Source organism: Amphiura filiformis, chromosome 13 (assembly GCF_039555335.1).
Source record: "Amphiura filiformis chromosome 13, Afil_fr2py, whole genome shotgun sequence".
NCBI lineage: Eukaryota > Metazoa > Echinodermata > Ophiuroidea > Amphilepidida > Amphiuridae > Amphiura > Amphiura filiformis.
Window position 1 is genome coordinate 19,346,217 of NC_092640.1, and position 72,089 is coordinate 19,418,305.

The 72,089-nt window shown below is 37.0% G+C and overlaps 2 protein-coding genes across 2 annotated transcripts in view; both read left to right on the plus strand.

Moving 5' to 3' along the window:
- Positions 1-17,757: 17,757 nt before the first annotated feature.
- Positions 17,758-37,235, plus strand: LOC140167468 (putative amidohydrolase YtcJ). Its single transcript, XM_072190774.1, has 8 exons — positions 17,758-17,996; positions 25,977-26,255; positions 27,725-27,956; positions 28,514-28,793; positions 30,489-30,637; positions 31,777-32,127; positions 33,209-33,445; positions 34,252-37,235. The coding sequence occupies exons 2-8, from the start codon at positions 25,984-25,986 to the stop codon at positions 34,603-34,605; spliced, it is 1,875 nt and encodes a 624-aa protein (XP_072046875.1). The 5' UTR covers positions 17,758-17,996; positions 25,977-25,983; the 3' UTR covers positions 34,606-37,235.
- Positions 37,236-69,030: 31,795 nt separating this feature from the next.
- Positions 69,031-72,089, plus strand: part of LOC140167469 (uncharacterized) — a 26,246-nt gene continuing 23,187 nt past the window's right edge. Inside the window, exons 1-2 of the mRNA XM_072190776.1 lie at positions 69,031-69,226; positions 70,870-71,037. Coding sequence (XP_072046877.1) covers positions 69,151-69,226; positions 70,870-71,037 — 244 coding nt within the window. The 5' untranslated portion in view covers positions 69,031-69,150. The remainder of the gene's footprint in view (positions 69,227-70,869; positions 71,038-72,089) is intronic.

Genomic DNA, 72,089 nt, shown 5'->3' on the forward strand with positions numbered 1-72,089 from the left:
ATTTGTTGCTTGGAATATGTGTTGTGAACTTCTAAAATGACACTTTCAATTACCGAAACTATGTTGCGCATTATAAGAATTCATGTAACTTATTCTGATTAGTTTGAGTTGGGGGGGGGGTAAATAGCACTCTTCACTTGATTTCTAGATCTGTGCAAGCTCTGAGACATAAAATGATATTTTTCCTGATATTAAAGGAAACACAGTCTCTTCAAAATGGTGTCAAGCGAAGTGATGTGTAATCTGATTATCACTATGCCAACTGGATCACGCTTTTGAGTTCTGCACCACGATCGAAATTATCAAAACACAAAGTCTATGGCATGTACCACCAATTCCAAAAGATGCGTGATCCAGTTACCAAAAATGTAACCACTTTGCTGGCGAATTGGATTTTGTTTTGGTATCCATGCTAGTCCCGCGATGACTCCTAAGGGTTATCAGAATCAAACTGTCTTATAATCTTGAATAGGTTTCTGGAAAGGGCATGTGTACCAAGCATTATCTGAGAACGCCTGCGCATGGGATATGTACATTACAAACATGTAACCATTAGGGATGAAAAAAACCACATGTTTTACTGGTGGATGGACTTCTCAAGTATGATAGGGTTGGTCAGGATTTTATTTTTGTTAATTAATTAATTAATTATATTTTTAAAGCTTTCTTTATACAATACACATTCAGTGTCTAGCACTGCTTTTCCAAGAGACTAAAATGACCCAAATATCACCAAAAGCTTGGAACATTTGGCAAGAATTAATTTGTTCTATTTTTTTGGCAAAGATATTTTGAAAATGTTCTGAATACTTTTCAAAAATTGTCAGTGAAAATCAATAAATTTTGGCCCCCAAATAAAAAAATAACCTCCCAAAATGCAAAATCTGGGTCGTTCGGGCCCATAATTTTTTTTTGCCTTACAGGAATCTGTTTCCAATTGTAATTCACCTGTTAAAGGGGGACAATTTATATTATGATGAACTGTCATTTGGCACTCTGCCATGTTCATAAGGATATGATATGTACAGAAATAATGTCAGTAATTTTAATAATATCAGTAATCATGTTCAACAAATGTATATTTATTACAAATGGTGATGAATTATATTAAAAGATTATGATAAGTACAAGGTTGTGATCAAGTGTCTTCATTGTATTATTCCCATTTATGCTATGCACCCAAATGACCAAGAGGTTAGCGGCATTATACACAGGCCTGGAAAAAATTATTTCCTCCAAAATATCAGGATTTACCACCATTATTTATGTGGTTTTTTTATCAAAAAACAGCACAATTTCCTCTAGATTACCAAATTCCTTAGGAATGCGATTCCTGAATTCCCCATTGTTTCTAGGCCTGATTATAGTACAAATACAATTTATTAGTTGCTCATGATAGAAATTGTACAAACTATTGCCCCAAGGTGGTCTGGAGAGTTTGGGCCTAGGTAGATTTCTCACAACTGAGGTCCAAGGGAAAAGTGTATGCCTGCATTCTACAGTGAAACTTGGGGGTAATGGAATTCACTGTTTCCTAATATAGATCAATCAATATTTATTGTATAACCAGTAACTATTCTGTTCCATACGGTCCATTGTAACAATTCCAGTGCTCCTCCCCTAATCATGGACCATCAGTACGTACATCACAGATCGTCGGTACACGAGTGTCCAGAGTCAAAATTATTTTAAGTCAAAAAAAAAATCACAACTTTGTGTGTACCTATTGTGGTGAAGGACTATTGCTATATAAATGTTACATCAAATCAAGGGCTTACATGTATGCACTATGCAGCCAGCCATGTAGGAAGACTGTTTACACACCTAAATTTGAAAATACACACCCAGTTTTTGCCTGTGTTAAATGCATGTTGCTGCATGTTTGTAACTCATATCCTGGTTAGAAAGGCAAATTTCTTGGGGGGAAAATTGGTATCCCCTCCCACACTTTTCAATGCCGGTTGCATTGCAAAGGCTGTGCCCCCACTGTTCCTATAACCTACAGCTACACGTCTGATAACAATGATGTTAATTCATTGACGTGATAAAATGAACTCAAACAATACATTTAAGGAGGTCAGAGTGGTGTTTGCACTCACAATTTGCACTCAAATATTGAGACAAATAGAGTAGTATGGGTTAAAAGGCAATCCCAATAATATAAAGGAGTAGTGTTGTATTAGGTTCATCTGGATTGTCAATTATAACTGTTTGATAGTATGAATTCCCATCAAACAATATAAAGGAGTGTCATTTCTGCAGCATGTGCATGTGTTTTCTTAGGAGTGGATATATATGAAAAGAAGATAGCACATACAGCAATACAATAATTTCAGACATTTGTGTTTAGATAATTTTTTACTTTTAATCCCACTCTTACTAGGCAAACAAAACTCATGCTCAAACATTTCAAATTACCAAATTATATTTGCAGATACACGTAGCAGCTGCAGACCTTTAAAAATCTGCATGTGAACATTCATGAGATTATTATTGGGCACTTGGAATTAACTCTCTTACTTGAAAATAAAACTATGGAGGTGAGAGTATCTGAATACATGTACCGTATTCGTTCCAATAAGCGCCTGTGCCCCAATAAGCGCCCACCCAGGAAATTTCCAATTTGCTAAAGGGTACCATCAGTGTTGAAGTGACAGATAGACGTCGATACGGTGAAATAGCTGGAGGACTACAAGTCCTGTGTAAACTTGCAATACATTTTCTACATCAGAAAAGCTACTAGAACGTCTCAGGACCCTTTTATAACATACATAAATTTGTCTCTAATGAACACCCCTTACGAAAAATTAGGTAAACCAGGTAAAAAATAAGCGCCCACCCAAAATGACTTTGTTAAGCGCCCTGGGCGCTTATTGGAATGAATACGGTATATGATTTAAATACTAGTATGCCCAATTCAGTGTGCCCAATATTTGAGTGTCTAAAAGCAATAAGCAGTGCCTATAAATAAGAATTTTCTACAGGGACCATTCACCCTTTGTAATTTTACATCTAGTAAAAAGGCATTCGTATAAAGTTGTGAATGATTGATGAAGCCTTCGTCAAAGTGTTAAAAGTTTAGTGAAATACACACCACCAATTTTGTACAGGTGCACCAGGAATGGTATCCCATGTCTACTTGTACATAGCACATTTGTGAAGAGGTTTCCTTGTTGGAGCGAAAGTACTATGATAGGATTTGTTTCATTCTGGCTTGGCTAGTGGTACTGGTATCCCATGGGCTATTCAAGCATTGGCTTCAGTGTCTTGTAATAATCAGCTTTGAGAGACGACAAAACTTGCAATTTATGAGACATGTCAGAGTCAAAGATGACACCCTCATCCCAGCACCCAGATTGCGCATCACAAGAAGGTGGAATTTGTGAATCACCGATGACATTATTATTAATGATGGAAATTTAGATTTCTGATGCTTTGACTTTGAGCTGATAATGAGAAATTTGATTTTGGTGTCATTAAGTTTAAGAAAGTTTTCACACATCCACAGTCTGATTTCCTCAATGCCAGCTTAAAATTGAGAAATACTTTTAGAAGAATCACATGGTTTATAGGCAAAATAAATCTTGAGTGTCGTCTGTGTAAAGATAAAATTGCAGATAGTGCCTTCTGACTATGTCAGCAATTGGATGAGCAAAGATCATAAACCACTGCGGCCCCAACACCGATCCCTGTGGTAGGCCGAATTGAAGTGCGCATGGCTCAGACATGGAGTTGCCAATGACAACATGCTGAGATCCCCGTCCCACATCCATGGGTCCTATATTGAGCTATATATTGCGGACATGAATGGTGGATGACCAATGCAGATGGTGTATCTAATTGTTTAAGGGCATTTCGTGATCCACAGCCTCATCCCCCACTTGTTTCCAAAAAAGTTGAAATTTTTATACCACTGGAAACCTCTGGCTACATAATGTTTATGTACCAAAAATTTCTTGCAGATTAATTCGTTTAGCAAAAATATCGTCAAATTTGAATTTCCATCTGGTATACCAGAACGAAATTACAACAGTGGCCTATGGAGCAGTGTAATTCACATAATCATGCATAACTCGCAAATAAATCGGAATCAACTGAAATTTTGGGAATAAGCTTTTTTCGTGGATATATACTGAAAAATGTCATAAAAAGAGGATGCTAGGATCACGAAATTTTTTAAAATTCATTTTTTACACGATTATATTGTACTTTATTAAGGGGTACTACACCCTGGCCAATTTTGTGCCTATTTTTGCATTTTCTCAAAAATTATAGCACATTGGTGACAAGTAAGATATGTATATTATAGGGCAAGGACTACAACTACTGTACTGAAAATTCAGCAACTCAAAGTAAGTAGTTATTGATTTATTGATCAAATATTGGTTTTCCCTCATTTTTGACTGTAACTCCACAACTATTGTCTGTGCTGAAATAAAATTTCCAGTGCAGTAGTTGTAGTCCTTGCCCCTATAATATACGTATCTTACTTGTCACCAATGCGCTATAATTTTTGAGAAAATACAAAAATAGGCACAAAATTTGGCAGGGGTGTACCCCCTTAAACCAATATACCCTGCAAAAATCAAGACTCTAGGTGCTGTGTAGTTTTGTCAAAAATCCAAGATTTTGAATAAAACGATGGAACCGGCGTTTTTTATTATTACGATGGAATTATTAGTCGTACGCATACACGATGTTCATGACACACAGTACGTACACGGCATGCAGGACGGTGATCTACCCAAAGGGTTGTACCATAACATGACCGAACGAGTGGTACGTATTGGCGACAGATGCGCTGGTAGTAAATTTCAATTTTCTTTGCTTTGTCGTGAGTTGTTCGGATCAAAAATAAAAGGGGATATATCTGACAGTAAAAAGTAACATTTTATGGCAAAGAAATGCTAATCTATTTTGTATGAAAATGTTATAATATGGCTTTAACTGTGAAGCCTTGTTTGTTGCAAAATGTTGACACTCATGTAATATCCAACTACAGGGCATGTGAAATGAGTCATGCCATGTCTGAACAAAACCAGGAACTTGCAGTTTACTAATTTTAGAAAGCTTACAATATAACAACATGCATGCCGCGCCGTGGCGTGGTTTATACTAAAACGTAAAATATCATGTCACTTCACATCAGTCATCATGATGACATACTGCATAGTTATAATTTTCACTGAACGAACATCTCATCTGATATCTGATCGGAGCAGAAGTAAACAAACCAACAGCTGATCCCACCTCGTTACAGTATATAAATTTCACAGAGACATTCGATTATACAATGCGCTTTTTCTTCAGTTGATTTGTACGGGTAAAAACAGTGTATATGAGACTACGAGACTAAATTGCAAATTGGATCAGCTGATATGCACCTGACCGGTCAGGTACATGTCAGCTGATCTAATTTGCCGTGCAGGGTTGCTGTAGGATTAGATTAGTAGCCCAAAGCAGCCCAAACTCTCTCCGCGCCAATATTTATAGAAAGGATTGGGCAACTGTTCGATGTATTTTTTGGCAACAATGGATTTAAAATGGATGGTTTGCCAAAATCGTGGGAATTCAAAAGAAATGTTTGGTAATTTTCAATGAAGATTAGTTCCAAAATGGGACGTTGTGGCAGTATGCTAAAGAAGCAGAAATGTGCGTCAAGTTTCATAGGTGCAGCACGGTGAGTAAGAAAATGTGAATTACCAAATGGACCCCAGAAACCGACATTTGTCACCCAATAATTTACGAAGAAGATTTACGGAGAACTAAATAAGTCCAAGTTGTCTCTTGTACCAGTTGTTTTTATCACTTGCAAACTTCGGTAGCAACCAAAATATACACGGAGAGTGACTTGAATAAAATTCGGTTGTAATGTGCATAATGTTTGCACGAAATGCCGACGGTCAAAACAAAATTTTGAGCATGCCATTGTGAAAAATGATTCTTAATGCGAGTACATACATAAAACCGACAGAAAACGCTAAAATGGGAAGACAAATTCAACTGTAATATTTAAATGGAAAACTCGCAGGTGCTAAAACCATACTGAAATTTTGTGTGTATGTATGTATAACAACTGTCCAACAGCGATTGTTTCTGACATTTCTCTTTAATGAAAAATGTGCAAAAACCGCTTTTTCACTAATTTGCCCCAAAAATCTGACCAGATATAAAAGTTAGTAAAAAAAGAGTATACATGGCATGTACTGACCCATGGTAGTTATCACACATGATAATGAGTGTAGGGCATCTTTACTTTTCGACAGGGGCTACCCTGACCAACGTCGCTACCCCAGCCCTTAAACACATACATTTTACTCCATTTTCACCGTACCGTAACGTTTTTAAAATCGTACATTAATAATGTGATATATTCAACTGTTTGAGAATTATCATTGTTATGGAAACAACAGGCATAGCCCATTCAGGCCCTGTATCCTATGAATACGGGTTGGAATTTTCGATATTTGACACTAACGTTAGAGGGGAGGGGGGGAGGTGGGGTTTAGCCTTCTAACGAAAGGACTTTCGTTTATAGGACTTCATCGAACTTTCGGGTTGTTCCCTAATGTCAAAGGTAAGGTTCGCTACAGAGGATGATTTAAGGAAGCCCCATCATGCACTGCGAAAGTGTTATCACTAGAGTTTCAACTGCCACTTTACTTTTCAAATCCCATTGAACTCTGTACAAAAGATGTTGTTTTAGAATTGTACGTGTGTCATTAATACTTGGTCGATTTCAGAACAAAAGTGATGTGTGTTTAAAGGATAATTCACACCTTCTGTAGATAACATAAAATGTGAAATCGACCAGCATCTTCACAGCGTTTTTTATGTAAATATAACTGTTCAAATTCAAATTTAACCATGCACTTGTATATGAAGCATAGCAAAGCAGTGGTATCATGTTACTCACACTGCTCGCCTGCTGCACAGTAAACCCAGTGGGGTGGTCATGGTGGTGGGTAATACTTAAATCATCCTCTGGGTTCGCTATGTCGAATATAAAAAAGTTCACTATGTCTTAGTCACCATCGCGATGTCGGATTTACTTTCTTTATAACCCTATATAGTAACCCTTTCTTAAAATTTCTTAAACCCTAATTTTATTTTCGAAATAATGACCCTTCGCGGACTATTGGGATGTTCCCTGAAAGTCGACCCCACATAACGGCCCGAGCTCCGGTGGCTGTTCGATGGCAACATGCTGCCAAGAATCTACCGGATGATTTGTTGCTACTTATGTGGGCGTGATGCACCGTTTATGAAATCGCCCATGTACGATACCAAAAGAAGAATCAGTTGGACTACTCTCTCATCAAGCAATAGAATAATGACTGGTTCATTTTAGTTATGCATACTTGTATTCAATCTTCCAGATAACACAACAGCATCGACCACTAGACTACTCCGTAGTCCACTTGCCCATTGTCATGATTGTGCATACTCTGGATATTGCATTTAAGGTTTTACCGTCGTCACCCGATTTGACTTGACTATTGCGCCTGTTTTCAACGCGTGCGTACTCCGCGTCGTGCTCGGCGTTGCGTTGCAGACATCGCAGAGAACGATGCGTGTTGTGCGTGTCAATGCTATTTTTACGCACCGGCGATAACTAGGGCCACAAAATAAAGAAAACAATGTTTGCTGAGCGCAAAAAAAGTGGCCGCTTCTAATATATTAAAGGAGTATTTCGTGATCCTAGCATCCTCTTTTTTATGACATTTTTCAGTACATATCCACGAAAAAAGCTTATTTCCAAAATTTCAGTTGATTCCGATATTGCGTTTCCGAGTTATGCATGATTACCGGTATGTGTATTACACTGCTCCATAGACAATGCGTTGTAATTTCGTGCACCAGAACGAAATTCAAATTTCACGATATCTTTGCGAAACGAATTAATCTGCAAGAAACATTTTGTACATAAACATTATGTAGCCAGAGGTTTCCAGTGGTATAAAAATCTCAACTTTTTTGAGAAAAGTGGGGGATGAGGCTGTGGATCACGAAATGCCCTTTTAAATACAACATGTACAAACCAAATGCCAGCGTGCTTCCACTGATAACGGACCTAGACCCCCTCCCCAAAGTAGGCCTACGACAGTAGTGTCCAATAGATGGTATGAAGTTATAGGCCTACCCACATAGAATTAGGGTGGTTTTGTTTTAACATTAGGCCTAAACGAGTGTTGGTTAAATTGGTTAATACGTTTTAATAATATTTTGGCCTAAATGTTGGGTAAGCACTCTATATTATAGGCCTATCATACGTTTGTAGAACGTTTCATAATGAAACACACTACAACAAAATTTAAAACATGTTGTAAAAAATGTTATTGTAGACATATATTATTTTGGCAACATTGTACCAACTTAGAATATGTTTTGCAGCAAGTGTTGAATGTTTTTATTGTTATTTTAAAAATGTTTTAATAAAAGTTTATAATCCAACATTTAAATGTTTAAAGCATTTTGTGTTATTGGGTAAAAACCTACTACGTGCATTGAATTCATAATGCATGCAATACAGACAACATCATCAGTAGGCCTATAGTTTTGTGACCAAAAAAGTTTTCCTCTCGGTACTAAGCATGCTAAGTAGGCCTATGCCTACGGTAGGCCTATTATAGTCACCCACTTCCGCCCATGTGTCAAACGCTTCGCTTAACATGTTTAATAAATCCTCTTTTTGGTCATTCGAGTCAGGTGAACATAAAGCTGAAAATTCGTCACTTTGGCCCAATATCTTTGCAGAATGGGAGTCTTTCTTACACCCGTTTGTGACCAAAATACACCAAATTAGAATTAGGCTAAGAAAAGGCTTCATTAAGTCTTTTATAGTCGACATCATTATAATTGTTCCTATTTAATATGGACACTTCTTAGCCTAAGAAGTATCTTAGGTAACTTTTGAAAACTTTCCTGCGTAAACAGACAATTTCTTTTTTGTGGCCATATGCGTAAACGAACGCTGATCGCGCATCAGATCGCGCTTGTATACCAGCGCGTTGGTACGCACCAAAATATCCATCTACGCAATTAACTACGCATGGTGTCGCAGAAAAAATGCTTTTTTGACCTATTTTGGTCAATTTACGCGAAAACAAGGTCCGGTACCCCCAATTTTTTTGCGCGATTTTACAGAGCTTTTTCTTTTTCATAACATATATAAAATTTAAAAAATTTGTCTCGACAATTTTTTTATATAACGCAAAAGGTGGTATATTTTGGACAAATTGCTGATTTTGCCATTGAAGTGTACAGAGATTTTTGGAAATGTACACCTCTTTTAAAACGGTTGTAGCTCAAAAGTGAGGTCCGGCACCCCCTGTTTTTTTTCCTGATTTATTATCTATACATATTAATGTACAAAATATGTAAATTTAAAAACAATTCGTCGATAGGTTTAGTAACGACGGTAAAACCTTAAGCTTAAAACTCTGATTTAATTAATTTGTGCACAATTGATAGATTTTCACAACTGATCATCTTTTCAGTCACCGTACTCCCTCTGTATATTAGCTTCCCAAGTGGACTACTGACTTTGGATTGCGGTTAACATTTTTAACATGGGACTCTATGGAGAGTTAGGCCAATTTATGGCCTAACTAAAATTGGTCATGATGTAATGCATCTTTAAATGAATCTGGCTTGTGATTGGTCGCCCAGATCTCGTTATTGTTTAAATCCTCCCGACACGTACCATTACCATTAACTATACATGGTACACATCTATCTTTGGAATGCGGCGCTTTTGTGCTGGCGCGAAAGTTGGTGGATGAACGTACGCATCTAGTGCGTATTGTACCACCATGCTTAGTCTTGTGGTTAAATTTGATTGATAAACAAGTATGATTGACAGTGTGTTTTAGAGAACGAAGTACCTGGGTAAAGTTCTGCTTAAAAGTGAAAGTCCATAGTTGATTTTTAACTCGTAATAAACTGGCAGATTCTAAAATTAGAATTGTTCAGTATTGAAGTGCAATTATAGTTATGCCATTATGATATGTTGCATTCAATAATATAAGCCTACGTATACTTAACTTTTACTGTCACAAATATAATTATATAAACTTTTTCATAACCATTTTATACTAGTATTTTGATGTAATACATATCAGTATAATTTCGAATTCTACTGAATGCGTTCTTCATGATTAATAACGTATTTTTATTTATCAAAAATCGACTATGGCATAGTCTACGACCACTCCAATCCGAAAAAGTACAACAAGCCTTACGTTACACAAAAACGTAATAATAATTTTTGTATACGCATTTAGTTGCGATCGGTATTGTTAGAATTTCTCATTTTTTCTTAAAGAATGGGGGGGAGCACAGCCCGAAGGTACATTTTTTTCGTTTAAACATGTAATTATTCGTTTATTTTGTCAAACAACATTTAAAATGATTCAATTATTTAGAAATATACATCAATAGAAACACATGTTTTTTAAAATGACATCAATTACATAATTATCAAGATTAATCAATATAATGTTTACATATTAAAACGGCGGCCATCTTGGATTTGAAAGTTATCGCCACAGTTTTCTTCAAATAGTGTAAAGCTGATTAATTAATGTGGAAAATAAAACCGCATACAATATGATCGGGGTCACCAATCAACCGCTACATTAAAAATATTGTTTATAACGAGTATCGGGCAGCCACTTTGTGTATTTTGTGCTCCAACTTTGATACAGTAAAACACTCCTTTGGTGAATAGTATTATAATTGTAATTTCACAGACTTTGCAAATTGACGTAAGGCAATTGTTTTTATCAAAACGGACATTAAAATTCTTATACATTTTTCGAAAAATGTAATAAAATGGTAATGTGTACAACTATATTTTTGATCAAAAAAACACAACAAGACACCTCCACTGGGTCAAAATCTCGCTGTACAGTTTCCCAAACCCCGTTAATCTTGGTATCAACATAAAGGACTATTTGATTGCTTTCCAATGACACTTTCCAATGACAACAATTATTGTGTCATATGCAATAAGCAATCGAATAAATGAGGTGTACTTAGTTTGTACGCAGGGTGCAATGGGACTCAAAACTAAGCACGTTTTTGAGGTTTAGACCTTCGATTACATTCGTGACTTAAACCTTTTGCTATGGTAGTTAATCTTGTTACATCATAACTTCTACGGGGAATATTTAGTTATCGTCTGGATTGTCTAAGTATAATGCGCATGACTATAATTTGGCATGGTGCAAAGCGTTGTTCCTCTGTGAAAATAATATGTCAGGACTTATAGCGTCAGATTCCACAATGGGTTTGTATAGGTCATGCTTCATTGTCCTCAACATATTGCTGTCGATCCCTTGTTTCCCTGAAAAATGAATAAATACATGAAGAAAGAAAGAAAGAAAGAAAGAAAGAAAGAAGGAAAAGAAAGAAAGAAAGAAAGAAAGAAAGAAAGAAAGAAAGAAAGAAAGAAAGAAAGAAAGAAAGAAAGAAAGAAAGAAAGAAAGAAAGAAAGAAAGAAAGAAAGAAAGAAAGAAAGAAAGAAAGAAAGAGGTAACAACTGTTGATCCATGTATTTATCAACATTTATATCATGGTTAGACTATCTTTTAAAAAAGAGTGCTCAATCACAAGAAGGGATAGCGTGTAAAAGTTCAAAGCTTAGACCTTCCGGAATAGAAGTTCCACGCCTAATAAAGGCTATTATTAGACGACACGATCGGCTTTAGACGTGAAACTCAGAGTAGCGACTTCTATTCCGGAAGGTCTAAACTGAATATTGATCCACGTATTTATGTTAGTTCTTGGTACAATTACCGAATAGGGTACAACTTACTAGACTTGAGTCCAGTCCTCGTTTACGGAGTTTAGGTTTAGGGTTTATAGTTGGGGTAGGGCAGTCTTGTAAGGGCCTGTGCAATAATTATGTGTACCCATAATGCCAAAAACATTGCCCCCCCCCATTACACATGCGAGATTTTGGGGAACCCGAATTTAAAACCTTAAATTGTCTTATCATATAATGCGAGCGCAGCGAGCAGGAAATTTTGACTGTGTTCCTACCATTTTCCTACACCTTTTTAGGGCGTAATATAGAAATGGTGCCCAAAATATCTGTGCCAAAAATCGCTGCCCCCCCCTTTTGACCTGCCAAAAATCGCTTGACCCCCCCCTTTCGACCTGCCAAAAAATGCTCCCCCCCCATATTGGCCTGACAAAAAATCTCCCCCCTATAATTCACCAGACCGGGGGTACATAATTATTGCACCACCCCTAATAAGACTATAGTAGAGTTGCACCCTATTCGGCTTATGTATTTTTTGTTTTGGTACATAAGGAAAAATATCTATCGTCTTGGGGTGAGTATATGTGTGATTTAAAAAGGAGATCACCATACTTTATGTTTCTGAGATTTAATTTGGATATTCACCATTGCAAATAAGCTCCGGTACCAATCTTTCAGAAACACCTGTATTCCTGCAACCAGTCTCCCTACTAAAATGATAATATTAATCATTCTACAATTCTACAAATTGATCATATGAATCATTTTATTGCAGTGATAGCGCCATCTGTTGTTGTTATTACAACCTTATAACATGCATGTCTTGAAGGGTACGCACACTCTCACTCACCAAGAGTGTCCGTGGCCATTTGTCTTGCTTTCTTCAATAACAAACTTTCATCTACAATTTCATCGACTAGACCGGCGTTTAATGCGTCGACTGCGTTGAATCTGTTCCCAAATAAAACCAAGTCTCGTAGAACTTTTGGGGATTGCACTTTAATTCTGTAAGTGGGAAAATTGGCAGTTTAAACTGAACATGACTTTCAAAATATATAATTATGCCTCTTTTTAATTATCATAAAGCAGTAATGTTTAGTATGAAGTGAAACTTTCCTTAAATGCATTTAACCAGTTTCACTTGTGCGAATAAAGCCATTATCGTCTGATGGCAACATAATCATTTAAATTTAGGGTTACACTGTATCCATGGTAACTGTAATCCCAGTGGCGTGTGATTCCAATAATTGGTCTATTAACTAGATAATACATAAGTGGTAATTATGTAGTCTATGAGGAAATATGGAAACTATTGTTCTTAATTATGACGTATTTTCAACATAATTTACGGCACACTATAGACTCTCGCGTTAACTTTTACTTCAAGCGGCTTTAATGGCAGAGTGGTTTTGAATACATAATCCTCTATAATCCTCTAGACGTTAAAGTTTGTGGTTTCAAACTTCATTTCGCAAAGTCTCTATTATCTTTAAAACTACGTACGATTCTTCTTATTGACACACTTCTGTCGTAGATGAATAGCCTTGGCATCGATAATCACCTGATTATAAAAAACAAACCCGAGGTAAAAAAAAAGGATATCACGTGATTATGAAAACACGTAATCACGAAATTATCGATGTCAATCCATTATCCATGATGTTTACCCCATCATTGGCTGAAGAGTACAATTAATAGAATCGTCGAATGGGTCCCAAAATATAAAGTAGGCCTATGTGTTTTACGTTTAGCTATATCTTAGATATCTTTAGATATATCTACGACATGATTTTACACCCCTTTCACCATATGCTCGAATGTACAGAGCCGGGTCCCCTAATGAGTTGGACGTACATAGGTTGCTCCTCCTTCTCAATGGTACGCGACACCAACATTATTTGGGTGGGGCCACCATGGTGGTATATCCGAATAGAAAAGTTTAAGTGGGTGATCCTTGTCATTTCTACCCCATCCCCCTCTCTATCTTCCCTCTACTCCTACTACTAATACTACAACCATCAAAGCCGGCCATGCGACTAATATTACACTTTTTCCATTGCAGGTTGACGAAAACATCGAGGACTCTGACGGTGGGGTCTTCGTCAGGGATGAAAATGGCAAATTAACAGGTGAATTGTTCGAGGAACCCGCTGTCATGGGAGTGATGGATCATGCTCCTTTGCCAACCGATGAAGAGATCATTGGAGCTATCACGGACCAGATGAGATACTATGCGTCAGCTGGAATTACTACGGTGACAGATTTGGCGTCAGATTTACTGACTTCGATAATGCCGTGAGATCTTTAACAAGGAAGATACCCCAGTTCGTCTCGGTAGGTTTTCGTTTGTCTATAACGTAAAAGAATATCAGTGAGTTTTAGCTTAAATACTTTAACTCTCTCTCGGTAGGTTGTCGTTTGTCTGTCGTAAAGGAATATTAGTGAGTTTTAGCTTAAGTACTTTAACTCACTCTCGGTAGGTTGTCGTTTGTCTGTCGTAAAGGAATATCAGTGAGTTTTAGCTTAAATACTTTAACTCTCTCCACGCGACGACAAGTTTCAAAAATGCTTTAAAAAATCAAAAATATCAGAATTGTATAATTTCTTGACCATATTTGGAATTTGCATAAAACGTTAACATGAGTACAAACAAATGGTATTGGTTCAGTAAATCGTGAGATAGCCAGGCCCGTACGCAGAATTTTTTTTTGGGGGGGGTGCTGATTTGAAAAAAGTGGACCTTTTTTTCCAAGGGGGGGGGGGGCAATTTTGTAAAAAGTGGACTTTTCCTGAAAAATTTGGACCTTTTTTTGGCCTTTGATATTTGTTGCGTAAGCGTTGAGGTACAGGACATCTAAATTTTTGAGGTTGATTTAATAAACCATAGGTATAGACTAAAACCAATACCCTAGTTTATGAACCGGGTTTATGAACTTCGGGTAATGCAGTATTCACCTTTTTCGCAATATTATTGACCACTTCGTTGCCATTGGCAACAATTGAATCTGCTAACTCCAATTGGGTCGGAGAAAACTGAAAGCGAAGCTAAAGATATAAATTACATACGTACAATTATGCAAAGATAATTAGCCAAGTAACTATAAGAACTATCTAGCTGAGACTGGAAACATAATTCGTTATGAATTCTGTGAAGTGACGAATCGAGCATTTTGAGCAAATTGAGTTATTGTATGCTTGGATTGGTTTCAGGCGATTTTCATTTCCACCAAAAATTAACGACAACTCTTACTTTCCGACGTAGATATTGAGAAAGTGCGATTAATGAACTTGACCAAAAGACGAATCGTATAATTTGCTGTACATGTCATATACTGTTATATTTGATACCAATTGGTATATACAGGTATCTTCTATCTAATGATATCAAAGTACTGTCAGAGCGCCGTCGCAAAATTGTGAAATCACAAAAAAGTATACACAAAATATAGGCCAATATTATTACTCTAAAATCTTTGATTTCAACCGCAATTTTCACTATTACCATGTGTTCTGGTTTTCAGTCCAAATTGAGCATTTGACCCACAGATGACCTCTGTTGACCTCACCGTGACTTTACTAAGTTTAGCCATTATCATTAAGGGCTCTAAAGGTATCATGTTACTCTTATTTGAAAAAGTAAAAAAATGTCTTTTTTTGAAACTGGTATTTAAACTTCTAGACTAAACAAAGAAGCGATGAGCAATTTTAATTATGTAAAATGAAATAAAAATAAATGAAACAAACAGATAACACTACACTTTGGGTCTTTTTATCTTTTCAGTTTCCGTAAGTCTTTTGTTCAGATACGAAAACGCAAGGGATTCAGTAAGTTACTGCAATCTGACTTCATTGTTAACTCTGAAGTACCAATCAGCTTATTTCAATAGAGGTGATTGCTTATGTCAATAAAACCGGGAGAGAAAAGATTACGTTAACACCAGTGTTTTTAATGGTCTAGCGCCCTCTCGCCTTTACATTGGTAAATTGATCTACATTAATTTGACAAAATGCATGCCAATCCGAAAGACAAAGTTCACTTTTTTCTGTAAAAACGTTGCAAACGTTGCTTATGAGCCTGTCGAACCCCAAAACACTTGTGCATGGCCAGTGTCGCCCTAATTCCATCAATGTCTATCTCCCTATTTTGCTTCCTCCTGCCTCCCCCATTTAAAATAAACCCGAGCCTTGCATATCTACCCAACCAATTATCAGATTAGCTTGCCATTGGTACGAATGAATAGAATACATTATCTTTGCTCCAATGCAATTCTTTTGTATTGCACTTCAATATAAAACATGATTACCAAAGCACCACTTGTACGCGCCTCATTGGGAGATATTAGACTATTTTAGACGCTCGTTTCATCGCCAATATGAAAGACTTTTGCTTATAACTTGGCAACATGGTCAGTATATATTTCAATGCAAGACTATTTTACGAGCCAATTACGTCTAGGCGTAAGTGCATATACACCAAACACTTATTGAAGCCGTACAATTTCCCGCGAATTTAGGACCGTAAAATTTAGACTCTTCTTTTGTCTAGATTAGCACCCAACCGCACATCTCTAGGTTTTATGTAAAAATCAATATAACTTACCAAAACGAAAACTGAAATTCACGAGCTTCAAATGTTCAGTAACTAACAAAAGGCTAGAATAAAAGATTGGTCACACCTGGCAGACTACCACTTCAGAATAACAATGACTTACAAAAACTGATACGGATACGGAAACAGAAACTGAAAAGATAAAACGACGGTTTCTATACCATATAAAATGATTATCAAATAAAAATAAAAACAAGCAAAGTGAAATAAAAATAATTTTAAAAACAAATCAAAATCGGTAAAGAAAATGAAATAAAAACAATGTGATCAAAAGAAATTGAATTTCAATATTAATTGGAAGGCTATATTATTATTTCAAAGAAATAATTAAAAAAAAATAACTATAAGTAAAGTCCCGAACTAAAGATTGGATTCCTGTATGAGAATTAGCAGATGTTCTGACACCAACTAACATTATTAATTACTCATTGTTTGAGCTCTATATGTGGCTATAAAAGCAAACAGAACATTTTATCATAGACTGTCAATATTCAATTTTCCAACCGAATGAACTTCAAATTATTGACACAGCCAGTTCATCAGTTCATCCCGGTTAAAAAGTATGATATTGACAATCAGATGGTGATAACATCAGAGAATAATTTTTAACCGCGAGAGCTTCAAGTTGTTGAAACAGCCGATAACAATGATACTGATGATGCCATGTCTAGACGGGTGTCGGTAACACGGGTCTCATTTAGTCTAGGAGATAAATCTCATACCGGCCTTAATTAAGGGTTGAGTACAACATCCACGTCTACCAATGTTTTTAAATACCATGAGGCGATGAGGTGTTAGGATATACCCTCTAGAGCACTGCTAAAATGAGGTACGTTTTTCGAAATGTCACTAAGCAGCGCACACCCCAGATATTCCACAATTGACCTTCGCAGCCAGGATCAACTCCCTGCGATTTTTGTACGGGTTACCAAGAGACAATTAGTAGTAAGCTTATTGTCCTGGGGAATTTCAAGTTCGCTGCCAGGGATCGAACTCGCAACCTTCACACCATAATCGCCTATTCGATTGAACTTGACTGCTTGACTGATATGCATACATATTTTTTTTACATCTGGACTCCACTGTGACAGGCTGTCACTAAATAGCCACCGTGATTCTTAATTAGAGGTGAAGGACTGTTTTAAGGGTAGCAGAGGTCCAAGCAAAATGTTTCGATTTTTCATAATACCCGAAAAATGACGGATGTAAAGTCTTTTGATCAATGAACATTAAAAAAACAAAACCGCAGTTTCGTTTGTAAGTTTCCGCTCAAACCGACAACATGCATATTATACCAAACGTAATTTCAATGCACACCCCTGGATAAGTGCAACGGTTGGAGGGACCTGGATCGGGCCTAGATTCTGTCCAGTGATCCTGTGCGGCGTTGGTATATAAGACACAGGCACTTTCCTACTTTCCTCATATGAATTGGTCTTCTTCAGATACTAGGCAGATCGTTGGCTGTCGGCTCTTTCGTCATCTTTATGACTCCGGCTTGGTGCAGCAAGTGAAAATTTCATCATTATCTTGAAACGAGCGAGTGCATACACTATCTACCTGCGACGTAAAATATTCTGATATTTTCTGTACGTCTATAAATCTGATCCCGTCAAGGTAATATTTTTTCCTAGCAATAGTATATTATGTATATTCATTTTGGTTTATGGCTATAACTTGTCCTTATTGGACTTCCAACATTTTAAATATTTTTCACCATATTTTGTGAATTCACTTCGCTTAGGATACAAGGTTTATATAATATTGAATGGCTTAGAGTGTGATACAAGAATATTTTTTTCTATTGAGTGCAATATATTCTTGTATCACACGAAAATAAGCCATTCAATATTATCATTATTATTTATATCAGGCTTTTGCTATGCGGTAAAATGAAAATTTACCTTTAACCAATGTGTATTGTAATGTAAGCTTACCTTTTGACCTTTTTGTTTTCTGCTCTTTACTCTCCAAAGACAATTTCGGAATAATTATAATATTATAGGTTTATTTGTAGGCCTAGATGTGGATAATATTTCCTAAGGTTTTCATCATTCAGAATTGCCGCGAATTAAGTTTGTGATTTGACTTGTTTATACATGTACAGTACGAAATCTCCTGTGAGCCGTTACGGTGTCTGTATTGTTGTGCTGTTGTATCATGACGCGTGATGGTGATGTCACCATGGTAACGCGCGACGCGTACGAGATACAATATACAGTTTTATTGTATCGCTCAGAAGCCTGATATAAATAATAATAATTATATAATATCGTTATGTAATCGGCATAGTGACGAATCGAGAATTTAGAGCAAATTGAGTTAATGCAAGCATCTGATTATGTTTTCGGTGATCTTTATTTCCAACAAAATATCAATATCGAAATTTGGATTTGGACGAATAACACCAAACCGTGAAAGAGAGGCAAATCGTAGGGTCTATACTACAAAATAGATAGATCTAGTGTATGCTCTATACTGCTATATTTGACACCAATGTATAGCTAAAGGTATCTAGTGATACCAAAATAAGTACAAACATTCCCCATATGATATCGCTATGAGCGCTGGCTGGTCTTGACTATTTATGTAACTTCATGTGCATGAAGAGTCAACCTACACAATCCATCTTCTGCCATTGCCGCTCTGGGAATATTTTCGGGGGCTAACTTTATGACTATATGATATCAAGATACAATGTCCAATTTAATATCGTTCAATATATCGAGGGTTGAGAACCAGAAAGAGAACTCAAGAAATGCCATTTAGAGAAAAACAAGTTTTAATATTTTGTGAACTAAACTTATTTATAACTCACACCTGTCTGTGTTTGCCTCCAAACGTGGACATTGTGTTTTGCTATCTAACCGAGGACGTGTGTATGATGTTTTCATCGCCTAACCGTGGACAAAAATGGCGGATTTATTTTGTGTATAATACGAAACGGAATTTTAGCCATCACCCTGCGGACGGTAGTTTTTACACGTGTGGTCCTCGGTTTCAGGCAAATAGCGTTTAAAGTAGGTCCACAGTTTAGGGTGAACAATCTTGTGTGTGTCCTCGTTTGTCGGCAAACACGTACGCACAATGTGTGTCTGATTTAACTCAAAGTTGGTCCCATAATTGGAAGTTTTATCCTATTCATTCTTACTAATGTCAATGATTAGTGAACAAAACCAGCCAAATGTGGCATCAAAACATATGTCTGCGGCCGTTTGGTTCCCGTACTCGATGATGATAATGAAGATATGTATGCTTCATATGATTATGAGAATGAAAGTGACTTTAGTGAAATAGATGAGGATTTTATTGATGTTTCGGCTGATACTGCATTGGACGTACGTGTGAGTGTATAGTGCTATGTGCAGTGCATAGTAGTATGTGCGGTGTAATGCTGCAGTGGTCATCGGAAATTCTGCACACAACAACAACAACACCAGAAAGTTTACTTCCTGGTTACTTCCGGGTTATAAAAGTGACACATGTTTTTACTATTGGATAAATAGATAAACAAATGAATGAATGAATAAATGAATAAATATAAATGAATGAATGAATGAATGAATGAATGAATGAATGAATGAATGAATAAATAAATAAATAAATAAATAAATAAATAAATAAATAAATAAATAAATAAATAAATAAATAAATAAATAAATAAATAAATAAATAAATAAATAAATAAGTACATACCTCTGGAAAGGCAACCGTTACTAATAATAGGCATGTCACAGTGGCTGGACAATAGTCCTGCCACACTGTGCATGCAAGCATAATAGTGAATTAAAATAGTCTGACCTAACACCATTTAGCTAAAATACTAATCTTTCTTAGCATGTAAATTATTTCCGTCGACATTGAATGAAGCACTTGAGGAAAACTAGTTAAAACATTATATTATCAAAGATATTCCATAGGGAGTAGTTCTCCAAACCACAATAGCTCTAAGCCATTGTGTGTGTCCAAGGCCATACTATTTTTGTATACGCGCTAGAGTGGAAGGGCGGTTCCTTTTACCATTTGCCCTCCCATGTTAATCCAGATAACAAAATGTTAATTTAAAGTCTTATTGCAAATGAATTTTACTTTTTACTTTTCGGATTTGGCTTTGAGTAATGGTGACACATACCATGTTGACAGTAAAAAAGAAAATTCTATTCCAGACACCATCAAAATGTCAAACTTTGTATTTTTTTGTATTATTTTTAGGTAATTAACTGCAGTTTCTTTATTCAACATCATAACAGGTTCATACTTGACAAATTTATGTTGAATGAATAGACGTTCATTAAATATTTAAAAAAAAGTACTCATGCCCAATTTACATAATAATATCATGAATACATAATTAGCTGAAATTAGCTAATTTGCATAATTAATACTTTTTGTGTATTTTTTGTTATCAATTGAAAGAACTTTGTATACATATGTGCGCAAAAAAAACCCACCGCACCCTGATATCATGTACGGTTTTCTATTGGCATCAATTTTGCATATTAATTAGCTGAACTTCGTCATTTTTTCAGCTTTAATTTGTCTGCAGATTGGCCGAAATTGCTAAAATAGTATATTTGGTTAATTTATTATATATAATTATTCAATGATGGATTTTTTAATTTTGTTTTCTTTAACGAAGTCAGGAAAGATAGGCATTTAACCTGTGATACTTAAATTAACGCTCCTTAAAGCTCATTCATGTAGAAACATTAAATAACCTGTTTCTGGTGCGCTTATTTTTGAGGTCTAACATATTGATTTTAGAGGGGAAATTACTGCAGTCAAACACTTTTCTCACTTGTAGGGATTAGGACTTAGATCCCCTGGTGGAGTCCAGGGTCAAAACCCATTGCTGGGCAGGGAGTAGAGCCTCAAGTTCACGAGTTTTTTAAAGGCCATTTCAAAGCATGATTAACATAAAAAGAGTTTTCTTAAAGTCATTTAATAACGCCTTCGAGATTTCCAAGTTTATCATATTAGCCAATTGCATTTTATCATAATTTGGTTTAATTCATTGTGTTAAAAATAATTTATTTTATGACCACTCAAAGAGTAAGAACTTTCTCCTGTTGAGGTGTTTATTACTGACAACATAATCCCCACTATTAATGTTTCCAAGCCATGCACGCATAGTCACATCGCGGAAGAAAACATTTGTGCACAAAAGATCTAGATCCTGAAAAGAAACGACAGGTAACCTACTTCTAGCCTTGGTTCATTATGTTAAAAATAATTTTATTTTATGACAACTTAAAGGAAATCTGTACCATAAACTAATCAATGGCTATATAGTTGCAGTAATAATAAAAACGACAAACAGTAAAAGTCCCAAGCTTATATACGTCCAAATAAAGGAGAAATTCTTAATTCCTTACGACAATCAGCGATCAGTTTGTAATCCATGGTGGCGGTCATATTGATACCCGATGTATTTTATTACGCTGTAACGGTACCCCGATTTTGAAACCAGCGAAATCCGTGCCACCAGCCTCGTCCCTCGTGAACTTTGGTGACACGAAGCGAATACTACCAAAGTTCCGATTCAACATTCGTTCAAAAGAAAACGCGACAATTTTTACCCATAAAACTACAGAAGAACATAAAAAAATGTATTTTAAGTAATATTTATGATCAACAATGTCTTTTGAGAACGAAAAGTAAAAACGCTTGTGGCAGAAAGGATTCGCAAGCAGCTATCATGGCGGCTTCCATGAATCGCAGAAACGAAGGATTAAAAGTGCTTTTTCTTTGTTAGGAATATTCCGAAATTCATATAGACCGTCTGGTATGTTTAATTTAGGGGTATATAACTATATTAGCCATTGATTAGTTTATGGTACAGATTTCCTTTAAACAGTAAGAACTTTCTTCTGTTGAGGTGTTTATTACTGACAACATGATCCCCACTATTTTGTTTCCAAACCATGCACGCATAGTCACATACATGACTACATGGAATATTTTTAGTATCTATGATAGAATACATGGATTTGTGCACAAAAGATCTATATCCTGAAAAGAAACGACCTACTTTTAGATTTGGTTCAAGGCATTAGGCTGTTTTTCTCTCTCGCTCACTATTTTCTTAAAAAATTGTTTAGTTTATTCACCATATACCATAATCGATGATTTGCTCAAAACCCTTTACACTTTTGTGAATGGGGCTCTTCATGTTTGTATGTTTTAAAAGCGCTCGATATTAAGGGAGGTGTAAAGAGCGAACCATGGTTTGGATTCCATAGGGAGGGTGTCTGTTAGAGTCACAGCCATCAGAAAATGAATAACTGCGATCGCGCGCCAAATAAACTTACTGCAGTAATTTTCCAAGTCTTTAAAAAATTAGGCATAATTGGGAATCGAACCCGGCACCTTTCGGTTCTGAAGCAACGGATAGTACCACTGAACCAACTTCCTATCTGCATTTTTAAATATAATATCACAGGTTTAAAAACCTGTGATATTATAAATTTTTGATAAATGCTTAACGGAAAAAATCAATACTAATGTACGATATCATTCAAAATCAAATAGAAGTCCCACAACTAAAGTAGCAATCGATAAATCTGCTCACTCAATCATCAAATAATCAATCGAAAAAAATAAAAATAAATAAATAAATAAATAAATAAATAAATAAATAAATAAATAAATAAATAAATAAATAAATAAATAAATAAATAAATATTAATGACTTTCAGTTCTCTCGAGCCCCAAAACGTCATTAAATAAATACCGGGTAAATAACACTGTGCATACTTTCAGTCATCTGTATTTATTTATTTATTTATTTATTATTTATTTATTTATTTATTTATTTATTTACCCGGTAAATTAGTAGATAATTAAATCTGGTCAACCAGAAAAACTCACTTTTTGGTCAGATGGAATCACCGACGTTTCGGCCAAAACCTTTGGCCTTCAGCTGGGAGCGGGGGTGCTAGAGTTAATCTGTCGCATGGTTGGGATCGGGTCATCAAGCAACTTCCTCATCGATTGACCTCGGATGACCCTAAATCATCCACCCAGCTGAAGGCCAAAGGTTTTGGCCGAAACGTCAGTGATTCCATCTGACCAAAAAGTGAGTTTTTCTGGTTGACCAGATTTAATTATCTACTAATTTACCGGGTAAATAAATAAATAAATAAATAAATAAATAAATAAATAAATACATAAATAAATAAATAAATAAATAAAGCAAATAAAGCAGCATAAGAAAAATAATAGACGCACGGTTTCTGCATATTAAGGCGCACAAAGGGTCTATCCCTAAGTCATACTAACCAAAAGGTCATTGACATGTAACCAATTCTTTGTATACCAGCTTATACCTTGATACAGTCAACATATACAAAGAAGTATAGTATTAGGCGTAGACGCAATATTCAATGCGGGAAGTATAAAACCATAGTCGCCACTCGTGCACTTTTTTGAGTCTACGGCTATTCCGAAAACCGCCTTGAACCCTGAATTCAGAGATACATTTTGGGTTGTTACATGGAATTCAAACTGATTATATCATGAATAAACCCACCGAGAGGACTACGATACTTATTTAGAGCCAATATACATTCTGTTATTACAAAAGCCGACGATCATCATCAAAGTAAAATTATAAAAGGATGAGGACCTGATATCAACGTTAAATCCAGGTAAGCCTAAAATCGCATCGAAAACGCCAAAATGCAGTCACAAAATGTATAATATTACACCAAAAGCACCAAAACGCATTGTAACGTAGGTATACAGAAATGATTTGTATTAGCAATAACAAAGTAAATGAAAAAAGATTTGTCTTTGGTATGTCGCCTTTGTAAAATATCACCAAAATATCAAATTGCGGAAAAAAACCCAAAATGTTAAAACAAACATGAACCTTTCAAAATAAATCGCTGTGATTTGGGATTCCTCGTCGCTTTCTCTCTCTAGTTACCAGTACTTTTAGTTTGCCCTTACCCCCAGCCCTTAAGCATATATGTGACCCGGCAGCACAAACGAGCCGTAAATTCCCTAAATTGTATTCTGAGTTACGATGTAAAATGTGTACGAAGGTCGTATTCATCGGTAACTTAAGCTGGCCCGACATCCGTCTGATTTTGATAGTCAAAAACTAATCAATAATCCTATTGTTGAAGTGGATAATAAGCTTCTACATTAGATGGCTATAGAACTTTTAATAGCTCTGGTCAATCCTAAATCCTGTTCAAGTGGTGGGTTACCAGGCATTGTGTTTTACTTGGGGATGATTTGAAATGACCGCCAATTATGACTGTTTGATATTTATTGCCAGCAATGTGGAAAAAGAGACACATGTAAAAGCGTAAAAGCTATAATTTTGTTGAAGGAGCAAAGTTTAACAAACCATAACCTCGCTTCTGGATATCGTTTGAAGTCAAATGATATACCATTTTTAAGTTTATGATGTTTATTTTTAAACACGAAATAAAACAAAATTGACCGGGGAGGAATTTACGGCTCATTCGCCGTGGACGGTCACATATGCTAACGTTTGTCGAGTTTGTACGGCAGTTTGGGTTGGAAACAATAGATTTGGTCGATAACCTGGAATTGGAGAATAGTTGCAATTTTTCTTTTTTTTTTTGCTTTTCTTGATTATTTTTAAAACCGATATTTAGATGTAATTTTAAGAGGCTTAACGCGTTTGACCAAAATCAAATGGCGTTTATTGCATGTGTTAATAACGTTTTGAAAAACAGTTGTTTAATTTGTTTATTTTAGAGATATTTCGACTTGGTGACTACATTTCAACCGTAAAGAACTATGTAACAAATACACAGCCTTTTCCGTTTTAAAAATGTTACGTCCATTTCACAGTGTTTTGGTATGACATACGCTTTGAAATTACTCAATGATGATACTAGCGTTTAGCAAACTATGTCTATAATATGCATGAGGCCCTGTGAAAATTAAGAGTTTTCTAGAAACATGAGAAAATGGGTAATGAAGTGTTAAGCGCGGTCAGCGCTAAATATTTGACATTTTATCTGAAAATTACCATACGGTAGATGCTATATTTAAAGCATCTCATATTTTAAACACGGATTTTTAATTCTCACTGCACGGATTTTTAATCTCACTGTATAAACGTGCCAGGAGGCACGTTAAAATAGCCCCTGGGTGAGCGTAGAAATATATAAATTTTAAAGTACAGACCTCTGGAAAGGCAACCGTTACTAATAGTTTCACGCTCACCTGTAATGGGTTTGAGCACTCTTAATTCCAAATATAGTCACCTGTGAGATACTTGTTATATTACGCCCCACTATTTATACTGGTTGAGCACTCTGGAGTAGAGACTGTGCTGGTTGGCTTGGTTTGTCATGTTTTTGACACCACAGAATGTATATACATGTATACGCATTTCTGTTAAATGAAATCATGACAAATTATCCGTCTGATGATCGGTATACCATGGTATAACGATGATTTAATTTCTAACGATTGCCCCTCAAAGATTACATCAATTTTACTGACTGTCCTAATTTCAGGTGCTTACCTGAACTCGGATAAACGACTAAATGGCTGGGCATTTCGAACAAAATGAGTCCTATAATGCGTTTTGTTTTTATCATGATACAGATTCAAAATGGTTGACACCATTTTATATGGAGGTGATATCATCACCATGGATAATAAAAACGACCCAGAAGATAAAGTTGAAGCTATCGCTATAGATGGGGGTATCATAGTAGAAGTGGGAAGTTTGGAACGAGTTTTCAAGCGCAAAGGTCCTAACACCGAAGTGATCTTCCTGAATCAACAGACTCTTATGCCGGGATTCATTGAACCACATCAGCATGCACTGATGACAAGTCAGATGAGATGTCAGTATACCAATATTAGCGCTCTTAATTATGGGTAAGTCAAGTTTTTCTTTCCCAGCTACTTGGATTAAACCAGGTGGGTGACACCAAATTCACGGTTTTCTATTTTCGAGATTATCAACGCAAACCTATGACAAATTCCGCTGGTTTGCGAGCGAAGAAATGTTCAGTTCCTTTGAGCGGGCGGTCCGAGTTCAATCACCAACGGAGGTAATTTTTTCAATTCATTTTTAATCCAGAATTGTTTATTCCATTTGAAAATGTATACATTTCTGTAACGGGACCAAAAGAGCCAAAAATGAACCTCGGCTCGGGGAAAAATATTGCGTCCGTTCGGCAGTGTTGCCGTCACATATCGTCTGTTTTGCTACAGATATTAAATTCAAAATGACGTCATCCACCATCGCCTGCTAATCTTGTAAGCATGTATGCGCCCTCTCTTGCTTACTTACCACGCTGATCACCGTTAAAAAGGATATGCTGCCCTATATTATCACTATTCTTAACATGAATTTACCAAAAGACGAATACAGATTCTTTTGTCTGCCGAATTCATAACGATATCTAACTGCAATCATATTGCCACTTTGCAAAGATCGTAAAGTACCTACAATAGTATTGTCCCAGGAGATTAATTGAAATGTTTCATGCATAGAAACATTCAGATGTAATAATCAATCAAGATCTCGCCGTCACGCCGAAATGAGAGTGGAAGTGAGATAAGATTAAATATATTGAAAATATTAGTCATAAAAATACATCAAAATTAACAAAAGAATGTACGAACACCCTCAGGACACGCTGAAAACCTGCGTTGGCAGGTCATCAAGCAGGCAGGAGGGCCTTAAAAAGGCAACACAAAACATGTCACAATATATAAAATACAACTACAATAAAATACATAAGCCAAAATTGTTTTTAACACAGCAAATGGGGACGTGGGGGAGAGATGCAAGGCAGCAATCAAGGGGAGCTAGATTTTAAGGTGAGGAGTTGCGTCCCAATGAGGCTCATTACGGACGTTCCAGATCGTAAAGCTTATACTAATCTCCTGAACCAATTGCTTGGAGAATTTGGCTCTAGCAAACTTGAAGGTATCGCGCAATCTCCCCACGTTCTCGTTTGTAACCAGACACCTGGACCCAATTTCAAAACAGTTCAGGTAACATTTGAACCCTTTTTGGACGATATCAGATTGTAAATGTTGGTACTTGAACAATTTTCGCTCGTGGGCGTTTTGGCATGTTTGGACGTTTGTTTCTAGAGGAACGGTAAGCTCGAATATATGAATGGACTTTTTATGGTTGTCAATGATGATAAGATCGCGTTTGGGGGGGCAGTAGGCAGGATATCTAGTGGAAGAGTGCCGCCCGTTATTGTGTATCCGGGGAGGTCGGCAAAAACAAATATATCAGATCATTTTGATATTTTCCCAAATAAACCATGAATTTGCTTCAATTTAGCTCAAAACTTTTAAGATATTATCTCCCTCTCCTTACACAGGAGTTACGCTGAAATTCGTCAGAAGATGTTGGACACGATAGAGTCCATCAGAAACGATCCAAAGGAAAGATGGGCAACCTTCTTTGGCTGGGATCCTGAACTTATCTCTGATCTTCCGATACTAAGCAAGAAGTTCTTAGACGACAACTTCGCTACTGATGTTGCTATTGGCGTAATTGGACAGAGCGGTCACGTGGCATGGGCTAATACCCTAGCTTTTGAAAAAGCCGGGGTTAGTATTTTGTCACTATCTTTAAAACTACGTACGATTCTTCTAATTGACACACTTCTGTTGTAGATGAATAGCCTTGGCATCGATAATCACCTGATTATAAAAAAACGAACCCGAGGTAAAAAAAAAAGGATATCACGTGATTATGAAAAACACGTAATCACGAAATTATCGATGTCAAACAATTATCCATGATGTTTACCCCATCAACGGCTGAAGAGTACAATTAAAAGAATCGTCAAATGGGTCCCAAAATATAAAGTAGGTCTATGTGTTTACGTTTAGCTATATCCCTGTCACGATATATTTACAACATGATTTTACACCCATTTCACCATATGCTCGAATGTACAGCTAATGAGCTGGACGTACATTGGTTGCTCCTCCTTCTCAATGGTACGCGACACCAAACTTCCTTTCCTTATATAGAACGTACTGGCAGTTAGTTGATCGGATGTCACCTCTGAGTTCTGTGCCTGTTATCGCCCCACTTCTTAAAGCTAAATGAACTACCCATAATGACGAGCACTATTTGGAACCATTTGTTTCCATTGCAGGTTGACGAAAACATCGAGGACTCTGACGGTGGGGTCTTCGTCAGGGATGAAGATGGTAAACTAACAGGCCAATTGTTCGAGGAACCCGCTATCATGGGAGTGATGGCTCATGCTCCTTTGCCAACCGCTGAAGAGATTATTGGAGCTATCACGGACCAGATGAGATACTATGCGTCAGTTGGAATCACTACGGTAACAGATTTGGCGTACATGCCAAATACTGACTTCGACAATGCCGTGAGATCAATCTTTAACAAGGAAGATACGCCACTTCGTCTCGGTAGGTTGTCGTTTGTCTATCGTAAAAGAATATTAGTGAGCTTAGATATTTTAACTCTCTCCACGCGAGTGTCAACAGCAGATGACAAGTTTCAAAAATGCTTTTAAAAAATTCAAAAATATCAGAATTGTATATTATCTTGAACATAATTGGAATTTGCATAAAAACGTTAACATGAGTACAAACAAGCATATGGTATTGGTTCAGTAGTTCGTGAGATAGCTCTTGATATTTTGAGAAAATATTTTTAATCCCAGCACGCAGAGTGAGACCCTATCACACATGTTGCTTAAGCGTTGAGGAACAGGACATCTAAATTGTTGAGGTTGGTTTGATAAAACCATAGCTATATAGACTAAAACCAACACCCTCATTTATGAACTTTGGGTAATGCAGTATCCATCTCTGTCGTAATTGACCACTTCGTTGCCGTTGGCGGCGTTTGGCTTTGTTGTCTCCAATTAGGCCGGAAAACTGAAAGCAAGGCTAAAGATATAAATTACATACGCCCAATTATGTAAAATTAATTAGCAAAGTAACTATAAGGGCTATCTAGCTGAGACTGGGAACAATAGAGGTATATTGTGTTTAGCATAATTAATTTTATTTTACTACATACGTTATGATTACGGCAGGGTGCCGAATACGCAAAATTGCTGTTCTTAGTAAACGGCGTTTGAAAATATTGGTACCATTCCATTGGTCCTCCTAAAAAAAGAACATTCGTGAGCACTCATTTGAAATGTATATTATAGAAGTGAATGCACACAAATTATTTACACTATTTGCATGTTCTGAAACAATCGATCGATCCCTCAAAACGCGTTTTTTGGCTTTAAGCTGTAGCCAAAATGTCTCTACCACTGCGCAGAGAGCAGTATTCTGGGTCGAATACGCTTTCAACTACGTGTAAACCATAGCACGCATCCTTGATTTGGGCTTCTGTGTAGAAATTCCTGGTTGTCCTTAAAGGCTATGTAGACTTAACTTGCATTTTAAGTTATAAACAGTCATCCCTGTAATATTTAGCAACAAATCGAGGATTTTAGAGCAGAAATATGATTTTCCAATTTCACGGGGGCGCACTCACGTTATTAAGCCATAGTGATATCATGTGGGGAATGTTTGTACTTATTTTGATATCACTGGGTAGAAGATACCTACAACTATACGTTGGTATCAAATATATCAGTATATGACATTTAATATAGAAAATGCAGGGTTTTCAGCTATACAATACTATAGATCAACCTGACTTGTACAGCTAAGTATACGATTCGTCTCTTTGCCGAATTCATTTATCGCACTTAGGCGCGATTCGTCAAAATCAAAATTTCAATAACTACATCGGGGATTAAGATTGACCATTAATTTTCGGTGGAAATAAAAGATAACCTGAAACATAATCATAAAAAAAAAAAAAATCAATTTGCTCAAAATTCTCGATTCGTCACTCTGCCGAATTCATAACTATATATAACAAGTCTCAGCTGGATAGTCTTTATAGTTATTTGGCAAAATTAACTAAGCAGAGCCAAACGCCACAAACGGCAGCGAAATGGTCAATTAGGTGGATACACCAAACTGACAGAATAACGTAAATAATGGGTGAGATGTATACATATTCTTTGAACGTTTTCTACTGCCGAAGGAATGATGAACTCGCGCATTTTCATTTTGTTAAACTGTCTGCAGGTTTGTATCGCATAGAGCATCCTCATAAAGACGTACCTTCCACACCAGAGGTCCAGAGTGCCAACAAGACGCAGAAGGTCGGAATGTTGCCTATAAAACCAAATTCCAAAATCGTAGCTTGCTGTGCCGCCTTGGCTTCGCTGCGGCCAAACATTTAAAAAAACAAGAGGTAATGTGAATAAAAATCCATTTAAATTCAGCCACATATGTTATAAATAGTCGATATATATATATATAATTCGTTATGAACACGGCAGAGTGCCGAATACGCAAAATTGCTGTTCTGAGTAAACAGCGTTTGAAAATCTTGGTACCATTTCATTGGTCCTTCTAAAAATTTAGAGCATTCGAGAGCACTAATTTGAAATGTATATTATAGAAGTGAATGTACACGATTTATTTGCAATACTCGCAGTTTTTAACAGCTATTCGGCTTTATGCTATAGCCAAAATGTCTCTACCACCGGGCAGAGAGTCGTATTTGGGGTCGAATACGCATTCAGATACGTGTAAACCATAGCACGCATCCTTGATTTGGGGCTTTTGTGTAAAACATTACTGGTTGTCCTTATGCTATTTAGACTTAATTTGGTATATTAGTTATAAATATACTTCCCTATAAAATTTAGCAAAAACTCGAGGATTTTAAAGCAGAAATAACAATATTAGCCTATATTTTGCGTTTGATTTTCACCTACATTATTAAGCCATAGCGATACCATATGGGGAATGTTTGTACTTATTTTGGTATCACTGGATATAGGATACCAACAGCTATCACGTTGGTATCAAATATATTAGTATAGGACATTTAATATAGAAAATTCGGGGTTTCTAGCTATACAATATTATAGATTCACCTGATTTGTACAGTTAAGTATACGATTCGTCTCTTTGCCGAATTCATTAATCGCACTTAGGCGCGATTCGTCCAAATCAAGATTTCAATATCTACGTCTGGAAGCAAAATTTATCATTAATTTTTGGTGGAAATAAAAGATAACCTGAAAAGCATACGAAAACTCAATTTGCTCAAAATTCTCGATTCGTCACTCTGCCGAATTCATAACGATTATTATATATAGGACACACGATACGTGACGTGACTATAAGCCTACTTGTAATACATTTTGATTGCCTGAGTTATTTAGAAGACGTCATAAACATGATAGACAAAAGATTACCCTCAGTTGATACTATAATGGACAAGGTGTTCCACAAGTGCCAATTCATTTCGGTTTACAAAAAAATTATTTCATTTTAATATTTCTCTCCGTTAATGATACAGGCAAAACGTAGGGCACCAACAAGTCAGGCGCTAGCAACACCAGCCGATGAAGAAGGCGACGACGAACCTATTCCCATCGGCAACTACAACAACAAGCTGTGGGAAGTTGGCATCAAGTTCATCGCTGATGGCTCCCCACACTGTGGCACCGCTGCTGTTCGTGAGCCTTTCCTGAATACTCCTCTTACCCAACTTTTGGGGTTCCCGGACGCCCCGTGCTATGGCAACTTGAGTTTTACATCTGAGGAATTTATTGATTCTATCAAGAGGCTCACTAAAGAAGGAAAGCAGGTTGCGATCCATTGTCATGGAGAGAGAGCTTGTGAGCAGGTGTTGAGAGCCTACGAACAGGTGAGTGACAGTAACAGAAACACCATGTAAGAAGGTTGGGATCCATTGTCATAGAGAGCGAGAGCTTGTAAAGAAGTAAGCGGCAGTAACAGTAGTATAGCACCCTGTAAGCAGATTGCGATCCATTGTCATGTATAGGGAGAGCTTGTGAACATGTGTTGAGAGCCTATGAACAGGTGAGTGGTAGTAACAGTAACACCCTGTAAGCAGGTTGGGATCAATTGTCATGGAGAGAAACTTATGAGCAGATGCTGAGTGTCTATGAACAGTTGAGTAGCAGAAAGAGTAGCAGCAGCACCTAACTTCCTTTCCGTATATAGAACGTACTGGTAGTTAGTTGATCGGATGTCACCTCTGAGATCTGTGCCTGTTATCGCCCACTTCTTAATGCTAAATGAAATACCCATAATGACGAGCACTATTTGGAACTTTATCAGTGACTCCATATCCAAATCTATCAGCAAATGAATTAGTTGATTAATAAATCTGGTCAACCAGAAAAACTCACTTTTGGTTAGATGGAATCACCGACGTTTCGGCCAAAACCAAAATCATGACTGAAAGTATACACAGTACTACCAGCAAACGGTTCACCTGTTTTTACTTCGATGGTGGAAGTAGCTATTACATTCTATAAAATAATTCAGAAACTTTCGTATTTCAATAAGTATACAACTGTTTTGGAGTTATTTTGGGCGAATATGAGGGGCTTTTTGGGATGGGGGGATTCACCTTCTCGCCCATCCACTGGCTACGGGCATGTCGTCATCATATCAACTTCTGAAGTTTGGAAATGTATGACAAAAATGTCATATAACAAGTGAAAATACGCCATTTCAAAGCATCAAAATCCCAAATGTCTTTTTTTGCTATATAACTTTCAGCAGCCTTTTTAGATGGCTCACAAACAAACAGTTTAGTTCCTCGATGTATTGTCAAGCCTATTAATGGTATGTACCTGTACCAGCCCCTAGAAATCAGAGTCACGAACGAACGAGCTAAGTAGAGTGGATAATTAATCGATAAGATAAATTGTTTTGCCTGTTTGATTAGCATGCACATTGTACTACATTCATTATAGGTTCTTGCTGACGACCCCACCAATACTTGTCGTCACCGTATGGAGCATCTTGGACTCATGACTGTGGAACAGATTGCCCGCGCAGGAAAAATCAACATTGGTCTGTCATTCTTCGTGGACCATCTACGATTTTATGCCAGTGTTTACAAGACTGACTTATTTGGCGAAGACCGAGTCAACCGCTGGACACCACTATCAGAGGCCACGAAGAATGGAATCACTTGGACCATCCATCAGGTTAGTTTAATAGTTTATTTGTTTGTTTGCGTAGCGCATGTATTATATTGCTGACATATAATCATAGTACCATGTATATAGCGGGTGAAAGCCGGGTCTGTCAAGGGATGAAAGGGTTTTAGTCAATAATTCCGAATTAATTAATTGTTACTTTAAATCCATACAGGATTATCAAGAAATTGTACAGGGGAAAGTGAAGCTTATGGAAAACCCTAAAGAGATAAACTTCGTTGCCTGACTTGCCTCAAAGTGACAAGCCTTTGCGTTTACTCAGGAAATCATTGCAACTCAATATTTCAACCAGACGTGACTTACTGTACAACATATTTCCTTAATGTTGTTAATCAAATATACATACTAAACTTGTGCTATACAACTTACAATGGGCATATTGCTCACTTGCTCAGCTCACATATTTACAGACTAACATATGTGATGCGATCAAGCAAAATCAGTCGGAACTCGGAAATATTGATTTTGAGATATGGCCTAACAAAGGAACTATTTTAGTTTTGTTTTCTATTGTTATGGAAAGTCTTTAATTGCTCATATCTTTGGAGCTGGTTGTTCAATTGCAGTGGGGTTTGCTGCAAAATGTAGCTTTGCAAATGTTTGTTACTATCCTATAAGAAACTGAAAATTCAATATTTCCGAGTTCCGACTGATTTTGCTTGATCGCATCACATATGGGTGCGTGTCAATGCAAGACTTGTAACTATGAAGCCAGTCGGACAACCTACTAAATTATATTTGGATTTCGACAAATATCATAACGAATGTATCATGCACGTTTTTGTTTTTCACAGGATCATCCAACATTCCCAGGTGATGCCAATCCCTTCGCCAACATGAAGACTGCCATTACCCGCACACAGCGCGACGACCCTACCCACCCATACGGTCCTGAATACTGCTCCACTATTGACGAGGTTCTCAAGGCTTACACCATCAATGCGGCATGGCAGCTGAACCTAGACGCCCAACTTGGCTCTATCACAGTGGGTAAGAAAGCTGACTTGGTGGTGCTGACTGAGAATCCCATCCACAAAGATCCCTTCAAGCTGGAAGATATTAAGGTCGTGGAGACATTCCTGAGTGGACGTCGTAATAATTTCGCAAAGATGTACAGTATGGGTCCAGGACTTAATGTCATGAAATGAAATGGAAAAAAAATGACCTGCCCATTGAAGAAATTGAATACATGAATACAAAACCCACCCAAGACCATACTTTGGACAAATTGAGTTAAGCATGGGGAATTGTTGCTATGAAAGAACAACTCAAATTAATCCTCTATGTCTATTGAGCATGAAAGAACCACCCAAGTCCAGGAATTGAGTCTTGTAACACATTGATTGAAATCTGGTATGTATAAAAGAACAACTTGTAACATATTCATTGCTGGAGAGTGACTTTTGAAAAAATGGGTTTAATCAAGGAAAGTGTGTGTTTTATATTATATGGCAGTATGCTAATCAACATACATACCGTTGTGCTTTATTTTGTATTATCTTACTAGTGGCAATATCATTCCAACATTGTTGTCTTTGTATATGATTAAAAAAACTCCCAAGTCCAGCATTAAAAGTGAACCCCCACGAAGTTCCTGAAATGCTAATCGTCATACCTAATACAGTTTAACCCACTCATTTGCACGTAAAACTTACCATATTGACCAGGTAAATTTAACTGAAGGAATTAAAATGATACATAATAGGTTTTTTTTTTCGCTCAAAATCACTTCCCATAGACTTTGGTGGGTTTTATATTCATGTATTCATGTATTCAATTTTCAATCGTTAGTCACTTAGTTACTTTCGGTAGAAATAATAACTTAATTTTTCCAGAAAGTAAAAAAAATGGCGTTTTATCTTATTTTTATTACTCCTTTGTTATTTTATTTGGTTAATACTAACATTTTATCTTTTTAGAAATAAACATTTGCCGTGCACATCGAATCAATCCCCCTTATGTCTTGCGAATGGGTGTTCGCATTGGTTTTGTTGTCGCATGCTTAGCTCATCATTAGTACTCTAAATAGTGTTTACATTGGTCAATAGTAAAAGCGCTTCATTCATCTGTTGTGGGTTGCCAGCTATTTGAATTAAGTCACAACTCATCTGCCATGGGAAGTGTTAGTTAGATTGATGTTTCGGAAGGAAACCTTTCCCACCCTCCACTCCCAATGTTATGAACTAAACGACTATGATTAAAGTGTATTAGATAACCATTGGGGACTATAATAATTATTAGCTTTAGAGTCATAGTTAAATATTATTCTAAAATGTAGTTGTTTTGTGTATCTATGATTATTATTGTAAAATATCGTTATTAATTCGGAATACAGCCGAATCCTTATTCGTTTTTTTGGTAAAATCATGTTACGCATGCATTGTTTTTGAATGAGCGAATAAGGGATCAACCTTTTAGATAATAGAGTGCAGCATATCAATTTTAACGGTGATCAGAGTGATGGGTAAGAAAAGTGCAGCATACAAGGTTAGCTTACGGTGCAGTGCTGTCCGGTCGACGATGATCCCCGTTAAAAATTGATATGCTGTCTCTATAACTAATGCGGCCCATACACGATCAATGTTATTGATCAATATTGCGGACCCTAGATGCAGGAGTATATACAAAATCTACCATTGTGCGTGTACAATAGTAGATTTTGTATCCACTCTTTTATCAAGGGTCTTTGATATTGATTAATAAATTGAACGTGTATGGGCCGCATAAAGCATTGATCACTTGTTCAGTAATTCATAAATAATTCACGCGTAACATGAATTTACCAAAAGACGAACACGGATTTGGTTGTCTGCCGAACTCATAACGAACTAGTATTGTGTTATGTGTATGTTTGAAATTTTGTCAGGTGTTTTTGGTGTATGTCAGGGATCTGTGGTATGTGAAACCTTTAATTGGGGTGATTGTTTAGAATTTGCATTCGCATAAATAAAGGTCATACAAAGATGTGTACAGATAGGAATACGATTCGTATCTCTGTCAAATTCATTAATCGCAGTTTGGTGCGATTCGTCCAAATTAAAACCTTTGGTGAAAATAAAAGATAACTTGAAACATAATCCGAAGCAGCATTGACTAAATTCAATCAAAATTGCCGTATTCATTACGATATAGTTTGGTACATTTACTGATTTAATGGGAAGAGGGGACTACTTACTATCGTTACCATTTTGGTCAAATGTTAAGATGATTATAATTTTGTGCTCTTACTGGTTTTTATACTTGCAGAAACTACCCAGCAAACACAAACATGTTTTAAAACGTTTTAAATATGTTATATTTTGGGTTTTGGCTTAGATAATATTTTATAATGTTTTAATACTATTAAATGTCGGGTTATATATATGGAAACGTTTTAAACGTTGTATATGGAAACACCATACAACAATATTTTTAAAAACCTTTCAAAATGTTACTGTAAACTATTCTTTGCAAACATTTTTTGCCAAATATTTGCATTAGGTTATCAACAAATGTTTTTGAATCTTAGGAAAACGTTTTATAACCTTTATTATGTCCTTTATATAACATTGACATTTAAACGTGTTCTGGCTACCTTTTCTAACCTTTTGCGAATGATGTCGAAAACGTTTTGTGTTTGCTGGATAGTATGAGTCCTGCCAGGGTCAAAATTCTAAGACTAATTCAATTGAATTTCAATTGGGGTAATTCTAACGTGATCAAAAATATATATAAACTGGAAAAATGTTATTGAATGTATCAATGCGAATAGATGAATGTATAATAAAACTATTCCTACTTTCAGCAGCCATGTTCGAAATTCGGTTGTTCTTTTCTGTCTGGTAATAAATATACTAATATACCGTAAACCCCGTCTACAAGCATTATAGTGTTTTTGTGTCAGTTCCTGCAGAACTGACACCTTTAGTACAGGTTTGACGATCACGTGACAAATCGAATCTGTGACGTCAATGTTAATATCGATATCAATTTAAGGCTGTTCTAGTTAAATTACATACCCATTGGCATTTTGGCTGTACCATTTAATTTACATACTCAACATTTCCCTGTGCACTTAGTCCATGAATTGATCCTGATTTGCATTGTCGTATAGAGTTATATTTTTGTACACAACAGGGGTGTTACTATTGTTTTAACTAAATGAAGCATACTTTTGCTTTTATCCTTCTTTGTCCTTTATTAATTATAAATTAGGTGATTTAATTAATATAATTCTTTGTTTCAGCGACCCAGGGGTAAACAGACAAACAAAACAAAGGTCAAAATCCTTCAATTTCTGTGAAAATTGAACAAAAAGTACCCAAATCCCTACATTTTATATCTCCCTGTGTTATAGACAAATTGTATACGTCACATTTAAAATCATTTAAAATGACTTATAAATTGCCTTATGCTATAATGTGGTCTTATACATTTGTATTGTGTGAACTTTGTTTTTAAATGCCTTTGGCTTCCAGGTTTATAGTTTCTCGGAGCTGGTGAGGTGTATCTGGGTTTAACTTGGTAGGGTGGTGGTAAGTGGCTGCCCTAAGACTTTATGCATTTTTGGCGCAAAATATGCAAATTAAGTAGCTAATTTGCATATTTAACTTAAAAATAGTTTTTTTTTTGCCATTTCGAAGAACTGGTGAGGCGTATAGGGATATAACTTGATGAGGTTGTGGTAAGCGGCAGTTTCACGGAGCTGGTGAGGTGTATAACTTGGTAGGGTGGTGGTAAGTGGCTGCCCTAAGACTTGATGTAATTTTTGTCGCAAGATATGCAAATTAGTCACCACATTTGCCTATTTTTTTATTTGTCGAATTGCTTTTGGCCATTTTTCGGAACCATCTTTAACATTACATTCAAATAATAATTACATTGTAAATTGGAACTGACACCAATTTTTTTCAGGAATATCTTGTTTATAAAAGCTTCATTAATTCGAAGCAAACGTTAATATATCAATACAATTGATCGGTCTTAAAATAATATTTGTTTGTATATGCTTGAATCCGTAATTTATTGGCTCAAACTCCATAATGGCGACTGGATTAATGTAGCTTTCATTAGAAGCACACTATATGCTTGTATACGGGGTTTTACGGTATGTTAATAATAAGATATGATTTTGTTGTTGATTTAAATTAGTTCATAATATCAATGCATAAACAATGTACCTTTGTCTTTCAAACAACACATGAAAAAATGATATCACACACTGACGTAACAGCATTAGCATAAAACCAATGGTCTACAATCACTGGCTTAAGTATAATAAGAGGCTGAAATGAGGTATTGTTGTATATTTTCCCGAGAAGAACAGAATCGCTCACGAAAATCCGTCAGAAAACGTATATATTTCCGGATTTTGCATTGGTTGCGCAACGTAATTTATAACTCGATATAAAATATTTGCCATTATGGTGAACTTGGGCAAATTCATCCTTGGAATACGTTTCCCGCCGACTCTACTGTGTGCTGCATTCCATGGGTATATAAATCGGGATATGTGGGATTTACATACCGCTGAAATAATTCATCTGCACCAACAGAAATCCAACGTCCAGCTATCCATTACCAAATATTAGCCATAATATCCTTTAATAATAGCCAGATAGTTTTAGCTAAATAGCTTAAGGGATCTAAAATGAGCGTTTATTGCGTTTCGACAGTATTTTTTGTAGGACATGAGAGCACCTCAGACCTATCGAATTGCATTCTGAATACGAAGCATGTCTTTCTGATATCAAATAATTTTCATTTTTGAAAATCACAATATAATACAAATTTTATGACAAATTATAAAAATTTGATATTTTTCAAATTTTGATATATAACAGTCCTCGAAGTAAATTATATAAATCTAATGATATATTCTTAAAGTGTATGTAGCAGGAGTAAAAGCCGACGGTCAATTGAAAATTTTGACCTTTCATATTGAAGATATGGATTTTTTCCCAAAAAGACCTATTTTTTGGTGTGTTTTGGGAAAAAAATCCATATCTTCAATACGAAAGGTCAAAATTTTCAATTGATCGTCGGCTTTTCATCCCACCTACATACACTTTAAGTATAAATCATCAGATTTATAAAGTTTACTTCAAGTACTGTTAAATATCAAAAATATCAATTTTAATGATTTGCCATAAAATGTGTGTTAAATTGCGAATTTCAAAAATCAAAATTATTTGATATCAGAATGACATTCTTCGTATTCAGAATGCAATTCGATATGTCTGATGTGCTCTGATGTCCCAAAATAAATACTGTCCAAACGTTCATACCCCAGCCCTTAATACAGGGAATTGTACTTTTACAATTCCTTTTGCAATGAAGTGTTAGATCTGTTCAAATACCCCGGTGGGTAATACATGGAGTGCTGTACTTTTACAATTCCGTTTGCAATGGAGTGGTGGATCTGTTCAAGTTGGTGTTGGTCACTTTAAGAGCAATCACACGTATTTACAATAATACTGACGTTTTCAATTCCTCTCAGTGTTTGGCAACAAAGTGGTAGATCTGTCCAAGTGCCCCGCGTTTTTTGTTACTTCATCAGTACTCAATCAATCAATCAAGTGCCATTTTCAATTCCGTTTGAAATAAACTTAGTAGATATTTAAATACTTTGGTATTGTGGTTTCAGGGAGTGCTGTTACTTCAGGAGCAATTAGGCATAATATTATTTTCAATTCTTACAAGACTGGCAGGTTAAAGTATTTACTCTTGCATTCTCACAAGAAAAGGGCGTTACAAGTTTTGCCCTCTTAGTTTTGCGGGCATTGGACTATTCCAGTTGAAATCCACAATACCCCTGTGGAAGATTTTGGAAATATCTTCCACAGAGGGAGTATGTTTTTCAAATGTAATTGGTCAGGGCTATTCATTTTAAAACCCATACTCCCCTTGTATTATGGTTTTACCTATATCTTCCTCAACTGGAGTGAGTATTTCAAATGGAAGTTATCCAATTGTCTATTCTATTCAAAATTGATACTCCCTCTAGTGGCAGACTTTAGTTAAATCTTCCAGAGGGGTAGTGTGGATATTAAATGGAATAGCCCATTACTCAAGTTGGGGAGAGCGAGCTTTTGTACCCAATTCTTCTCAAGGTCATTATATGTGTGTTCACACATATGGTTTGAAGAACTGCGCCCTGACAGATGAGCGTGTTGGAGAAAATAAATGCAATATATCATGAAGATACTTATTTTGCCATATTAGCATTTAGAAGACAAAACAGTCAACTTTGGATAGATTTTTAATTTTAACGCACACAAACTTTGTTTCACTGATTATTGTCAGTGCATGACAGATACAAAAGCAGTGGAATGTAAACCTCAATTTGCTCTGTAATGCTACAATCGTCATAGAGACAATAAAACAATCAATTGCGAAATCAGAAAAAACGGATTGTCAAAGATGGCAACTATAACCCGTGTGGCGCAGATGTTGACGTTTTTAATTGTTTGTTGGCATGGTTTGCAACTGAGTGCAACGCAAAGTAGCCCAGAAGGTAAGCTACCAATACTTACGAGAACGGTGATGGTGCCGTATATTTAGTTCGACGTTCACTGGCGTTTCGCCATAACGTAACTTAACTTGTGCCTAGCACCACGCAGGAAATGTCCAGCATTTGGCTTGAAGTTCTAACCGGTTGCGAAGAGTATGTTTGTATGTTGTTAATCTCAAAATACCGACGACGACTACTTTTTGCTGTTGGTAGGTCCAGACAGTAGCACTAAAGGGCCCCAAGGATCCTAAGCACAGTGGCTCAGGCACCCTTCTTTTAGTAAAAGCAACAATAATTTTAGTAAACACTACTTTCACAGGAAAAAGAATAAGTGGTAAATCAAGTATTGATAATCAAAAATTATTTTTAACATGCTCCACAGTGACAATTTTAAGAATTAAGGTACGTAACAACACCTGGTTTCATTGGTCGGATATTATTTTTTTTAAAGTAGTACGTTGTTTTATGCACTTGACTTGTTATCGATTCAAGTCAAAATTATGTCTGCTACTGATTGATTGACTTGGTTTAAAGCCATAATGTACGATGGATAGAGCAAATTTATTAAAATAATGAACAGAGCAAATTTGAAAACAAAAGTGCCGTAGAACTCTTTGTTAAATGGCCAAAACTGACAGCGGGGTTTCTTTCAATTTCATTTTCTTATTTCTGCCGGTTTAAAATTGACAGGAACCTTCCGTGAAAGTTATTACTAATGTTATTTATCAAATTAAAATTGGCGGACATCTTATATTATGGCTGTAGGTATATTTGTGTAGCTAAATCATAAATCTTTGCAGGCTTAATTTAATAATTTCGTTAACGTAGAAAATTAAAAACTGTAAAAATGAATCAGTCATTTTCCACCAATTTGTTTGTACCTGGGTCTTTCGTGACATAACACTGTTGCGGATTAGCTACTAAAGAAGTAAGCTCTTTAACTAGTAAGTTATGCGGATTTGGTGCACTCAGCGGTAAGTGTTGTTGTAGCACATAGGAGATGTTTAAAAACTCTACGCGGATGATTCCGCCTTGTTTTGCGGGATTGTATCTGGAGACGGTCCTGGAGCCGTTGCTGTTAGCCTAAGCAGAGGCCTGGAGAGTGAGGATCTGGGCAGGCGAGTGGGGGTGGCCTTCGGGCCATCAAAGTGTAGGACAATGACGATATCAAGAGGGAGGAATCCGGCCAGGTTGGATCTTCTGTTTGGTGCCACCGCTCTTGCTGAATGGGGTGGGGGGGTGGACTGGACAAGGCACGTCTCCGGCGTCTCATCCGGAGCGGGTGAGCGTTCTGATGAGAGTTTCAAACAGACTTGGTGTGTGTGTGGGGTGCGCCGCACTCTCTTGGATGGGTGCCAGCGCCGCCACTCTGGGATTGTTGGACTCTGTCCGGATGGGTCCTTCGGGTCGTGGGTGTGAGCAAGGGGCGGGCGATTGCGGAGCTGGGAGTCACGTCTCTGCAGCGAGGTGTTCTACATGGTTTGAGGCGTTGCTGCCGGGGCTATTTGTAGTCAGCGGAGCTGCCCGCTCCAGCTTATCAATGCTTTACCGAGCCAGTTTCTAGAACCATGTCCACTTGCAGGACCTTCATCAACGATACGATTCACGTTTGGAGTGGCCTGTCGGATGAAGTGGTCACAGGCGTGGCTGGCGGCGGCGCGCCGGAAGCGGGGAGCATGGGCATACCGTTTCGTGTGTTAGATGCTTGAGTTACTGTACCCCGTCACTCTTGTTGTTCCTAAGCTGCTGTGAACCACTAACTAAATGGCAGTGACTGGGTGCCTTATTTGTGTGTCCAAAATGTAGGTCTTTTTCAGTAACAAAGTAACAAATTTGGCCAAAAAAGGTTTTTCAAAAAAAGAAGAAAAAATCATGGTAAATATGCACCAACGTAACTGCAATACTTGTGTCACACCTCATGGACTTTTGTGCACTGTAGCATTTTATTTAAAAATACTTAATCTGCAAAAAAAACGTTCAAAATACTCATTTTTTCTTAGCTGCCGTTGAATCAACCACAAGTGAAGTCACCGCGAGTCCTGGAAGTATTTTCGCTACTGAGAAGCTCTCAACTGAAGGTATTATACAACTTATTTCTGTAAGTTAATGTTCGTTGTATAGTATTTCGACGTGAACATGGTGATGAGAGTATTTCAACGACCGATTCGTTGAGCATATCTCACTTGGTAGGGCACCAGACTTTGGCACAAAATAGAAAGAGGGCAAATCTGTTCCTTCTTTTTTTATTTTATCGTTTTCGTTAAACTTTTTCACATGTTCTTCCAATCTACCTTTTCTACTTTTAGGTGTTTGTTTTGTTTTGTTTGTGTGTGTGTGTGTGTGGGGGGGGGTGTTTGTGTGTGTTTTTTAGTAATTTTGTGGATAAGTTTTAAAAAAACAAGTAAATGCACTTATTCTAAACAATATCGCAACCTACGGTTAGACAGACGTGTGCAAAAACGTGTTTGTCCTCGTCTTTATAAAACCTATGTTGCACTTTTGCGCTATCCCAATTCTTCGGGAAGGGTAGGTAGGATGCGTTTTTGGCTTAAGGAAGATTTTGTTTTTACTTAGGTGTATAAGTGTGTCATCAAAAAGACCGACCACCACCGTGGCCGCTTCTCTTTTTAGACTGGCTTTCTTGCAGCCAGATCGGTCGTCTGTGGCAATTAATTGCGTTCTCATCGTGCGGGTTGTCCCTATCCCTGCGAAGGTAGTAACCATGGAACAGCGGCTCATTAGCATTGGACCGCACTGTTATTTAAATAGCGTATTGCTATTCAAATTTGCTCTAATTGGCGGTAGTCATGGCGGCATGCAGCGAGAGCACGGCTAGTGTGCAGGCATGGCAAGGTTGTTGGGTGGGTGAGCATGGTGAGATGCGTATATCACCTTTCTGTACAGTATAAGCTGGTATATTTCTTATACCATTTCGTTTAAAAAAAAAAAGAGTATCATATTTAGTGTAGTAAGTGCATAAATTTGCAATTTATCCGATTTTGAAGTGCAGAGCTCCGAAATGCCCTTCTGCCATGGAGTGACTGAATAGATATCATAATCATAAATCTATAGGCCTACTACAAAATCACAAGGTACATATTTACTTTGTTTGTACCGAGGTGTTTCGTGACATAACACTGCCTATTGTTGATATTGAATAACAATTGTCGACATAGGACCACGTGATATTAAAATGGGCTGGTTTTGATTTATTGCTCCATTAACAACGACACTAAAGGAGAAGTTACTCGCCAGTTACGCTTCAGAGCAAGTCCCAAGATACTCGGCAGTTGCGGATTAGCTACTAAAGAAGTAAGCTCTTTGACGAGTAAATTATCATGGTTATGCGGATTTGATGCTCTCAGCGGTAAATGTTGTTGTAGCACATAATTTTGAAATGTTTAAACCACAACAATATAAACAACAGCATGTAAGCACCTTGAAACAAAACTAGCTAAAAGTCAGTAAGAGGTTAGCAAGAGCATTGGAATTTTTCAGACGGTCTGTGAATTCAGAGGAATCTTTGAATTCGCAGCGCCTCCGAACAGATGCTTCAGTTATGGAAGGATGCCTTGATGGTGCCAAACATGCAATCAGAGGTTAGCACGTTAAGTTTTGTTCATTTTAGAGTCTGGGGAGTTTTATGACGGTAACTTAATTTTTAAGATATAATAATCAAAATAATATTTAACTGACTACGAGAATAAAACTATAGGAACATTATTTTGTAAATTAAATTTAATACTGGAACTAAAATTTGCAACTCACTTTGTTTGTTACGATGGGTCCGAAAACATCGGACTTCTTCAGGCATCTGATTGATGATATTGTGATGTTAGATGTTGTGGCATCAGACGTTTCCAGTGGTTACAAGCATGGGACCCGGCATTGCAATACATTCCCCGCCGTCTAACGTCACAATATCTGACGTCACAATATTATTTTTACTATTAGGATAGGAGATCCAACATTAATCGTCTGAATACGGGTAGCACCGGCATCCACTTCTCAAAAAATTGGACCTGGCTATTCTCTACCGATAGCGGATAGTACAAATAAAAATTCCTATTGCTTTTTATCCTAGTTTTACAAACCCAAATGACATGCATTCATGAGATCTCCGGTAGAATATCAAATTATTTCAGGACTGAATTCATGGATAAATGTCTATTCGAGGTAAAAAAAAAAATGTGTGATTTTTGATGCTGAATGATTTCTTCCATTTTTTTTTATTGTCATAATTGAATAGACTGCCAAACTTATGTGACACCGGATAAATATGGGTACCAATACGTGTGGCCTGAAGTACCAGTTGGTGAGACGAGCTTCAAATTTAGTGTGCGTGCTAGCAACGATGCGCACATCGCCTTGTCGGACGGAGACACCCAGCTTATGTATGAAATTGGTAGGCTCAAAATTGGACTGGTTCTGTGGGTTTTTTTGTATAAAGATTTTCAAAATAGAGTTTTGTAAGCAAACACTTCATACTTTATATTATTTACAGATATACCGTAAAAATTCGATAATAAGCATATTAACGAGTTGCTCAAACAAGAACAAATTTGTAGGGTAGTTTGTTGAACTTTCTCATTTTTGTCTTTTAATTTACAAATATCTATCTTGTCCAAATCCGAGCAACTCGTTAATAGGCACATGCTTTTTATCGAAATTGTTACGGCATTATTATTAAATGTTTATAATCCATATCACATTTGGGAGAGAAACTAATCAGTTATTGTTATATCATGCAACGATAACAACTATAACTACAGTAATATTTTCATCTTTGATTCAGTTCTTGGATGTTGTAGAAACACATATTCAGTCATTCGTCAGTGCCATACATGTGGTGCAAAGGCAGTCGCTGTAACAGATGAGATTTTGAGCAGCACAGAATATCGCATGTTTCGTATCTCATTTGAAAACGACTTGGTGGAGGTCAGTCGAGTTGGTGAAGCTCCTTTCATGAGCTACCAAAATACAAAGAGCACTAACGCCGTACGTTATATTGGAATATCTACAGGCTTTGGAAGCGACGGCAACTGGGCGTTTTGTGGTAATTGGAGTTTTAAACCGAGTAAGTGTGACCTCAAGATTAGCATAACAATTTAATTAGAAAAACGCGAGAGAAAATATCGGATAAAATTGTCTACAAGCAAGCATATATCGGGTTTTGACTAAATAGACGCCCTCAATAAAAGTATTTGTAGTTGTATATACATTAAAAAGTTTTGCCTCTTATAGTCTTACATTTGCTTGCAAAAACAAATGGTAACTCGTGCTGCGGTATTCGTGCTGCAGTTTGTCCGGCCGAAAAGATGGAAACTAATTACGTAATAAATACAGTATCAAGATAAAAAAAAAGAGCATGCAAAACATCACAGATTATATAAACTTAGATATTCCTTAAACAATTTAAAGCAGAAAAAACATGAAATAAAACCTTAATGAAGATATGCAAAGGAGATCCAAAATGGAGGCCTTTTTCACTCAAAAAAGTAACAAATTTGGCCAAAAACAGATTTTTCAAAAAAAAAAGAAGAAGAAATAATCATGGTAAACATGCACCAACGTATTACTGCAAGACAACTTAATTTACGGAACATGTTAACCTCTTTCATTTGATTCCAAATTTGCCATAGTAGCACTTGTAGTTTTAAAGTTCTAAAGCATTTTCCAGTTTTGGGCCATGTCAACTTTTGCATGGAATTGCCCATATACATATTCAGGTATATTTATTAAAACACTCAAATAGCAGCCAAAATTGCTGAATTACAGGGTAAAATTACAATCAAATATACAAAGAAAGACAAATAATAATAAAATACATAAAAAGATCATTATTGAATTGTTGCACGTTACATATTTAATGAAATAACATCAAAAGTACAATCAAAAATTAAAGGTCACATTTTTTATATTATTGTAGCTTATAATCAACCGTACTCAACCTAACACCATATCTCAAACACCCCCTACACAACCCCATACACCCTTCCATACCCTTACACACCCAACCCATCCACTAATGCACTCCCGCCCTTATCATTGCACAAAAACTCAACCCATTATAATATCAATGTGACAACATATAATATATAAAATGATATGACAATGGGCTATTCATTAAAATCCACACTACCCTGTGGAAGATTTTGAAATATCTTCCACAGAGGGAGCATGAGTTTCAAATAGAATAGGCAGTTGGGTAACTTACATTTGAAATACTCACCCCAGTTATTGAAGATATATGTAAAGGCATAATACAGGGGTGTATTGGTTTCAAAATGATTAACCCTGACCAATTACATTTGAAAACCATACTCCCTCTGAGGAAGATATTTCCAAAATCTTCCACAGGGGTAGTGTGGATTTTAAATAGAATGGCCCAATATGACAGGAGAGGGATTTGCACTTAAGGCTTAGAACTACCAAACAACACCAGCCCCCTCCGAACCATTACTAGAACCAGGTGGTTTTACATTTCATTCAGGTATATTGTCTATTGTAAATTTATTTCCATATAAGGTCATGCGTCCGAAGTTGGGTTCCCCCAATGTTACTCCTCATGGGCTATTGTTTACTCTAGCATTTTATTTAAAAAAATACTTAATCTGCAAAAAAAACCGTTCAAAATACTCTTTTTGTCTTAGCTGCCGTTGAATCAACCACAAGTGAAGTCACCACGAGTCCTGGAAGTTATTTTGCTACTGAGCAGCTCTCAACTGAAGGTATTATACAACTTATTTCTGTAAGTTAATGTTCGTTATATCGTATTTCTACATGAACATGGTGATGAGGGTATTTCAACGAATGTTTCGTATCACAGGAGCATACCTCAATTGGTAGGGCACCACGCACTGTGTCATTTTCCTATACCTGTTCCAATAAGTGGTACAAACATGCGTAATTTTAACGGCGCATATCTACATAGGAATAAAAATCCAACGGTGATTTTTTTAGATTTTTAGAACACTATCTTGGGATGATATTGATATGTGTAATTTTTAATTAAATTGCTTGACAAGATAGCAATCACGATTTTGAATTGATACATTATTTTAGCTACGTTTCATGAAAAACGCAAGTTTCATCAGGCTTTAAACTGAAATGTAATTAAGATATAGATGATGCAATGCACAATTTACATACCCTAGAGGAACCTTTAACATCGTTACGAAGTATAAGTTTCATGAGCAGAATTAGTTTGGAATTTTCAACTAGAAATACATGGTTTTGGTTTCATGCGAAAAATTACCAAAATCGGCAAAATTAGGCAATTTTCATCTAGAAAAACTGGAACATGTGATCAAAGAATATCACTTTCACGAAAGATGGTTCATCATATCTGACGCATGGACAAAATTTAGAATGATTTCTCCAACTTTCATCCTCGAATGCCAGGTGGGTTTTAAAGAAAACACCCTTAAATATTATTCACAAGTGCGATAAAATCGCCTGTCATTTTTTACACAGAAAACAGCTAGCAACTTTTAGGATCTTTTGATGTTTATAAGGTATGGAAAGTGTAGCCTTCAGCACGTAAAATTGGGAAGGCTGTTTAGCATAATAAAGGCTCAGTTCCTGATACACTGTGGAGCAAGGAAAGTGGTTATTTGCAAAATAAATACACTATTCTTTTCTAGCGCAAGTTTGTGTATAAATGATATGCCATGAGGCCAATGGTGCTCCAATTGTATTGGCTGTGGACGGCGAGATGTAAATTGGGTGATCATGTCAGAACTCATTAAAGTTTTTCATTCAGTCTGTGGAAACCTATTGCAATGGCAAACCTGGTGAAAAATTATGTTTATTTTATTTATTTCGCGTCGATCATGCCACTGTTTTTCCATGTTATCCGATTCATTTTGAAGAGATATCCGATTCGTTTTAAAGAGAAATCTGTTATGTCCCCATCTGAACAGCATCTCTTGTCAAATTTGACATGTTTCTATTCAAAAATGAGTTTATCATTTTAAGGGTGTATGATTCATAACCTTCTACCTTATTTATTGACTGTACATGTAGAATCACATCTTGAAGTACGATTATCGGAATCGACAAACCAACAAAATCTTAGCAGACTGGAAGTACGTCAACAACATGGTGATTGGGGAACAGTTTGCTGCTTCAAATTTTGTGACGTCGACTCAGAAAAAGATGTACGTTTTACGATGGATTTTCTGTGTCAATTTCTCGGATACAAAGGTGTTCTCACATACAGTAATCAATTGGACACAACCACGTCTGAAAATCATTTTATATCTGAAGTCCACTTAGAACTGGCACACTTTGTCAAAAGATGGTCTTTTACATCACTCTATGACTTCGGTGTTAGTAATTGGTCACAGCCGTCGTGTGCTTCATCACATAATTTGTATCTTTCTTGCATCAACGGTAATTATTTGTTTTCACTCAGTATGCCAGTGAATAGATAGATACATGTTGAAATCAGCACACTTCAGAGATACACCTTCATGCTATGAAATTAATTTGCTCGGTCAAATATATTTGTTCTTCAGTAATGTCAGTTAAAACATAGTGCTTGGATGTACCTTTTTTTATAAAAAAAAATCCTGGTGTTAAAGCTAGGCATGAAATTGTGTCGCTTAGTGTAAAATTGTTTCATTTTTATAGGCCTTAACTTCGCCCGTGAGCTTTTTCGTATTTTTTCACATCGTGTGGGTCTATATAGTTTTATCAGGATTTCCGTTTTAATTCACCCCTTTTCACTTCAGACTGCTGAAATGTCTAACTTAGTACTTAATACCTGTATTTCGAAAGCAACCAGCAGAAATAATCGATATCTCTATTGTGACTTGCTGAATCATTTATCCATGAGTATATTTACGCGTGAATTCAATCAGAAATGGAGAATGGTGAAGACGTAAATTCTGACAAAACTATTGTTTTTATAGTAGGCTTATCTACAATTTTGTGATCGTCATCATCATTATCATCATCATCATCATCATCATCATCATCATCATAATTATCATCACCATCATCAACATCATCATCATCATCATCATCATCATCATCATCGTCATCATCATCATCATCGTCATCATCATCATTGTCATCATCATGATCATCATCATCATCATCATCATCATAATCGTCATCCTCATCATCAGCAGCAGCATCATCCTTATCCTCCTCCTCCTCATCATCATCGTCATCGTCATCGTCATCATCATCATCGTCATCGTCATCGTCATCATCATCATCATCATCATCATAATCATCATCATCATAATCATCATCGTCGTCGTCGTCGTCGTTGTTGACGTTTTTAGTCCTTCATAATCAACAACAGTTATTTTTAACTTTTACGTTTCCCGTCGTTTTAATTTGTTTCTTTGTTTTTTTCGCAGAGGAAGATGTCTTTCAGTGGAGAATTGTAAATGAATATTCTGAACCCTCTTACAAAGGAAGACTTGAAATCCGTAGAAATACTGAGCCGTGGGGATCTGTCTGTTCAGATTTCAGCACAGACGATGAAGTGCGTTCCATTTGCACTTCCCTTGGGTATAAATCGAATAATCCGATAATATATATTTGGGGAGGTAACAGTTCAAGTGAAGTTATCTGGAATGAATTATATTTACCAGACGGTGTACTCCATCACACTATTTCCTGGAAAAACGTGCGTTGTTTTAACAATCGCGTTGTTCACATTGCGTGCGATACAGGTAAGTTCAAATGGGCAATTCCAGGCATCATTAAAAAGAATTCATGTGCAAACTTCTCGTTGCGGAATGATGTTGCCTTTAATTGCCCAAATATTTCTCTCACATATTTTGATCACCCATACCGAGCACGCGTCTTCATTGCTCGTCTTTATTGTCTGTCTTATGCCTTCAGATTTCACAATACCAAATAGAATTATATGGTTGTGCGCCCTTAATTTCGATTCTAAGAAAAACACATTAACGCCTAATCGAAGCATTAAAATGAGCAGAAATTTGCATAATTTTGGCAAAACTTGGATTGGAATTAGTAATGTTAAATACTGCAAGTGTACCACAGATGGGAGAGCTCGAATAATTGTTAATTATTGTAAGCAGCCTTTTCTTCACAGAAACACTGGCATGATTTTGCATGTAAATTAGGTAATTCCCGGAAATCGTAGACTTCGAGGGCCAGACGTAAAAAAAATAATGACGGGCAACCTATTTTGTCCCAGCCAGAGGGATCAGCCAAGGGCTGATTTCAACCATCATACGCCTAGCTGTCGCTAAAAACTGAGTCGCTGCTGTGAAGAAAAAATGACGCTGTCTTAAAGTCATATTATAACATTTTCATACAAAAAAGATTAGCATTTCTTTGCCATAAAATGTTAGCTTTTACTGTCAGATACGAGCGTATATCACCCTTTATGTTTGAGCCGAACAACTACGTCAAAGCAAAGAAAATTTAAATTTACTACCACCGCATATGTCACCAATACGTACCACTCCTTCTGCCATGTTATGGTACGACCCTTTGTTGTGTAGATCACCGTCCCGCACGCCGTGTACGTACTGTGTGTTATGAACATCATGTATTATCGTGTTTTATTCAAAATCTCGGATTTTGACAAAACTACAGCACCTAGAGTCTTGATTTTTGCAGGGTATATTGGTTTAATAAAGTACAAAATAATCGTGTTAAAAATGAATTTAAACAAATCAGTGAGGGCGTCCTCCTCAGCAAATGTTATAATATGGCTTTAAGGCAAATTTAGCACATATTTATCTCTACGGAGATCTGCAGTTCGGGAAAGCGAGGGTACTTCATGAGGGACTAGCATCACGTTATTCGCCCTGTTCTCCCTTGATTATAATAGTAACTACTCGGGTTATTTTTTTATGTTATATCACAGGAAATCAAACCATTGGCAGATGGCGTCTTGTGAATGGCACCTCTCCGTACGATGGACGCCCAGAATACAGATTTGATGACAACGATAAATGGAGAGGTACATGCCTGGAATCGAATCAGGCTGAAATTGACGTCATTGGCTATTTGCATCGTATTTGTTTAATCCTCGGGTTTCCTTCGTTTTTAGGATATTACACACGTACCAGTACCGAACCTGATGAGGAGCTCATATATAAAATTGGGGTCACAATCAAAATGAATTCATACAGTCAAGATCGTATTTTGACCATTCGATGTTCACCGAGTAAGCCATTGATTATTTCTTCAGTATTTTAAGCGTTTGACATAAAGACTTCACAAAAAGTAACGCAGCCGTTATAAATACGCCTATAGCTTCAGAACTATTAATCGAATTTACAAATCTTTAACATAGAAAGAAAGATGGTTAATGATACCCCATTTGTCCAATGTCGTTAAATTTTAACAACAAAGCGGCATTTTAAATGAAAAAAACGTTGAAGGTATTTGTATTGATTTGAATTCAGCGCGAAGATATGCGCGTAAATAAACCACCCTTCTTTCTATGTTATATGAATACGATTAATAGTTTTGAACGCTTGGAGTTAGTCGAAGTGGCGCACGAAATGGCGCACTGTAAATTTACTATTTTTTTCACATACATGTTTAACAAAAAAGGGGTGAAAATACCACATCTGAGGCTTTAGAAATCCCTAAAATCTCACAGCTTCCAGGGGCGCTGCCCCCTGGACCCCCGTGGTCACTGGAACCTTCCATGGGTCATAAGGCAGGCCCCTGGACACCACCCGCTATGCAGTCAGTCGCGCACGCGCTCCTTCGCAAAATCCTCCCTTAACATGTTGGCACTTCATGATCACTAAAATTTTCCAGTTGGCACTTCAAATAAACTAGGCCTGGGTTAGGTCTTGTACTTCCTAATTGTTCTTAACAATGTGGTTATATCTTTAGGTTTACAAAAATGAAAGTCTTATCTAAGGTTTTTTTCTTTTAGATGATACCATACCTCTTCAACTTATCGGGAATCCAACTAAAACGGCTATTGTGGAAGTATCCAATGGTATATCATGGGGTAGGATCTGCACCGACAATTGGAACCTCCGCCGAGCCCAAGTTTTGTGTCGTCAGCTTGGATACAATGGGGCCTTAGCTGCGCTTACTATTCCAAATAATGGGTCAGGAAGTACAAAGGAGGTATTCGGGACACTTAGGGACAGATCTACAAGATGCTGGGACTTTAATTCGTGTCTGATGGGCGAAATAACAGCTAATTGTGAATGCAGGAATGATAACGCGGGAGTAATATGTAGTAGGTATTAAAGGGAGTCTCCGGCAATCCTAACATTATTCCTTATATGTTAGAAAAACAATTATCAACACGGATCACATGGTCTTATTTAAAACAAACTCATATTGACCATAAAAATGAATAAAAACAGCCGGGTCTCAACACCAATGGTTATTTGTGCTCAATTGTTGTCAGCCTTCATTGTATTACTGGGACGTCATTGAACTCGACAATTTCAGTGACCGGGAATTTTGAATATCGCGTGTTGAGAGACTGGTGTTTTTACTTTTTTTTATGGTCACTGTCAGTTTGTATTCGTGCTTGATAATTATTTTTCTAACATTTAAGGCATAATGTTGTGATTGCCGGTGACCCACTTGAAGAAAACTTGCCATTCTACAGGCTTAAAGCATCATTTATCATGATCATCATGATCATCATCATTCATCATCCAACTTATTCTCTAGCTAAATTGAATTCGTTATGAACACGGCAGAGTGCCGAATACGAAAATTGCTGTTCTGAGTAAACGGGTTTGAAAATCTTAGAACATTCGTGAGCATTTTTTTTTAAATGTATGTTATAGAAGTGAATGTACACGAATTATTTGGAATACTTGCATGTTCTGTAACAATCGATATCTCCCTCAAAAGCTATTCGGCTTTAGTTTACGCTGTATCCAAAATTGTCTCTACCACTGCGCAGAGAGTCGTATTCGGGGTCGAATACGCATTCAATTACGTGTAAACCATAGCACGCTTCATCGATTTAGTGTTTTGTGTAATAATTACTAGTTGTCCTAAGGGTCTTTTTATCTTTTCAGTTTCCGTAAGTCTATTGTTCAGATACGAAAACGCAAGTAATTCAGTAAGTTTACTGTAATCTGACTTCATTGTTAACTTTGGAGTACCAATAAACTTATTTCAATAGAGGCAGATGAGTCAGATGCCTATGTCAATAAAAGCAGGAGAGACAAGACCGATGTTTTAATGGTCTAGCCTTTGCATTGCTAAATTGATCTATATTCATTTGACAAAATGCATGCCAATCCGAATGATAATGTGCACTTTTTTTCTGTAAAAACGTTGAAAATAAGCCTTTCAATCACAAAAGGTCCGCTTATGAGCCTGTCGCGCCCCATTGTACTTGTGCAGGGTCACCGTGTCGCCCTTCCCTCGTATCAATGTCTATCTCCCTATTTTGCTTCCTCCTGCCCCCTCCCCCCCATGGTCAGCGCGGCTCCCCACTCCTCCCGGTCCCCTCTCTCCTCTCGAGCTTTCTCTTTCTAGCCTTTCCGTCTCCTCTCCTCTCTTTCTTCCTCACCCCCTCCCACTCTCACTTGTTCAGTCTCAAGTATCTCCCTCCCTCCTCCTCCCTTGCGAAATCAGTATGATCCATGACTAAAAATAAGCTCTGCAAAAATAAACATTTAAAATAAACCCGAGTCCTGCATATTGGCCCAACCAATTATCAGATTAGCTTGCCATTGGTACGAATGAATAGAATACATTATCTTTGCTCCAATGCAATTCTTTTGTATTGCACTTCAATATAAAACATGATTACCAAATTACCACTTGTACGCGCCTCATTGGGAGATATTTGACTATTTCAGACGCTCGTTTCATCGCCAATAAGAAAGATTTTTGCTTATAACTTGGCAACATGGTTAGTATATATTTCAATGCAAGACAATGTTTACGAGCCACTTACGTCTAGGCGTAAGTGCATGTACACCAAACACAAGTCAATTGAAGCCGTACGGCGTACAATTTACCGCGAATTTAGGACCGTAAAATTTAGACTCTTCTTTTGTCTAGATTAGCACCCAACCGCACATCTCAAGGTTTTATGTAAAAAATCAAAATAACTTACCAAAACGAAAACTGAAATTCACGAGCTTCAAATTTTCAGTAACTACAAAAGGCTAGAATAAAAGATTGGTCACACCTGGGAGACTACCACTTCAGAATAACAATGACTTACAAAAACGGATACGGTTACGGAAACAGAAATTGAAAAGATAAAACGACGGTAAGGCTATGTAGACTTAACTTGGTATATAAGTTATAAATAGTCATCCCTGTAATATTTGGCAAAATCTCGAGGATTTTAAAGCAGAAATGACAATATTGGCCTATGATTTTCTGGGATTTTCCAATTTTACGGGGGCGCACTCGTGCTATTAAGCCGTTGCAACATGTGGGAATGTTTGTACATATTTTGGTATAAATGGATAGAAGGTAACTACAGCTATACGTTGGTATCAAATATATTAATATAGGACATTTTAATAAAAAAAAAAATTCAGGGTTTCCAGTTATACAATACAATAAATCAACCTGATTTGTACAGCTAAGTATACGATTCGTCTCTTTGCCGAAATTATTTATCGCACTTAGGCGCGATTCGTCCAAATCAAAGTTTCAATAACTACGTCGGGAAGTAAGATTTATCATTAATTTTTGGTGTAAATTAAAGATAACCCGAAAAATAATAACAAGTATACAAAAATCAATTTGCTCAGAATTCTCGATTCGTCACTATGCCGAATTCATAACGAATTTTGATACAAAGCATGAACACGTAATTTTGTTTTATAAAGCTTAAAATGAACATATATTACATTTTAAGAAAAACGCGACTTCTGCACATTTCACTGAAGTGATGATGGTGCTTATTTTGTATATTTGATGCAAAATGTGATGTGTCATGTCAAACGGAGACAATTCATGCAGGTTCGTAAATGGAGAAACAGTCACAAATCTGCCAGGGATTGATTTTTTTACAATTTGGGTTTGTTTCGAATTTGCGATGTTATTAATGTTTAAAATATTGTCTGATAGATTCAGACCAGAATATAACTTGCATCATGTATTTTTGAGGCATTTTCAAGGCAGTTCCTACTCTCAACATTGTCAATAATATTTTCAAAGACCGATATCTCAATTTCCAATTTTATAATACCATAACTTACGAACTCAATATTTTCGCTTAGGGATGTCCGATTTCATTGGGGAAAACGGCGTTGTAGAGCACAATTATTATCTCTATATATAAGATATGTAAAAACCTCAAAATTGATTACCTGCCCAAAAGTGTCTTCTTTTGACATAACACGTCACAAATAAGCACGGCAGTAAAAAGCGCCCTCTGTTTTACATTAAGGTCGCTGTTGGGCGATGCTACATTAAGGTTACTGTTGGTCAATATTACATTAAGGTTAGGGTTATTGGGTTAGGGTTACGGTTAGTGGGTTAGGGTTAGAATTAGTGGGTTAGGGTTAGTGGGATAGGGTTATGGTTAGTGAGTTAGGGTTAGTGAGATAGCGTTAGGGTTAGTGGGTTAGGGTTAGGGTTGGTGTGTTAGGGTTAGGGTTAGTGGGTTAGGGTTAGGGTAATGGTTAGGGTTAGTGGGTTAGTGTTAGGGTTATGGTTAGTGGGTTATGGTTAGTGGGTTATGGTTAGTGGGTTAGGGTTAGTGTTAGTGGGTCAGGGTTGCCTAGTTTCACTATTTACACATTTTTTGCCCAATTGGGTAACTTTTTTACAATTTCTTTATTTTAAGTGCTGCGAGAGTGCAACGTACATTAAATTAATGTTTGTGAAATGGACTTTCAGGTACTAGACATTTCCCGCCCAAATGGGCGACTATTTACAATTTCTTTATTTTAAGTGCTACGAGAGTGCAACCTACATTAAATTAAAGCTTGTGATTTCGACTTTCACTTTTTACCAGTTGGGCGACTTTTTACAATTTCTTTATTTTAGGTCCTCAGCAAATAAGGACTATAAGTTATAACATGCGGGTATATAAATATAAGACCCTCTAGTTATCACTACTTGCCGTCATCACTTAAACGTTTAAAAATTTTCAGACACGAATGCCATACCAGTAACAGCATGGAATGTCAGTCTGGTATCATTGAACGAATTCACTACCAATGCATTCACAATTGATGTCCGTAGTCTACCGAACATCACGGAATGGTACAAGTTATGTTCGAAATACGCTCACCCCTTCAAATACGGTTTTCATAAAATTACGTGTGAGACAAAGAGAAACCATACTAGTCAATATTCATCTAATTCGACACAAGTTGCAATTTTACTTGATACATCTACGAACCCGCAAATCGCTTTTGTAAGCGGCACCTGTGCCACTTATGGATTGGTACAAAGTCATCACTATTGTACAAAAGGTTAGAAGTGTGTAATAGCATTCCTCAGTGTGATAGTATGTGTTCAATGTGTAAAAGGATTCTTTGTTAATCAGTCAACATTAATGGGTATATTTTCACGGGAAACGTTTCTGGACACGTGACCAATGCGTATCAATGTGAGTATGACCTCGAGACTCATCTCTGACCCCCGGCGGTGACCTTGCTATTCAAGTCTTAGTAATTTTGAATTGGAATAGTATTCTTGGCTGCAATTTCGACAGAAATTGCAAATTTATTGAATATTGTGCGATCTTAATATCTTCACAATATCATCAAAACGTAAAAATATCTACCTAGGGAAAAAATATTTATCTACGGAAACTCTCATCATAATATTATTAACTTGCGACAAGTTACTTATTTTGCATCAAAGAAGGAATTCTTCCTATTCAAATTCATAGGTAGACCACCCGTAGTGCTCGGGGTCACATTACATAATGTTAATATGTCTGCGACCATGGGTGTCACGTGTCCAGAAAATTTTCCCGTGAAAATTTACCTATTAATTCTGACTGTTAATACGCTCGTAAATATACTTTGTGAAGGATATACAAAAAATGTTCAAATTGTACTGATTTAAAACGATTTATTTTTCAGTCTTAGATCTTGCTGATTTAGAGATGAACACATCTATTTCCCGCGAGGAGAGTTGTGAAGGGCGATGCAATCATAACGATCATAGCACTTGCCGGTGTGATATAGAATGCCTACAGTTCGGAGACTGTTGCATAGATTACAAATCTTCTTGTGACTTAACGGTAACTGACAATATTACATGGCGGTATTGGGTAGATCCAAAGTCACACGCGTGTCACACAATGCAGGAATCTGTACAAGTCCAACTGATAGCTTCATGTCCATATTCCTGGAAAGAAAACTTTATCAAATCAGAATGTCTTTTAAATAACGGAATACCTGTTTTTGACGATTTTGGCTACAATTTTCGTAATATATTCTGCGCCATTTGCCATTATCGCGAGCTTAGGAAAGTTCATCCTTGGAACGAGTATCCTAGAGACTCTGCTGAGTGCATCAAATCAGCTCTTGATACCGGTGGAACATTACTTAGGAGTACACTAGAGAATGACATGAAGTTCAAAGTCGGAAAACGCATTCGTCTGTGTTTCAATGATGATTGTCCAACATCTTCAAATTCATCAATATCCGCAGCATGTAAATCGTATGTACTCAAACGATGTGATCCCAGTACACAGTTGGCGTACAAAAATCCGCATTGTGCGATATGTAATGGTTACATACCTCATAACCGTCTTATATCGTTAGCTGATGCACCTACTATGTGTTCCTATTCAACCAAATCCGTGTATCGAAATATGTGGGAATTCCGCAAAGCAGATGCAACTGAACCAACAGAAGTTCAATGTTCATCTGGAGAAATTCTCGATGAAGTGACAAAATTATGTCGTAAGATTACGTGTAGGCCGGGATATTCCGTTTCACTTTCTGGTCATTGTGTTATAAATGACCAGTTACATTTACACATTATCAACAATTGGAATTGTAGTCAGCATGAAAGTTTGTTTTTCTTTGGACGTGTTGGAAGTGCATCATCGCAGTTTGAAACAACTCAATGTTTGAAAGAAACACTGGGCAAACCATGGAATAGAAAAGTAGATGAACATGATTACAGTCATATGATGATGATGACCGATAATCAAAAGGAGTGGATAGCTTTTGAATTTGGTACGGAGTACGGGTTTGAACTCATTCGCATGATCGAAAATAAAGTACAGTTGGACAGACATAAGCAGTATCTCTGTGGTATAACAAACGTGGACGCCTTCATGTCATGCGAACAAAGATCACGGGACAAATCAATGAACACCCTTTGCAAGGAAACATGGTACTCTGGAAGCCCATTTGAATTCCTGCACGTTCCTTCTCTCCTACAGGAGATCATGGTGTTATACGTAACTGATAATATCTATATAACCACGAAATATATGGTTTACTATGAAAAGCGCATTTTGGAGTCCCCTGGTGTATCTAGTCAACGTACAGTACTAGTATGTGGTCATGAAGTGGATAACCCGATTCTTGATTGCGCATTCGTAACTTTAAACGCCAACGAGTATAATACCAATGTAAATGACACTATTCTGATCTACAAAGGTATGGAAATTAGGGACAACGACTTCGCACTTTTATATGACGGTAAGGCGCAGGTTTGCATAAATTTGTTACTCGGAAAAAACGAAGAAGAGGAGGACGATTCTGGTTTTATCAACCCCAGTGATATTATCAGTATCACAACAACCTCTTTCTCCCTCATTGGATCGCTTGGAACACTTACTACGTACATAAAATTTAAAAAGCTCCGTAATATCTATGGTAACGGAATCATCTCACTATCAATTTCGCTCTTTTTCGCTCAGTTGTTTACAATTGTGTCCCACATGGCGCCACTTTCAGAAACACCATGTATAATATTTGCCATTATATCTCATTACTATTGGTTGGCTATGTTCACGTGGACGACAATATTGGCGGGAATTCTTCTATACAGATTTGCATTGCATACGACGCAGCAATTTAATGATGGTTTTAAGACTCACTTCTTGCTACAACTTACGGGTTGGGGGCTACCATTACTTATTGTTCTCACTACGATGTCTCTGCATTTATGCGAGTGTATTCATGCAAGTGTGTATGATGCCACCTCATGTTGGCTTCGATCTGGACCAGCGACTCTGTTTGCATTTGGGATACCCGCAGCGATTTGTCTTATCATCAACATCATCCTTGTCACTGTGACGCTTATTAAACTACGAAAAGCTAGACATCAATCAAACACACTGCAGCAAAAATCACGCAATGAAAATGGATGGACAGAATGTATTCTTTTTGCCAAGGTAAGCTAACGTCTGCCATGCAAAGGAAGAGGGTGGGGTTGCAGATCTTGCATTTCTTTGTGTCTTGCTAAATGACTGAAGAACTAATCCACTTTTGTGTTAATGGAACCATCATACATTTTTAAAGTAAATTGCTTTTCAGTTAGTGACGACCAAGAACAGTCAAGTTAGCTCAATCGATAAGGCGTTCGACTATGTTGTGAGAGGTTGCGGGTTCCAACCCTGGCGGTGCCTAGTACGCTCTCGTGAAAAAATTGAGTTAGCTTGAAATTCCCCTGGATAAGGAACTTACTGCTAATTGTCTCGTTGTAACCCGTACGAAAATCGGGGAGCTGATCCTGGTTTCGAAGGTTATTAAGATTGTCAAGAGCGTGAAAGTCCCTGAATATATTGTTGTTAAATGGTTTCTGGAATCAGGGGCGTAGCCAGCTTTCTTGGTCAGGGGGGGGGCAAAATAAAATTTTGGGGGCACAGACGAAAAAAAATTGCAGTTACATCATACAATACATAGAGACTGTATGTCTTCGAGCTTCCCAAAAAGGGCCTTATTGGGATGATGTGCGCGCGTAGCGCGAAAAAAATGGTATTTTACACTATTTTCGCCCATTATCCGGCTAAAAAAGGGCTTTATTGTTACAATGTGCGCGCGTAGCGCGGACAAATTTTGTATTTTACACTATTTTGGCCCTGAATTTTGCTAGAAAAGGGCTCCTTGCCCTTTTCTTTTACTTTGCCTCCTGATTTTCTCTTTCATTTTTTTTCAGAGGGGCACTTCTTCTTTCATTTTTTGTCAGGGGGGGCACTCTGCCCCCCCGCTGGCTACGCTACTGTCTGGAATGATGTGTGCCGTAGTGGTCAGCAACAACTTCTAAAGTGTACTGAGCCCTATGGACCAACGTCTAGACGTTGTGCTGTGCGTAGCGTAATATAAATCACTGCACTTTTTTTAAATACTGGTAGCATCCACCATGTCCACGAAATTCTGGACGAGATGGATTGGGAAGGATTGAATTCCTCTAGATGTTTTTATACAAAACCTTTATAAAAACAATTTTGCCATTATAAACTATACTACCTAGTCAAAATAATTTGACGAGATTCTGGTCATTTTGAGGAGATTTTCTAATCATTTCAACGCTGATCTAGTCATTTATGCCTGGTTAACGCATATCTAGTCATTTACGCCTGGTCATAAATTCTAGTCAAGAAATTCTAGTCAATTCCAAGTCGAGGATGCAGAATTTGGTGTGAGTTTTCACACCAATTTCGGTAACAAATTGGGTAACAATTTTGTAACAAATGATTATTGTAATGAGTGCTAGTGTTTGGAGGACCTTCTCTAAATCCTAAATATTATACTCAGTTGAAATAATAGGAAACAAAACCACGGATGAAGAACACATGGCAAACGCTATTTAACACCATAGATTTTATATTTTCAAGCAAATACATTATAATTTTCTGCCATCCTCTTTTAAGACCGTAATTTTATAGATAATTTCTGTAATACGTATCACCATGCTATCAAATACACTTGATGGCTATTTAACACCACAGTGTTGAGGCGTAGCTAGTGTTCCTCTCTTAGCGTGAAGCGGACAAGAGATGATGCATTTCCCCAAATTAACATGACTAGAATCTAGTAAGATCCTATTGCACCCCGCAATCTAGTCAAATTGGACTAGTTTCTAGTCAAAAGTGAAAAAAAAAATGGCTAGATATTCTGGTCATGTTTTGACAAGACTCCCTAGTCGTTCCTGTCGACTAGATTATCCTAGTCAAAATGACTAGAGTCTAGTAAGATCCTATTGCACCCCGCAATCTAGTCAAATTTGACTAGTTTCTAGTCAAAAGTGACTAGGGATTTTTAAGAGTCATATTTTCTTTATTGTATTAGGTTTCCTCTGTTCTGGGTCTGAGTTGGATTATAATGTTTGTAGCCAGCGCTGCCGATGTGGAGGCAATCTGGTGGATTGCTGACGTGGTTTCGTCTCTACAAGGTATCCACGTATTCTTCTCGTTTGGATTTAATAGCAAGGCTCGTCAGATGTGGAAAGAGTCGCAGATGAAATGTCGATAACTTCTAGAATATTGCCTAACTAGTACCGCTTAACACATTAGTTTCTAAAAAATATTGTGTAAATCCTAATCAGCGAAATTAGAATTGTTCTCACTTTATTGGAGTTTTTTGAACCTGCAGTTCATAGGTCATTAAGGCTGCCAATCCGTAAAAAACACATTATTTCAACGTGTTCCATGGAGGAGACAATCCTGGTAAACTTGCATTTAATAATATATAACTTAGTATACTCTCTCACTGTATCTTAGCGGTCAACTGCATATTAAATATTAAAGAAATGATGAGTCCTCACCCTGGCCTCACCCTGGCAGGGCGTAAGACAATGCGAGACATAATTTGCTATCGTAGACATGACGTCATATTGGTGACCCGGGGGCGTTACCATAGCGACTGGATCACGCTTTCATGAGAATCGCAATGGCGATATTAATGTATGGAATTTAAATATCAAATTTGAAATTACCAGTCACATTTAAGACCTGAAACCTCATGATTTCAGAAGGAAAACATCTTGCAAAAGCTTACTAGGCAGTGAAATCCATAAGAAATGGCTAAAACTTGATTTTCAAACAGAAGAACATCGACGTGTACAGCGTGGATATCGTTGTTATTCAAACAGAAGAACATCGACGTGTACAGCGTGGATATCGTTGTTATGCAACCGCTTGATCCATCACTACGGAAGTAGTTATGACCTCGGCAGGAAGTGAGTCGGATTACGACAGCGAATTAATATATGCGAGGATCGAAAATAAATGATGCAAGCCCAATAAATTTTGATTTTAGTGAGTATGAAGCTCGGGCAAACTCATCGGGGCTTGAACCTCACGATTGCCGGTCGAGAATTATACTATTGGACTACCTGAGTTCACAGCTGGTACATAGGTAATCGCACCTAGTCATATACCGTACTTTTGTCACAGCGGATGACTATATATTTAATTATTAATATAAAAAAACAGAGCCGGTGGAGAATTAAAATCCGAATCAGCGCAATGTTTACACCAGACGTATTTTAGACTTGAGTAATTGCACTTTGCAATTGTAAGTAAATTGTAAATTTAAAACATATGTATTATATCGTTATGAATTCGGCAGACGGCCGAATCCGGATTCGTCTTTTGGTAAATTCATTTTACGCATGCATTACTTTTGAATTTGAGAACAAGGGATCAATGCTGTACATGATAGAGGGCAGCATGTCAATTTTTTAACGGAGATCAGATGATAAGTATTCAAAAGAGGGCGGCATACAGGGTTAGCTAACGGTGATTCACAGTACGGTCAAAGACGATAACCGTTAAAAATTCGATATGCCGCCCTCTATAGGTAAAGCATTGATCCCTTGTTCTCTAATTCAAAAGTAATGCATGCCAACAATTAATTTACCAAAAGCCGAATCCGGATTCGGCCGTCTGCCGAATTCATAACGATATATTCGATATGATTTATAGAAAAACCCTATGAGCAGTCATATTGGGGATTCAAACGATGCGATTCTCTACGAAATAAATGTATAGGAACGTAAATTCGACATGATATCACGTATGACTATAATGGAATGCGTTCGACGGAAATTATATTTAGAGTAAATATGAAGATTAAACACCTGCACATGTAACACACTAACTGTAATCAGTAGCGCCAATCCGGCTTCACACGTGGGGGACAATCGGAATGAATTGTCAAAAAGTGGTTGAAAATACAAAAAATGTGCCGTTTTGCCGCCCCACCCGAGATTGACGTCCATGGCTGTAATACGTGGAGCAATTTATTGTAATTGTAACAAAGACAAAAATGATGCTAAAACAAAAAAAAAGTTGATGTAATGTCATTCATTTATTCAAGACATTCATTCATTTCATTCGACGGCGAAGCAGGCGACTACAAAGTTGATCCATGTACTAATATTTGAAGCCAAAGTGGTAATGGTATCTGGCAGTAAAACGTTGTCGAAGCCCCCCCCCCCCCCCAACAGATTTTGCACATAAGACAAGTAACTTACGACAATAAGATGATTAATTAAATCGATGATTTTCTGATATTATCCTTTATGCTCTTTGTAGGGAACGGAAATAGACACATTAATTCCACTTACTAAAATCTATTAAATTCAGAACTCACGATTAAGGGTCTCGAGTTATACAACTGGACTACCTGAGTACAGAGTTGGTACTGATTACGAGTCTCTCATTGACTCAAGGCCAAAAACACCTTTTACCCAAATTCAATTCAGAATCATAACAAAACACACTGTTTGAATAAGTTTACAATATCTGAATCTTTAATCAAAATGTGTAAAAGTATGATTTAACAATGACTTGGAGAGTGAACATAAATACATACATTCAGTCAAAATCAATCAAATACATTATTGTTGCTGCGGACATTGATGTTACTTAGCCAGCAATCTTGTTCTTGTTGTTGATTATCCTGATTCACTTGTCCTGCGAAGATCACTGTTCAGCGATGTCCATTGAAGAATTTTATATCCTTTTGCATATTAAATCCTCGCATAGATGACAATCTCTAAATTGGTTATCTTTTCACCATTCATACAAATTCTAATGGAAACCATGCCTGTCTTGCATGTAGTCCCCATGTTTCCACTGACATTGACATAATGTGTTGTTTCAGATTCCAGACTTTAGCAAGTCCACAGATTAATAATGCGGACATAAATATTAATTATGATTCTTATTCAATGGGTGCGTCTTGTAAAAAATTGACGTAATTTGATTGGTTCTCTGGTGTATAATATCTCCCAGTAGTTGATAGTGATATTAGTCAGGTCGCGCGCCGCCACGCAACGGCGGCACACTTGTTGCTCCTCAATGATCGCGCGATAATGCGTTCGCGCAATACACGTGCCAGAACTTAAACGCGATTCGGCGGCTTAGATGGTCGTGATGGTTTCGTTCATTTAAAACAAAGGGGATGTCCTCACAAAAGTAACTTTATTTTTTTCTGAAAAAAGGCAGTTTTTCTCGCAAAAATTACATTAAAACTGCGCCGGCATCCACTACTCAAAATATTGGTCAGCCCATCCATTTTGACACGATATTGGATAGGCAAAAGACAAAATCCTATCTTTTATTCTCTAAATAATTCATCATTCATTGATCATGAATAGCATAATTATCGTGACGTTAACATCACCCGATCGAATCATATCATGTTATGGCGTTTACTGCGTGTATATAGTGTCGCGAGAATCAGAAAAGTGGTGGCGCTTCGAAAATGATATTTTTCTCAGGGGGAGAGGGGCAAGTAAATGAATACCATTTAAAACGATCATTTACAGTGGAAAGAACAATATTTTGTGATATCTTCTAATTATAAATAACAAGGAGTTCCACATGGCGGTCACCAACTTATGGATTTGGCGCCCAATTGGGCTTTTTTTTAGATGCTATGAGGATGATACTCATGTCAATTAAAGCTTTTTTAAAGTGCTATGAGGATGATACGTATATCAGGGTGTTCACATGGCATGAGTTTTACACCAAATGAAAGCTTAAAGGGCTTCCACATGTTGGTCACAAAATGTTCGTGGGCAGGGGAAGGAGATAAGTGGGGTCGTGGGCATATATATACATGTTTGGTCAAACACAACTGTGCTAGTTTCATATTGGTATTAAGCTATTTCCATGTCCACATGACAGCGGGAATTTATCAGATCATTTATCTATGATTAAAGCTACGTCAACTTACACCCTTACTTTTAAACAAGCCCTAGCCATCGAGTTACCCTAAAACTAACTTTCATCCTAACTAACATTATAGTATACACAAATGCCGACAACATGTAACCGAACCAAAGATAGGGCTGAAACTTTGCACTTTGGTCCCAAGTCCCGCCACGCGTTCTTTTCAACGCGGGCGGAAGTTGCCGTCGAAGGTAAGGGTGCCGCGGTGCTACAGTTGAACGTCGAAAGGTCTTACCAATGTTAATACTAATGCTACTACTATAAAGGACTTGGAAATGAAGCCATATTGTACCAAAATTTTCACGCGAGGGAATTAATTTAACATATTGATCCCCAGCATGAGCAAATAAAACTTTTTCGACATCATAAAAGGTTGTCAGAAAACGTTTAACTGTCGGGTTATATAAAGGGTACATTAATGGTACAAAACGTTTTCATAACAAAATAACATTTGTTGGGTAATATACTGCACAGCAAACACAAATGTTTTACAGAAAACATTTAAATGCCGGGTTATATAAAGGGTATAAAAACGTTTTAATAACATTCCAAAAATGTTTTTGAAAACTTGGTACAAATCATTCTAAACAGAACGTTAGTTTGGGGTTGAAAAAATATTTTGCATGACTTTCATATAACCCGACATTTTAATGTTATTAAAACGTTTTTACCTAAACCAAAACCCAAAATATAACTTATTTAAAACGTTTTTGTGTTTGCTGGGTTCAAGTGCACTAACTACATGAATTGTGTAGCATCCGAGACTGAGAGTAACTACTGAAATACTCTGCAACTTGTACCCGGTCTTTCCTCCTCGTGCTGATCATTCACTGTACTGCTCTTGATTAGTTCTTTCGATATGTAATCTATCAAATAAAACATCGACTCTAACTTCCTTATATCAGTGCCATATAGACAAAATTGTACTGAAAATTATCTCTCAAAATTGTTTGGGCAACATTACTTTTTGGACTACGTTTGTTCTTCCTGAGTAATCTATCTGGTGTTGTGGATGTTGGCCATGATGCGGCCAAACGGAGACCTGTCTGCGTTCAAGACAATCCCCTTCCCACGTGATTTGAAAACGTTCTCCCAACTCATATTGGTCGCTATGCTGATGGGCCTTTTGCTAATCTCTCATCCTTGAAGGTGGAAAGGCTATGCTCTCCAAACTTAAAGCCCTCATCAAATCACAGACAATGTCTCCGGGGGCTTTCAGCGCTGTAGAGATGCTTGTGACGTCCTAGTTTTCTCTGAATGGGTTGATCCAGTCTTGGATGAGAATGGGTTGATCCAGTCTTGGATGAGGCCGGTGACTGCTGACACTGCTTTCTAATTTTTTCTTGAAGGGGGATAAGACCCAAAAGGCTACCTTTGCTGCAATCATGATGCAGTCATGTCTACAGTAGAATTCATCTCGACCTTTGCAGGACTTAAACCTCATTAAAAGCTATTAAACCAAGATAACACTAATTGAAACAGCTCAACTGATTAAATCGGATCTTCTCTGGTTGTGCACGTGTGTTTGTTTTATATGTGCGGTATCGCAATGAACTGGTATAATACAGCTTCAGTTGGGTAACCGATTATAAAGGAAACGCAAGGAAACAATGGAATGTGGACCTTTGTTCACAAAATGAGACAATGGTCTGCTTTTTGTAACCAGCATTCTTGAAAATGAGCAACATAATGATTGTTGACTTAACACGGTTTGGAAATAATTTCTTCATATTTTTGGTGTTATCTGTCGTTTACATATCCTTCCTAGAACACAAAAGTGAGACTATTTTCAAACACCTAAATTAGCTAAAAATTTAGGACATGTTACAAAACTATATTTTCTAGAATTTCGTAGAATACTTTAAATGTAGCTTGTACCGTTTTTTGTGGCATCCTTCAGAACTGAGCGGTCCGTTACCAATATAGCTCAATATTTTCGGTCAAATCTCCATTCAATTAACACGGGGAGTTGGCTAGCTATGAGCTAGCTATGCCTTGTCCTCACTCATATTTTACGAAAGTGCGACTATTTCTGAACATCTAACCTAGCTGTAATTTTAGGTCATGTTAGAGAAATATATTTGTGACTGGACGCGGCGAATCAGCCGTAAAGTCGGCCCGGTCAATTTTGTTTTATTTCGTGTTTAGAAAATATATACCATAAGCTTTAAAATGGTATATCATTTGACTTCAAACGATATCCAAAAGCGGGGTTATGATTTGTTGAACTCTGTTCCTTCGACAAAATTATATTTTTATCGGTTCTACATGTGTCTCTTTTTCTACATTTCTGGTAATAAATATCCTACAGTAATAATTGGCGGTCATTTCAAATCATCCCCAAGTCAACGAGGTTCAGAAATATCCTCTCATTGTTCATTGTTGATTATACATACCTAGACAAAATACAATGCTTTGTTATCTACCACTTGAACAGGATTTAGCCAAAGCAAACAAAGACAAGAACTATTCTATAGAAATAGGTAGAAGCTTATTATCCTCTTCAGCAGTAGTATTATTGATTGATTTAAACAGCATTTGATAAGATACTTGTCGCAACGAATTGATACACCTATGAATACGACCTTCACATACATTTTACACTTTAACTCAGAATACAAGTTGCCGAGTTTACGGCTGATTCGCCGCGTCCACTCACATTTGCTAGAAGTTTGGAGAATACTTTAAATATTGGCCGGTTATTTTTCACACAGTGATGTTAACTAGGCAAATGCAATATACTTCTAACATACACTATTTGTAAAGGTCGCGCGTCAATGGTGAGAGCACTGTGTATTGTGTATAGGAAAACGGACAGTAACTGCAGTATGTGCTATCACATATTATCCAACTCTATGGGCAAATCAATAAATGCATTAGTCACCTCATTTGGTACCGACAACCGCCCCCTACATGGCGTGACGTTGAAGAACATTAGACACAATTTGCATAAATATTGATTGATTTGTTACATCTGTTCATTCTGGTTTTGCTAGCTTATCACTATAAAACCGTACGACTGCGAATGAAGATCAAGTTCAACTATTCATACAGCTATCTGTCAAGATACAACTTCTGGTACCCGGTACCCACATCAGCTGCACATTCACTGTTCTCCAATTCAAAATGAAGATTAACTTTCTTTGGACCTTTTTAGGCTGCATTATTTTAGCCATCAAATTTGCACCGGTTCTTTGCACAGGTAAGTGACACCACCATAAGGCTTTTGCATATTGCGCATTATAAATTACTAGAGTATTTCGCACTTGTGCCATTGATATTCGTACAAAAGACATTTCAATTTCGTCCCGAAAAATCTTCGAGCAAGAAACTCTAGTTCAATTTCACTATTCTGCCATTCGGGGTGCCATTAGATTACAATATTGTTGCAATGTATTTCGTGTTTGTGTCATTGAGTTTCGTCAAATTACGGGTTAAATTCGTCTGAAAATACCTGGCGATCCCTTCGCAAAAACATATTCGTCATTTGTCATTGAATTCCACGGAAGTACTTGATCTTAAAGCGATTATATGCAATAGTGTGGCTATACAGTTAGCATCCTGGACAACCGATTCTTTTGTTATGCAAGGCTCACTCAGTCATTTAATGAGGCAATACAAACGATCGAATTTGGTGTTGAAATGAGCTAAATTTTTAGTTACACCTTTTCAACGTAAAATTAATTTTCTCGGCCAAATGAAAAGCAATCATTTTCATTTTTTCAGTAAATGTCAGGAAAATTGTAGTGCTTGATACTGTATTTTTTTCAAATTCTAGTGTTAAACGTAGGCGTGAAATTTAGTCATTTAGTGTAAGATTTTCGATTTTGATAGGCTTAAACTCTGCCCGCGAGCCTTTTTTTGGATCAACCTTTTAGCTTTTCAAAGTAAGATAGTTCGCTAATGAAGGATTTTTCCCAACTTTCTAACGCACATCACCGTGAGCGATATATCATAGTTTTGTCAGAATTTGCGTTTTCATTTCACCATTTTTACTGCCGGCTGACCATTTTTCAAAATCAACGAGTGAAATCTAAGGCTAATACTAGCATTGTGGATCGATATCCCTGGGTTTAATAGGAATACCGGCATGGCTACAGTGTTGCTAGAACTTCAATATAGCAAAGAAATTCCCAGGCCTATAGCGCTCCTACTGATCATGTTTAACCAGAACACTCAATTGGGGATTTGGGCTACCAAATCACTGGTCGGGCAATTTGCTTTCAATGGAAAATTGACCTGGATAAACAACAAAGGAAATATCGACTATTTCTGCTGGTTGCTCTCGAGATAAAAGTACTGAGTTAGACATGTTCGGAGCATGAAGGGAAAAAGGGTAAAACAAAAACGGAAATTCTGACAAAACTATAATATATAGACCCACAAGATGTGCTTTACAGAGGTGGGAAATATCTTTCTTTAGCAAACTATATTAGTTTGAGACGCTAAAAAATTAATTCCGTAAAAAGCTCGCGGGCGAACTGAAGGCCTATGAAAATCAAAAATATCACACTAAAAGACACAATTTGATGCTTAATTTTAACACCAGGATTTGTAAAAAAATGTATATCCAAGCACCAAGTTTTTAACTGACATTACTGAAGAAAAAAAATATTGCTTCATATTTGACCGAGAAAATTAATTTCATAGCAAAAAGGTGTATCTCTGAATTGTGCTGATTTTAACATGTATCGATCGACCTTTAGCGCGACTAAGCATTTCTAAAGAATCGGTTGACCAGGTTGCTAACTGTATAACTATTTGCTATTTGAGGGAGGTCAATGCCTAAATTCTTATTTATGCTGAATTTTCTTTTATTTTTCCCATTGTCATATCATTGAATAGACTGCACAATTACTGAAACACCGAAAATATTTAGTTACCAATACGTGTGGCCTGAAATACCAGTAGGAGCGACGAGCTTTAAATTTAGTGTTATTGCTAGCCAAGATGTGCACATCGCCTTGTCGGATGGAGTCGGGGACGGAGACAATCAGGAGAAATATGAAATCGGTAGGTTGAAAATGGGATGTTTCTGCTTGCTATATAATAATAGTGGCATAGAGTTCAACAACAATAGCTAGCAGACTTGTACTATTGGGATCCGCCATGAGTACGGGTACGGGTCACGGACCATGATTATGGGCATACGGATACGGGTCCCTAGCCATGAGTACGGGTACGGATATGGGTCTGAATTCAAAATAGGGTGCAAATACGGGTACAGGTACGGGTCCGGGGCCATTGGTACGAGTATGGGTACGGAAATCGAGACTCACGTACAAGTACGGGTACTGATATTACCAGTCTGCTAGCTAGATTTTTAGTCTTTGTCAAAGATCCTCGAGATTTATACCGAGGGAGCCGCGACACTGAGCGCAAATAAGAGATTGTGCGCTCCCACCCCAAGGCTACCACGCAAAGCCTTGTTGAAAGACTAGCGGAAGTATACGTATAATCCCGGCGTATAATCATGATAACAGAGAGTTTGCGAAATGCGGTTAAAAACACAACTACAATGTCTATAGAATTATAGAGGATTATGTATTCAAAACCACCAGTGGCGTAGATTTCTTTTTGACATTGGGGGAATGGACTTGGGAAAAAATTCTTCAAGTATAGTCAATCCAGCACATTTTGGCGACAGAATAAGTTTATGGTTTGCTATTTTGAAGCTAAACTGATGAAATATGGTGTAAAAGTAGAATAAATTTTATTATTATTTAATTATTTATAACATTTGGCATAAGGCCAGGCAGATCCAATATTGTTTACACAATAAATTGAAGGATTGCCCTTACATTAAAATGCACGCGAAGGGCGAGAAAATTTGCACTTTTGGGGCTAAAATGGGCAAATATGAGGTTAATTTGATCAGAAACCCATTATCAGGCGTCAACATGGGGGGTGATTGTATGGACCATCCCCGGGCAAAATATTGGGGGGATTTGTCCCCCCTCCGGGATCTACGCCTATGAAAACCACTCTGCCATTAAAGCATCTAAAGGTCAAAATGAACGCGAAAATCTATAGTGAGAAAATACGTCTTTTAAGAACAATATTTT

What these genes read in the sequence shown, in the direction of transcription:
- LOC140167468 (XM_072190774.1), top strand. Translation starts at nt 25,984, where the DNA reads ATGGTTGACACCATTTTATATGGAGGTGATATCATCACCATGGATAAT. An exon ending in AGATACGCCACTTCGTCTCG is followed by an intron (nt 28,794 to 30,488) that starts GTAGGTTGTCGT and finishes AACTGTCTGCAG; the next exon opens with GTTTGTATCGCATAGAGCAT. An exon ending in TCACTTGGACCATCCATCAG is followed by an intron (nt 33,446 to 34,251) that starts GTTAGTTTAATA and finishes TGTTTTTCACAG; the next exon opens with GATCATCCAACATTCCCAGG.